Here is a 72,089-nt window from a genome sequence, read left to right as displayed (position 1 = left end):
TATATAAATTCCAAAAAAAAATATAATATCTTGGAAACAAATTAAGTTATAAAATTTATGTGGGGGGGGAGTATGACTCCATTTAACTCGAATAAATAAATAAATAATAATAATAAATTTTAAGTTTATAAAAAAGAATTATTGAAATTTTATAATAATTTCATATAATTTAGTTAAAATTAAAATTTAACGTAAACGATTTAGAAAATATAATTGAAAGACATGTAGAGTTAGGTTCCTAGGTGGAATTTGGCATATATTAACCAAATCCTTTGTGTGGTCAGGAAAGTCTTTGTATTATAGATTTGGTGCTTATCCTAGCGAAAATTTTAATATTTAAAAATCCTATTAATAAATAGGTTTAAATACCCTTTGAGTCCATTTAAAAGTATAAAACATTTGAATACATTGAGGGCAAGTTTGGCATTGTCTTGAAAAATGACTTTTGAAAGGGTCATAGAAAATAACTTTTAAAAGTATAAGTTTGGGATTGATTTTAAAAAGTGATTTTGAAAAGGTTGTAAATTAAAAATATAATATTCAAATTATATTTACACTTATTAATATTAAGATATATAAAATATATCAACTTAAACTATAATAAAAATATAAAAGTTATTTTAAGATAATTCATTAATGGTATTTTTATACATAAAATAATTTATTAAGAAAAAATATTACCAACATTTTTTAATATTTGAATTTTAAATTAGTATTTTAATTATTTCTAGTTAAACATAATCACTTATTTAAAATTTAAAATAAAATAATTTAAATGATACATTATCCTTTTAGTCATTCAAAAATAAAAATACAGAAAGATATATATTATAATTAAATTTAAAAGAAATTATTATTATATATGAAATATTTCAATTTAAATTATAATAAAAATATAAAAAATACAAATAGAAAAATATAATTATAATAAAAAATATATCAATAACAACTTAATATTAATATTTAATATATGAATAATAAATTTTGTTTAAGTAATTAAAATAAATTATTAAATAATAAATTATTTTTTAAAAATGCTAGTATTAAATTAATGAAATAAAATATTAATATATAATTAATAAAAAAATTAAATTTCAAAATTCTTTTACAAAGTAAATGAGTGGAGCTCATGCATTGGTAAAGGTAAAAATATAAATTTGCTTCCAAACATAAAGTTAGAAATGAAAAAAAAGACTATATAACTTAACTTGTGCAGTTATTTTCACCGTATTTCTTTTTCAAATTTTACCCATTTGACATTAATTTTATAGTTAAAACGAAATTTTTAACTAAAAGTGTTTTTAGGAAATATTACCAAACCGGCCTTGAGTAACCTTAGACATTAATATCCAGATTTGAGTTTAAACAATTGTATTTATAAGACGTGCTTATATTAATAATACACTAAGAAATTTTTTAAATATATATTATCTTTCAGTCACCCAAAACTATTTAAAAAATATAAAAATTATCAAACATCTTAATCGAACACTCATTTCTAATATAATAAATTAAAAAATATATATGTGAACTAATTCATTTTGAACCCGTATTATCATATGCATGTACTCAATTATAAAATTTATTATATAATACTTTTTAATAGTTTACGGTCACTATTCAAAAAATATTATAAAATAAATCTTATAATTGAGTATATTATCATATATTAAATACAATAAAAATGAAATGTTACTTTTAACATTTTAGATTTTATTGAAGGGATAATATCAACTTTAGTACTTATATTTTTAAAAAAAATATTTAATATGAAATTATTTAATAAAATGTCTAATATGATATTTATACTTTGATAAAACATTTAATAACCTAATTAAAATACCCAATACGATATCTGAATTATTGTGATATTTTAATTAACATTGTTTGTAAATGTTATACGTGAATTACCATTTTGTGTTATTATGATACATGTGTTAGCACTATTAAGTATCAATTGATATATATAATACATAGAAAAACACTTGAAACCATATTGATTTTTTTTATCAAATTAAAAATACTCACCTAGATAAAAATAGATATATTATATTAAATATTTTATCGAAATATAAATAACATATTATATATATGAAAATATATATTACATTATACATTTGAGTAAACTATTCAAATGATCACTTGGCTATGGGTTTAGTGTCGATATGACCATCATATTTTTAATTTTGGTAATATGATCACATAATTATTGAAGTGATATCAATCCAACTACATTCCATTTTAATTAAATAGAGCAATCAATGAAATTGGTATACTTATATATTTAGTCTTTAATATTTACATATATTTTTATTGATTTGGTTATAATTTTAATTTTATTTAATAAATTTAATCTCCAATTAAATGGTGACTTGTGACATAATATGATTGGAGGATATTTTCTCCTTCAATTAAATTTTCACCCAATTCGACGCTAACACAAGTCGCCATTTGATTGGGTAGAAAATATAGTAAATTAAATAAATTAGAATTAAGAAAATATTCTCCACTTTATTAGAGATTAAATTTATTAGATTAAATTAAAATTATTATTAAATAGATAAAAATACTTTAATATTAAGGACTAAATATATAATTATATTAATTTTATTAATTATCACATCAGTTGCTTTGTAATGACATGTTGTTTGATTGATGTCACTTCAATAATTATGTGATCATATTACCAAGAGTTAAGGGTCATTTTCATTTAAGTATTTTACTTAATACATTTTTATCAAAATATAAGCATGAGAAATATCAAATTGTTGAGAGTTATATTTAAATAAATAATATATTATACTTACCCAAACTAATAAAAAAAATAATACAAACACGAGTTTTGTTAACCTAAATGTCACTAAATCAAACATTAATATCGAAAATAACATTCATCTCATATTATTTTTTGGATTGACATTTTTTTTATCACATAACGTATTACGTAGAAAACACCTTTAAAAGTGCTCTTTGTAGGATACGTCTTCTGCCTATATGACGACAGATTAAGCCCATGTTATGTTTAAATGAAAGAAAGAGAAAAATAAAAAATATATATATAATAATTATATAAATTTTTGTTCAAAGATGCACAAGATATATCGAAAACACAATTAAAAAGCATGAGTAGAACAACAAGAACAACTCATATATTAATCTTATCTTTAAATGAATGTTTAAAAAATTATATATAAATACTCAAAAGTTCACGTATCTAAATAATATGAGATTTAAGAAATTGATGGCCAGAGCTAATCTTATATTATTTAGATATAATGTTTAAAGTGCTTATATATAACTTTTTTTGAACAATTTCTTCCTGGAGAAAGGGAAGAGGATTTTACTCATAATTGATATTGAATCCACAATTGAGAAGGGTTGTGTCATGTGCCAATTTAGAGCTTTTAATAATTTGTTTTAGAAATTGTTGATATTTATATATAATCTTTTAAAAATATTTATTGATTAATTAAAAATAAAATTAATATACGCGTGTCGCTGTTGTCTATCTTATACTCATGCAAATATATATTTTTGGCATACATATCTATTTAATTTTGAACAAAATTCATACACAATTTTCATATTGTTGGCTTTTTTATTTTAATATAATTTTTAAAAGTTTGATCGAATTTGAATATTTGTGAATGTAGAAAATTCTCGCTGAAAAATTTACCTCGTTAAATTAGATATACGATCTAGATCAATTTAAATTAATCAAGACGAAATCTTAAAAAATTGAATGACAGCAAAAAGAAAATATCAATTTACGAAATAATATGAAATTTTCAAAATTGTTTTTTATAATTGGTGATATTCAGGAAAAAAAAAAGCATATTATCTCTTTGTTAAAATTAATAAAGGCGTCCCCATTGTGGGCGTAGAGACAGCTAAGATCCACAAAAAGTTAGATTCAGCAAACCCAAGGTGGAAAAAAGAAAAGGGCAAAGCCAAAGGCTATTGTTGTCATTTCCTTCTCACCAAAACTTTCATGGTGCCATTCTGTAAGAAACCCAGAAATCTTTGCGTTTCTTACCAAGTCTTTGCGTTTCTCTCTCTCCATTCTGCAGATTATAGGGAGAGAAAGATTCTCTCTCTGTCTAAAGTCTAAAGGTTCAAGCTTTTTAGTCTTCAATTTATATAAATAGAGAGAGGGACAGAGACGTGGTCACAAATATATATATATATATTTGAGAGTGAGATTCTGAATCATGGGTGTTGCTAAGAAATTTGGTGTTCTTTTGTGCGCAGAGGATTCAGATTATGTGAAGAAGAGGTACGGAGGGTATTACGGCTTGTTTGTTGGATTGCTGGCGGAGGAAGGGGAGAGATGGGATGTTTTTAGGCGGCGAACGGTGAGTTTCCCGACGATGATGAGATCGGCCATTTCGATGGCTTTGTTATAACCGGGAGTTGCAGTGATGCTCACGGGAATGACGTTTGGATCTGTAGGTTGGTTTCTCTTTTGAAGAAATTGGATTCCTTGAAGAAGAGAGTCCTCGGGATTTGCTTCGGTCACCAGGTAAATTTCTTTTTATTCCCTTGTGATACATTAATTTTTGCCACTGATATGACGGTTTTAAGTACAAACTTCAACGCAGAACCTTAAATGATATTTGGTTAGCGGTGAAATAAAAAATAAAAATGAGGATATGGGACGGAGAAAAACAACGCATGTATTGTATACCACGTGTTCGATAAAACGTGACTCAGATCTTAGGTAATGGTCACCGTCCTTTGTTCTGGCGTGTTGGCTTGTTGTGCCTCGTCCATAGTGCACGAGTCACAATACCAGGTTCCACGGCTGGTGAGCGACAAGAAAATGCGGTCCTTCGCCCGTACATTAACTTAGAACCGAGTGGTCAATGATCAACCGTTGCTCACCTGTCGATTTTGGGGAAAACAATTTGCACCCACGTTGCCTTTTAATTTCCTTTGGATTTAGAGCTAAAAATGTTAGTTGATAATGCTGTCAATTCACATGCTTGTTGGAAATTCTCCGCTCCTAGTGACTATCTTTTTATATGTATTAAGACTTTATGATAATATATATTAATAATTATTTAAAGTTGATAATTTTTAACAATATCCATTTTTCGAGACGATAACTATCGGCTAGACAACTTCCTGCATATCTTAAAACACGTCGTTCCCAATTCAGATTGTCTCTTTTCGTTTTCAATTGTTTTTTTCCCTGGGGACCCTTTTGTTCATTCATTGCAATATTTTTTTAAAGAAATAAAGAATTGTTTACAAATACCGATATTGGAATACTATTGAATGCCATGTTAAGTTAATGTCACGTGATTGGAAACAATTGGCTATGCCTTGAAGTAATTTGGTGGTTGGTTTTTTTGGATCAGATTCTTAGCCGTGCACTTGGAGGGAAAACCGGGCGAGCCATCACAGGTTGGGACATTGGTGTGAGAACCATTCATTTATCATCCTCCTCATCGAAGCTTTTCTCGTCTCTGCAAATTCCGACCACTCTTTCCATCATCGAGTGCCACCGCGACGAGGTTTGATCCTTTTTCCTCTAGTGAAGAACCTGATAAGGTTTATGGTTTATGTTTATAGACATGATTATATGCTAGGTTCAAGAACTTCCACCCGAGGCAGAGATCATAGCATGGTCAGAGAAAACTGGGGTCGAGATGTTCAGGTATGGGGATCATATGATGGGCATCCAAGGCCACCCTGAGTACACCAAAGACATTTTGTTTCACCTGATCGATCGACTCACGCAACACTGTTATATCGAGGTGTGTTACATTGATCATTCAATGGGAACTGAGCTAGCTCCATGTATAGATGTTATTGATGATGGTTGAGTGATTTGAATGCAGGACTCGTATGGTGATGGGTTGAAGGCGAAGTCGGAGATAGTGGAGCCTCACAAGGATGCGTGGAAGAAACTCTGCACCAGCTTCCTCAAGGGTAGATTATGATGGATGATGTTTTGGTTTTATCTAGTGTTGTCAAAGAATAAAAGAAAAGTAAATAGTAGGGAGGTTTTGTGATGGAATAGGCACAGATGCATTGATCATTAAAAACATGGTGTAAAACCTGTGCTTAGCTTGTCTTCTCTTCTACGGGCTTAATAAAAATTTGCTGCTTTTTGACGTTTCCATATCCCCCCTTCATAAATCCTTGCCTTTGTAATAGGGATGGACATCAGTTGATTTGATTCCAACATTTTATTTATCTACCTGAATTGACATCAATATATATATATATATATATTACATAAAATAAGAATCTAATTAAAAATATGGTAATATGAGGTAAGTATAAAATAGTATTCATTCAAAGATAACTCTCAATCATTTGAGAGTATCGATCATAGGATATTGTTTTATTGAGTTCATCGACTATGGTTATAGGGTATTGCTTTATTGAATTTCTTGACTATTAAAAGTTATAAAACGACCCATCGACTATAGGGAGTTGCTTTATTGAGTGTATCGACTATTAAAAATTACAAAATGATCACTCAATTATTCCTTATGTTATAAACTTGTCATTTTTTGTTAAAAAACTTAATGGTCATTTGAGTTGGACGTTAGCATACTTACCGATATATGATAATCATTTGAGATTATGAGATCATGTTTTATCATATCTCAGTCAACAAGTTAATGTACAACTCATATTGCCGTCAATTTTTAAACAAAAAAGGACGAGTTTGGAACATAATGAATAGTCAGATGATCATTTGCAACTTTTAATAATCAAGAGACTCAAAAAAACATCTCCCTATAGTCTAGGACTATTTTATAAATTTTAATAGTTGAGGGACTTAATAAACAATATTCTATATTTAAAGTACCATTTTTATACTTTACCCTTAAAAATATAAAATAATATTATTACAATTATTCTTAAATATATAAAAAATAATTATATTATTTTTCTTGATCGGAATAAAAGATTTTCATCATAACTCAAATTTTACTTAATTTTATCCTTAAAAAAATTTAACTTCACAAAAATTTTCAAAAAAAAAAAAATCTTATAAAATCAAATCGAATCAAAATATATTAAATCCGAGTTTTATACCAATTCAACTTACAACGGACATGTAATTAGAAAGGCTTAATATATCGTTTTCCCTCTACTGTCTTCAGAATTTCAGTTCTGAATCCTATATTATTTTTTCTTTTGTCATTTTGTTTTTCGTTAAAGAAACTGCGCTTAATCAGAATTTTTTTATTTGATCATTCGTATCTCATCTAGAGCGATTATTTTAAATCGAATATTATAAAGATAAGAGCGATTCTTTCAACTCAATTTACTTCAAGAATCTAGTACATCATCCCAATAAATCACTAGTTCGTTAAAAGGCTGTGGCTTAATCAGATATTTTAAGTTAATTTTTTTCTTCAAATATATTGAAAATTAGAAAAACATAAGCAAAAACTCATAGCAAATATCAAACAGTTCTTTTAAAAATTAATAATTAAGATTTACATTTTCCAAAAATACTAAATTTTTTTTCTTAAAAGGTAAAATTAAACTCAGAAAAGATATGGGCTGTAAACTGAATTACATCTGTCTTTTTGGTCTAATACCTCAGGCAGGTAAACTATTTGGTCCAATGGGCTAACAAAGAATTTAATTTGCAATATACAGTGTTTACTACAGTAAATGATAAATTTATCATGTTAATATAACGAGTTTTTTTGAAAATATTTTTTTTGATCCCAAATATGTAGGCCCCACGTGGATTAATATTTTAATATATTTATCGAGACTCATCATCTCAATGTGAAGAGTTTATTTAGAATTTATTTTTTCTTAAATTCATTAAATATTCTAAAGAAAAAATTTCTTTTAAAAAAAAGCCTGCAAATCTCGTCACGTCGAGAATTAACCATTGGGCAACGGATAACTTTTGAAATTTAAAAAATTAATTGTTGAAACTCGCTACATCGAGGTGACGAGTTTACCTTGAATTTTTAAAAAAATATAGACAACTTTTGAAATTTTAAAAAATTAACCGTTTAAACTCGTCACATTGACGTGACGAGTTTTGTAAGATATAATTTAAAAAATAATATTAAAAAACTTCAATAAATACAAAATAAATTTATTACAAATTAATACAATGCATAATAAAATTTATTTATACTTTCGTAGTTCTTGAAGAAGGACTCGTCGGGGTCGTCTACTTTGATCGTCTTCGTCTTCATCTTCGTTTATTTCTTGAAGTGAAGGTGTACTAAATATTACTCCACTTTGAGATGCTCTTTCAAAATGTTGGAAAAATAATAGTTTAATTGAATAAAATTGATGCTATTTACAATAAGTTATGTCATTTGGTGAATAGATTTATTATAATAAGTCATGTCACTTGATGAATGAATTTATTTTTTAGTTTAAAATTGTATCCATTCAATTATACCTATTAGCTTTTCAACAAATTCTTTTCATGAAATGTTTTAACTATTCTTCAAAAGATCATAACATTTTGATTCATATCCCCTCACTTATAAATAGGTTAGACGAGGTACAATCTTAGGTACAATATTAGGCACAACTTTGAGACACAATTCACAAAGTTGAATTAGGAAATCACTTAGAAAATTCCTTTCAAATTCGTTCTTTCCGGTGATAGAGAAATGCAAGATTGTGTTCGACTAATCACTACGGTTGTGCTTACTGTTGTGATCATTTGTTGTTGTATCCTAGGAGACCGACGTCCAACGTTACTCAAAGCACATAGGAGATGACGAATCTGTCTTAAGGAAACTGTTTATACAGGCCTCAACAAAAATCATTCTTCGGTTTATCTTACTCTACTCATCTGATTCTGTGTCTATACATGAGTAACAAGTTTCATTCTTCTATTTTAATTATTTATAATTGTTTTTCTTCGTTCGATTATATAATATTTATTATTATTATTATTATCTCATATTAACATTTTTTTCTAACAATCTTAAGATAGATTTTGATATTTTTTATTCTAATACGTGACGAACGAGTAAATTATTTTTGAGTTTAAGATCAAACAGATTACCAGTACATACGAAGAATCAAACGATTTGCGTTTGAGTAGACCGTGTATGAACGATGTCAAACATCGGAAAAAAATATTGGAGATTATTTGTAGGTACGAATACAACTTGCATATTCAAAAAAGAAAATTGCATGTCATTAGGAGGAATCGCACCAAAGTGAAATTTCCATGCTATTTGTCGCTTTGATTTGGAGATCGAATATACAATAGTGTGAGTGTACTGCTTCTTTATTGATGCAGGAGATCCGAGACAGATGATGTTAAACTGTCAGATTGTATCTTGATGGCGCTGAGATACCATAAATTGGTAGATTAGCGCAATGGCGGGAATTGATTGTAATATGTTCCTCGTTGGGGCCGTTTTGAGTGTGTTTTAGTCTTTTGGTCATAATTTTAGCTACGGGTGTCAGAATCGCGCATAAGACCCCAATCCAAAAAGCTCTTTTCGACGCGCATGCTGTCCACATGAGCTATGCTCCATGTTGCCTTTTTTTTCGACCTCAAATTCTACCGTTTTCTCATTTGAATCATTAGATTTAGATATTTTTTACTATTTATGATAATATTTCGATTATCAATTAGGAAGTCATTTTAAATTCGATTTCGACCGGATTTTTTTGTAGATTGCTTATTTTATTTTGAATTTCAATTTAGAGTGATTTTCGAGATTTTGTTATTTTTGATAAAATTCCGATAAACAAGATTTTTGACTATAACAGTCCGGCTTGTGGACTGATTTTGGATGATTTTTGATTTTATAATATTTTATTAAATCCTAGAGACTTTTTTCTCTAATTTTTGGATAAATTTTCTCTTGTAAACCATATGTTAAAACTAACCTGTATGATAATTATTATTCTGTCTGGCGTCACTTTCCTTATTGATTAATACTTTATTTAGGCATTTGTTACCTTCCATTAACGAACTTATTTCTTGAAAAGATAATTAGAAATTTATTAGAGATTGAATGAACATTCCAAATGAATTCACGTCAAGAAAAAGTTGCCCACTAATTTTTGTGCAGTAAAGAACTTTTATTTTTATTTGCCTATAAGCCATGCACTGCACGTTTATTTTGATTTGTCTATATCCAATGGATAAATTGAGAATGAATAGGAGGCAGTAGAACAAAGGACAAAAAGTCCAATCTACAGTTCCAGAAATTGGATAAGGATTACGTTGTTTCAAGCGTGAAAAAGGTTGATTGTTAAATTCTAGTCGGTAATATTAAAATTTCGATTAAGAAATTAAAAAGGTATGTGTAAGAATTTAATATTTCTTTTATAATATTTATACATTGAGATTATATTATTGTTTTAGATTTTATTAAATTTTCATCGATTAATAGAAGTTAGTTCGGTTTCGAGAATTAATTTATTAAATTCTCGTCGTTTAATAGAAATTGTTATGTTTTGGGTTTTAATCCAGTTGTCCAGAAGTTGGTTTTGTTTCGGATTTTAGTTTTACATTCTGACATTTAACGAATTCAACAAAATAGTTGCAACACCCATTTCTCGTATAACTATATGTATACGAAGTATATATGTCACATCACTAATATTATTGTTCATAATTTGAAATTCCATAAAATATAGTTTTCATTTTTATAAAACATTTAATTCACTTAAAAGAAAACATACATTAACTTAAGTAAACGAACAAAAAGAGATGTTCAAACACTTCATCAGTTTAATCTAAATACGGTTCAGGCGTTTTTACTAAACCCTATTACATGCCAACTAAAATATAACAAAAGTAGATAGATATGTCATACGGTTACTGATGAATCGACTCTATCTGGATGTCCAAAGATCTCCCTACTCAGCTATATTCGACCTACGTGTGAAATAACACACGATAAATATTACTTAGTGAGGCATAATTAATCATAAATAAAGTTATGAACACATGCTATTTTATTACACTTTACATTTCAATAAATATTCTATAATTTGCATCACTAGTGCTAATGTCTTCATTCATCAACCATTTCTCAAATATGTGTGGTTTGTATAACCATTACCAATATGAAAATCCACTTCTTTATTAAGAATTTCTTAAGTTTATACACATACATTTCCCATACGGGAATTCATACACTTAATATAAATTCCTTATCATTTTAGCACACAAGGTGCCCAATATGGAGATTCATACACTTAGTATGAATTCCTTATCATGTTAGCACACGGAGTGCCCTATATGGAAATTCATACACTTAGTATGAATTCTTTATCATTTTATTACACGGAGTGCCCTATATGGAAATTCATACACTTAGTATGAATTCCTTCTCATGTTAGCACACGAAGCGCCCTATATGAAAATTCATACACTTAGTATGAATTCCTTCTCATGTTAGCACATGAAGCGCCCTATATGGAAATTCATACACTTAGTATGAATTCCTTCTCATGTTAGCACACGAAGTTCCCTATATGGGAATTCATACACTTAGTATGAATTCCTTGACATTTTAGCACACGAAGTGCCCTTCTGGTAATCACCATACATACATCAATATTTTATACCATTGAATATTATAGCATATACGTACATAATTAAAGGCATTCACCTGGTTTACCTTGCTTAGATATCCAAACTGGGGAGATGATTACTCCGAAACTTGACCCTTGCCTTTTTCCTTACTCGACTTAGGAGCTTGATTTCGATCTATCTCAGATTCATTAAATACATGTATAATATCAATTGTTAGTGTATTTCCTAACAATCATAACTTAACATTAATCAAAAGTACTTATTATTAACCTTTCTACAACAATATCAACATAACTTAAAATTTCTAGTTCCTTAGTATCGATACTCCCACAATAGTATTTGATACTACACCTTCCAGTATCAATACTAAAATTAGATTTGATGTGGTCTAGTATCGATACCCTTACCATGGTATCAATACTACTATACTATGGTACCGATACCCCTATATGGTATCGATACCAAAACTAGGTTCGATGTTACCTGGTATTGATACTCTTACCATGGTATCGATACTACCTCATTCGATACCGATACTGATTGAATCAGTATCGATACCTCTCATTTGATTCAACCCAATTTTTGCCTATAGTATCGGTATCGTTCTATCAGTACCGATACCATGCCCAAATTTTCTAATTTTCAACCCGATACATACCCAATTTTGGCCAATTTTCCTCTCATTTACCTCTAACAATACTATGTAACTCTTCTCTACTTAACCATACTAACTTTCCTTCATTTATACACTTAAAACATATAGTATTCTTCAATAGCATTGGATTCTAATAATAACACCAAAATTTCTAGCTTGTTTTTACATTCATCCAATGCTTCTAATCTTTCATTTACCTCTTTGAAAAGTCAAAACTACTAATAATCATCCATGAATACCAATATACTAACATATAATAATAAAAACCATTTTCTTAAATATCTTTTTTTAATCCCATCTAAACCTTCATTAAGCTTCCATTATATACAAGGATTCAATAACCAACAAAAATTGAAAGAATAAACCTTTAAATTGAAAACTTACCTTTAAGCTATGGGAGAACTCTTCTACGAGAAAGAGGAAGAAGAAAGAAAACTTTTGCAACCTAATTCCCTTTTCCCCTATCTCTAATATCAATTTAAAAATACACTTTAATTTCTCTTTCATTTAAAAGACTAAAATGCCCTCTTAATAATCCATTGTCACATTTTAGTCTAAACCAATAATCCTAATCATTCTCATCTTATATAATTTATTCAAATAAATCCTCTTATTTTTGAATCATTTCAATATAGTCCCTAAATCGATATTTGGGGCAATACAATTCTCCCCCTTAATAAAATTCGTCCTCGAATTTTAAAGAAGTACCTGAAGTAAAGAGATATGTGAACTATTTTTTCATATCCTCCTCTCTCTCCCAGGTAGCCTCTTCCACCTTATGATTCTGCCAAAGCACTTTGACTAACGAAATACTTTTGCTATGCAATTCCTTGGTTTCCTTAGCCAAGATCCGTACAGGTTATTCCTCATAAGTCAAATCTGGTCGAATTTCTATCTCTTCAGGAATGATTATATGTGAGGGATCTGATCTGTACCTCCTAAGCATCGATATATGGAAAACATTATGGATCTTGTCCATATCCGAAGGCAAAGCTAATTGATAAGCCACGGGTCCAACCCTTTTCAATATCTCATACGACCCAATAAATCTCGGACTCAGCTTTCCTTTACGCCCAAAATGTAATACTTTTTTCCAAGGCGATACTTTCAAAAAATACTTTATCCCCCACTTGATATTCTATTTCTTTCCTTTTTAAATCTGCATATGACTTCTGGCGATATGAGGTTTTCTTTAAATTGCTCTGGATAATTTTCACTTTATCTTCTTTATCTTTCATCAAATCCGGCCCGACCAGATCTCAATCTTTCAGTTCAAACCAATTTAATGGTGTTCAACATTTTCCCCCCATACAGAGCTTCATATGGGGCCATCTTAATAATCGATTAATAACTATTATTATATGTGAATTCTGTTAAATTCCATGATCCCTTAAATTCCATCACACAAGCCCTCAACATATCTTCCAATATTTGAATAGATCGTTCTGATTGCCATCTATTTGTAGATGAAAAGATGTACTGAAGTTCAATCGAGTACCCAATGACTCATGTAAGGATCTCCAAAATCATAAAGTGAACCTTGGGTCTCGATCGGACACTATCGATATCGGTACTCCATATAATCTCACTATTTCTTTTATATACAACTCCGCAAACTTATTCATCGAGTAGTCTACTCGCACCATAATAAAATGAGTTGTCTTGGTCAGTCTGTCCACTATTACACATATCGAGTCATTTTTACCTGGTGACAACAGTAGCCCTGAAACAAAATCCATCGTTACTTTTTCCCACTTCTACTCAGGAATAGATATAGGATGCAGTAACCCGAATGACACCTGATGTTTAACTTTCACTTGCTAACATGTTAAACATTTAGCAACAAATTCTGTTACTGTTCTCTTCATGCCAGGCCACCAATAACGATTCTTCAAGTCTTGATACATCTTTATTCACGTCTGGTGCATAGTCAAAGGGCTATAATGGGCTTCGAAAAGAATATCCCTCCTCAAATCATCATCATCGGGAATGCAAAGCCTTCCCCGGTAATATAAACATCCATCATCTCTTATCTCAAAATCTTTGTTATATTCTTTTTCAACATGCGCCAATTTCATCAAACACTTCTTATCTCTCCCTTGCAGCTCTTTTACTCGATCCAACAGTATCAATTTTAACTTTAATTCAGCAATCAAAGAACCATCTTCATTCACAGACATACGTGTGTCTAAAGCCCTTAAAGCTACAAAAGTTTTTCGACTGAGTGCATCCGCTACCACATTATCTTTGTTGACACTCATTTTTCGTCCTATCTTTTAATATTTCATTATAATTAATTAATATTATTATTTTATTAACATATCCAAGTTACAAGCAAGCCCAATCGGGCCACCAAACTGACCCGAGCCCACAGAGTAAGCCCAACCTAGAAGCAAGCTGGCCCAGTATTGAAGCCTAATAATTCAAGGCCCAATGTCAACCCTAATTTATTGGGGCCCAAACCTATTAGGGTTTCTAGAAGCTCTCTGCCATAGTCTATTAGCGTCGTCACTCGTACCAATCCCCTGAAGCGGTTCTTGGGGTCCACTACTGACCATCCCACGTGAAGTAATATCATCAACCCGTGTCCATGCCTCCCCTACAACAGCTCGTGCATGCCCGAAAATATCCAGCAGACCCATGCACTACAAATAGGAATACATTAACAAAATAAAAACAAAGGGGGAGATCGGGGTCTGGACAATAAAAAAGGGCAATAATCAGAACACCAAGGGAAAAGAAGAGAGAAGTGAGCCATCACCAAAGACGGGGGGGGGGGGTTAGAAAACCACGACCAAAAATCAATTCGAAAGCAAACAAGGAAATCATCAACAATAAGGAGCAACGAGAAAAAGAAAATTGTAAGAGATTATTTCCCATTACGGAAATAACGAAATACCAAGCAAGAAAAGAGGCCTTGTGTATGCATATAAAAATAGTGTATCCTCTGTTATTCGAAGATTAATATAAACACAAGCTTTTCCCGGATGGTAATCGATAATCAAATCATAATCTTTCAAGAGCTTTATCCATCTTCTCTACCTTAAATTCAGCTCTTTTTGAGTTAACAAATACTTTAACTTCTTACATTAGCACACAACCTAACTCATTATGGAATGTATCACTATAAACGACATATTCTTTAGCCGACTCAAGTTACATAAGCATTGAAGCCTCTTTTACAATTCTCTTTAGCTTCTCAAAAGTTTCTTGGCACTCTTCTGTCCAAACAAAAGGCACATCTTTTCGCAACAGCTTAGTTAGCGGTAGAGCTAGCATTGAAAAGTTCTTCACAAATCGTCAATAATAACCAGTAAACCCCAAGAAAGTTTGAACTTCTGTGATATTCTTTGGGGATTACCAATCTACTATGGCTTGAATCTTTTTGGGATCCTCTCTAATTCCATCTACTGACACTATGTGACCAAGAAAAGCAATATCAGATAACCAAAATTTGCATTTAGACAATTTAGTGTATAACTTTTTATCACGAAGTATATGAAGGACTACACGAAGATGAGCATCGTGATCCCCCTTTGATTGGAATAAACTAGGATATCATCTATAAACACTACCACAAATTGATCCAAATATGGTTGAAACAATCTATTCATTAAATCCATAAATGCTGCAGGACCATTCGTCAATCCAAACGGTATTACTACAAATTCATAATGTCCGTATCAAGTCCGAAAAGTTGTCTTAGAGATATCATCTCTTTCGATCTTTAACTGATGGTACCCCGACCTCATATCTATATTAGATAATACTGTTGTGCCTTTCAATTGATCAAACAAATCATCAATCCTCGGAAGAGGATACTTGTTCTTTATTGTTACCTTATTCAGTTGACGATAGTCAATACATAACCACATAAACCCGTCTTTCTTTTTCACAAATAGCATATGCGCTCCCCACGGAGAGACACTGAGCAAAGTGACCAGGTTCACCACAATTGAAACAAACATTGGAAAGCAATCTACATACTCCCCCGTGTGACTTACCACACGTCTGACATAGAGGTTTCTCTCCCTGGATCTACCCGAGCTAGCAGCATAGGAATGAGATTGCTTAGTTTTTCGCGAAGCTACAGAATGATCAGTTCTATTTGTGAATCGAGAACCTGAGACCTTGCCCCTCTTTGCATAATGTGCAGATGAAGAAGTTCCAATTATTTTTCTCGTCTAAAAACTCTATTCTGCTACTAATGTCTCATCTTGAGCTCTTTCAATAGCCTTCGTTCTATTTATAACCTCTTGTAGACTAGATAAATTTAAGGACAACATCATTTCTTTTAGTTTAGGCCTCAAACCTTCAATAAACCAATCTTGACAAGCTTTTTCATTAGGGACTACCTCTGTAGCATATCGACTAAGTTTGTTATATTCAGCCTCATCCTTGTGCACTGCTCGATCACATTGTTTCAAGTTCAAAAACTTCAATAACATCGATCTCATGAACTGCTCCCCGATATACTTATTCTTAAACTCCTTTTGGAAAAACTGTCAGTTCACTTGCTCGGGTGACGCATACATCGTCATGTTTGTCTACCATACCCGATCCAATCCTCTAAGAAACGATACAACTCCACCCAGTTTTTCATGATCAGAACATTGTAAACTTTCTAGCATTGCCTTTACATCATTCAACTATAAGTCCGCTTCCATCGAACCTTCACTTTCTTCTCCCCTAAACTCAGGAGCTCCCAAACTTCTTAACTCCTTTGAGATTAGTATTCACAGTACTGGAGGAGTAGGGGGGAGGTGGAGGAGGTTGAAATCGTGTCAGAATAGTGTCTAGAGCTTGCATAAAAGTTTCGAACTCCGGAACAAGCATGGCCTAAGGTGTCAATGCACTGGCATTGTCAGATGGAATCGGATGTTCGCTATTCTCTTCATAGCTCTCACTACCCGATTCATCTATACTCTCTTGACCAGCCGCTCTTCTTGAATTAGTAGAATCCGATATCTATCACCACATTCATAAGAATCATACATTAAGTTAGTAATGAGAGACATCTTTCATATTCATTCTATACCATATCTGTAACCTTGACATCTTAGTGGCATGTAAACTATTTTTATATCAAACTACACTCGTTTTCTACAGAGAATCTGCTAAACCTGTAGCTATGATACCAATAAATGTAGCACATATCTCCCGTATATCCATACGTATATGAGGTACAGATGTCACATCACTAATATAATTGTTCATAATTTGAAATCCCATAAAATTTATTTTTCATTTTTATAAAACATTTAATTCACTTAAAAGAAAACATACATTAACTTAAGTAAACGAACGAAAAGAGATATTCAAACACCTCATTATTTTACATCAGTTTAATCTAAATACGGTTCAGGCGTTTTTACTAAACGCTATTATATGCCAACTAAAATATAACAAAAGTAGACAGATATGTCATACGGTTACTGATGAGGCAACTTTGTCTGGATGTCCAAAGATCTCCCTACTCAGTTGTATTCGACCTACGTGTGAAATAACACATGATAAGTATTACTTAGTGAGGCATAATTAATCATAAATAATGTTATGAACACAAGCTATTTTATTACACTTTACATTTCAATAAATATTCTATAATTTGCATCACTAGTGTTAATATCTTCATTCATGAACCATCACTCAAATCTGTGTGGTTTGTATAACCATTATTAATATGAAAATCCACTTCTTTATTAAGAATTTCTTAAGTTTATACACATACATTTCCCATACGGGAATTCATACACTTAGTATGAATTCCTTATCATTTTAGCACACAAGGTTCCCAATATGGAGATTCATAGCCTACTATTATATCGATACCCCCTTCTAGTATCGATACCAAAATTAGATTCGATGTGGTCCATTATTTGTAACATCCTCAATACCGGGTTAGTGATTAAATTAAAAAACTTTATAATTTGTTGGCCAAAGTAGATAAATTGAATAGTTCAGGGACTTATATTATAAATTTTGTATAGGATTAAATATCAAAGAAGGAAGAATAGATAGGTAAAATGGTCATTTATAGCAAGATAATTAATTTGAGAAGAGTTATATTATCACCACGTGGGAAATGAACGAGGGAAATAAAGCTTTCCAGAGAACTCTTCTCCACTAAGGGTTCTTTATGATCCTTAGGTGATACTTAAGCTTAAGGAAAACTTAAGTTATAGTAAAACCATAAGATGAATGAGTTAGGAGATATTAAAGATAAAGAGTTTTAAATAAAATTGTAGGAAAGAGTTGACAAGTGGATTTTTGAAACTAAATTTGACTTGTCAATGGTTGAACTAAGATATATGAAGTGATAGAATTGAAATTAGAACATGTTGAGAATTTGGTTTGATTATTGATTTCCATATGGAAGATAGGATTTTGAGGTTAAGAGTGTATTGAATGAATAGAAATTGGTTTAAGTATGTTTATTTCAGTTAAGAATATGAAATGGATTAAGATATGAAGTGTTGGAGTTGATAAGAGTAAATTTTCGAGTTTAAAAGTAAAATATGGACTTTGGGTATTGGTACTGCTTCATCCAGTACTGATACTTCAAGAGTAAAATAGGGATTTTTGGTATAGGGGTATCGATATTGGTTGAGCAGTATCAATACCATAAGTCTGAAATTGACAAGGACATTTATGGGGTATCGATACATGGAAGATAGTATCGATACCAAGGGTATCGATACCATAAGGACAATATCGGTACCATGTTTGAAATAAAAACATCGAATGCAAAATGAGTATCGATACCCAGATTGGTATCGATACCACAACTAAGGAAGTATCGATACCCTATAGGGGGTACCGATACTACTTCAATTGGAAAAGAAAATTAAATCTTTCTTTTAGCTTAAGAAATTAAGGATCAAATTATAATAATTGGAATGTATGATTGTGTAGATATCGAGCACAAGCAAGTTCCAGAATGACCATCGAGTTAGGATTTGATCCAAAGAAAGGAAGTCATAGAAGTAATTGATATCAAGTGAGGCTAAAGTGAGTGCATTCTATAGGTCTATTTCGATGAAAATAAGACTTGTGATAAGTCTATTTCCTATATTAGTTTTCATGATCTAATAGTTATGAACATGCATATGTTATGATCATTATAGACACATGAGATTGATGGTTACACATATATGTGATATGTGACAGAAGAGAAGAAATATGTTACCATAAGAGAAATGATATGAATAAATGAATATATGTAGCATAATGATAGTGCCCATGTTATATGATATGAGAGCTATATGTATAGTTGGCATGCCAAGAGTCGAGGGTTACTTATGTCCTTCGGGACATATGGACAGGTACCTATGTTTTTCGAGACATATGGATTTGTCTTTTGGGACATATATGACGTCATTCGGAACAAAGATTTCATATGCCACTCCATGGAGTTTTATACGAGCTGTGGTGACAGTATATATGTGCACAACCTTGAGTTCTCAGTAATGTACATGGGCTTATAAAATATATAAAGAGCATGTACATGATTGTATATTAATCATATTATTATTGTTTACACTGATTCATATATGACATTATTGATTCATGACACGATAACCATAATTGTATTGGATAGTTAGATTGCATGTTCATATCTATAGAAAATTCATTATTATATGTTTATGCCTCACTAAGTCTATGACTTTGCGTGTAAGTGTTTTACACGTAGGTACAGGAAAACAAGAGGATCATCATAGCAACATATCTCCACTTGAAGATCAGATTAGAAGTACTTTGCACAGTATGTTTTGTTTATGTAATAGATGCGTTGGCATGTGAATAGAGTTGTAAAGTACCTATGATCTGATCAAATTTGTAATGTTTGGAACTTAATTATGTAAAATACAAATTTTATGTTAATGAAAGTTTAAATTTCCTATAGTTTTTATAAATGTATATGTTTTGAAAAGTCAATGTGACACCTCAGATTCGTATCCGGGTCAGTTACGTGTTGGGGGTGTTACAGTATCGATACCCTTTCCATGGTATCCATACTACTATACTATGGTACCGACACCCCTATATGGTATCGATACCATCGATACCAAAATTAGGTTTGATGTTACCTAGTATCGATACCCTTACCATGGTATCGATACTACCTCATTCGGTACCGATACTGATTGAATCGGTATTGATACCTCTCATCTGATTCAGCTCAAATTTTCCTATAATATCAGTACTGTTCTATCAGTACCAATACCCATGCCCAGATTTTCCAATTTTCAACCCGATACATACCCAATTTTAGCCAATTTTCCTATCATTTACCTCTAATAATACTATGTAACTCTTCTCTACTTAACCATACTAACTTTCCTTCATTTAGACACTTAAAACATCTAGTATTCTTCAATAGCATTGGATTCTAAGAATCACACCAAAATTTATAATTTGTTTTTACACTCATCCAATGCTTATAATATTTTATTTACCTCTTTGACAAGTCAAAACTACTAATAATCATCCATAAATACCAATATACTAACATATCATAATAAAACCCATTTTCTAGAATCTCTTTTATTTCCCTTATCTCTTTGTTTTAATCCCATCTAAACCTTCATTAAGCTTCCATTATATACAAGGATTCAATAACCAACAAAAATTGAAGGAATAAACCATTAAATAGAAAACTTACCTTTAAGCTATGAGAGAACTCTTCTACGAGAAAGAGGAAGAAGAAGAAGAAAGAAAACTTTTGTAACCTAATTCCCTTTTCCCCTATCTTTAATAGCAATTTAAAAATACACTTTAATTTCTCTTTTATTTAAAAGACTAAAATGCCCTTTTAATAATCCATTGTCGTAATTTAGTCTAAACCAATAATCCTAATCATTCTCATCTTATATCATTTAATCAAATAAATCCTCCTATTTTTAAATCATTTCAATATAGTCCCTAATCGGTATTTGGGGCATTACAATAGTGTTGATTGTGAATTTATGTTTTGGGTTTTAGTTTTACTAAATTCTCGTCGTTTAACAAAAATTAATCAATTGTTGGATTTTAGTTTTGACTAAAATTTGTTGCGATAAATAAGGTGCCGAAATAAAATTATGATATGTTTGTGAACAAAAACCGAGCCTATAATTCTGTTTCAGGATTTTAATCCCGTTTTTCAATAAAATTTATTTGATTTACTGTTGGTAACAAAAATCGTTTGAAAGTAACAACATTGTTACAATTTTTGTTTTGGAATTTCAATTTCTAATTAAATTTTGTTGTTTAATAGAACCCAATGGTAAAATAAATTGAATTAATTTTCAATTTATTGTTGAAATATTTACAAATTTTAGTTTCGTGTTTTAAACGAAACAATGGTAACCCCACTGATTCACCTAACTCGTGATTTGGAATATTGATTCCTATTCAGACTTTGAATAAAATTCAATGATGTCAGTGGCTATGAGCCACACTGATAAGCATGTGAAATTCTACGGATAGAATATCAACATAAGATGTTATATTTAATCATGCTGAATATGGTCAAATATAGGACGATCCTCATATTCATAGAGAGAATGAGATAGATATTATTATCATTAAATCTAAAAAGCATTCTACATTTCTATGTCGGAATTACATCTTGAATGGATTGTCATATACACCATATGAAGTGTATAGTATCCATAAGATTGATAAAGAATTATAAATGACATTGGCAATATTTTAAGTTGTCACATAACATGTGGATGAAGCTATTTTATTAGCAATCTGCCTTTAAATAAGGTAAATTACAAGAAAATAGGTGAGACGCCATACGAGTTATGGAAATGTAGAAAATTTTCCTACAACTACATCAAAGTGCGGGGGTGCCTTGTATAAGTATAATGGTAAATCGAGACACATACACCATTGACATAATATCATTAAACAATTGATCTCAACTAGAGTTATCTATATTGATTTTGTAAGATCAAAAGATAACATTGTGGATCCGCTAAACAATGAGTTGAAATCGAGATCAAGTTGATAAACATCGAAAGGAATGTGACTAAAGCCCATTAATATTTAAGGAGCTATGTGAAGGAAAACCCAACCTAGTTGATTGGAAATCCTAAGATCTAGGCTCAATGGGACAACCTACTTGCATAGACCTTGTGAGGTCACTATAGGGGTCACTATCCCAAGTCCATTCCTATGATGAAAACAATGACTAAAATGTGGAAAAGGTTAAGCAATGCTTTTAATGACCACTATGTGTTTTGGTGAGCCAAACAACATAAGTCACATATGTGAGAGTGAAGTGGAGCCTCTTCAAAGAGACTATTGGGGCATAGTTCTCTAAACTGTTGCAGAACAAGGAGATGTCCACGGCTATATAGACATAACCATCAGAACCAAATTCTTGTCGGTGAGATATTTGTGTGAGGTATGTCATCACTTACACCAACAACAGGACATTTCAAGGACATCACGTCTATTGGACAACCTATAACCCCCCAGACCGATGCGGGTAACCTGATCCGATCTGGAGTGTCACATTAGAGCCACCGGGGCGACCCACTATAAAAATAGCAAAAATTTAAAACTTTTTATCAAACATGTAAACTCATAAAATCATTTATCAGTATTCAAAAAATAAAATAGATTTTCAGACTCGTATTTAAAACAAAATACAATTACATGCCCCCTAATCACATGTACCATACTCTGCAATAACGCCGGAAGAACTTCCTTTTTGATGTCATTAGCTGCACTGGTACAATTCTTTTAACCTGCAATGGTGAATAATATAGTGAGCTTCGGAAAGCTCAGAAATACAGAACTACCAGATGATGCTGAAGAACGTTCATATACATATAAACATATATTTCCTTATTGGTTCTGACATCTACAGATTCCTTTATTCCTGAGCAGAGATCCTACTGATAACGGACAATGAGCTTTCAGTTCAGAGAAATATTTTGGATGACTAAACCAGTGAAAAGATACATATCTTTTTTTTTTAAACATATATTTTAAAATTCAAAAAACCATAGTAATTTCCCCATCCGTCACGAACAAAATGTGTAGGTTCTCCATAACCATACAACCCCGTCACAAACAGTAAGGACCTAAGCACAAAGCCAAGGAACCTGCAAGTATTCAACCCCGTCACGAACAGTAAGGCTCTCAGCACAAAGTCGAGGAACCTGCAAGTATTCTTCCTCCAACTATACCCCAATAAAACATGTTTCGTCCGTAAACAGATATATAAAAAATCAAAACATAGTTCAGGTTAAGTATCAGATCAGAATCCATGCCAGGTATCATAACAGAATTCAAATTAGAAATCAGATAAAATATTCATGTGATTAGGGAACACACCAGAGTTTACGGATATTATTTAGAGGTACTGGATAATCTTATTAGTCAGAGAAACACATATCTTTAGTATGTCGATAGAATCTTAGAATTTAGAATCACTATTGGAAGATATCAATAACTGATGGAATCATCAGTTATTCATAATGAGACTTGAGCTGATAAGGAAGAAATGAAGGTTCAAGACATTTACAGTCTATGTCGATTGATTTCATTATTAAACAACTTCAGACGAATAACTCCTAGAACTAATGCTTGTTGACTGATCAATTCATTGTCCTTCCAGGATATTTAATTTTTAATACCAAAATTTCTTATCCATAGTTCATCTTCAAAATCATCGCTGAATAGATCTTCCAATATTTTTTATTTCATTTCCACGCTTCCAAGATATCATGAAATACTGACGTGCTTGATTTGTAGTTCATGACCCATAAGAACATTACATCATGTATGCTCATTAATGTTTCCAGACTCATCCAAATCACTTACGTAATCCTTAGTCCTTGAGGTTACTTAATTCAATTAGCAGTCAAGTTCATTCCAGTGATTTCGGGTTTTTTTAGGGTAATCCAGACGTTTCTGAATTTCGGATACATATTGTACTTTCGTTCAATTTAATTTGGTCTTCGTGGTTGATTTGTCTAATGAATATCCATTTCTTAGTACCGAAGGCGATCTAGAGTTGGGCTGAGCTAAGTACTTCCAAAATTATCATCGAACCAAACTTGAGAAGGCGAACAAACATTCAAGTAGTACTTATATCATTCGGGAAATGATATAGCGCTAGCGTTGGTTGACCAACTTAAGCTGCGTTCTATAACTTTTAAGAGCAGTACAACATCCATGTTTATTTGGATTTCTTAATTAATCCAAGACATTTACTTATTCTAGATCATAAGGGTATTTTGGTCATTTTGATGCTCAATTTTATTCCATTCATTTCAGAGCTCGAGGATATCCAATCATTCTTGAGCTTGGTGATATTCTTGATCATTTACATTATAGGGTATTCTTGTCATTTTAAAGATCCAATGTATTACAATCATTTTCTTCCGTCCGATCTTATTATTGAATTCAAACTTATCATTATTTCAGTCATTTCGAACAATTCTGTCAAAAGAGCATCATCGATAAATTTTCCTTCATGTATTTATTAATAACCCGGAGATTTACGGATTATCAAAAACTTTCTGTATAAACGTATAACTTAACGATGAAACTATTAATTCATCGATTTATGTATGACTTCTTGAGTACTTTTCCATTCAGGGTCAATTCGGTTACTTTTCCCTCTCAAGGGTAATTTCATAATTTCTTAACCAGATTATTTCGATAGTAATTCTTAACAAAAATAATTATAATCTACAGATCCTATGATTAATTGCTTTCCCGAACATTCTCTGATCCTGAAATGATTCCTTAACAAACTTCTTGTATATTGCATAAACCCTCTTAGGGTTAAAAACCGGTTATCCATATTTTCCAAGTAAAACTATCATTTCCTAAGCACATATGAAATTTTATCAGATCAATATATCTTTTCAGAGTTATTAATCAACTTCTAGGGATAATTATTATCATTTTACAACATAAGGGTATTTTCATGATTTTACCAAATCGAAATATTCTCATCCAAGTACCCTTAACGTTTAACCTTTGATGATATAAATATAAGCTACATCCAGGGCTGATTCCTTATCACTAATCACAGAACTTGTAATTTAATTCTAACAATCCTTCAATTTCTTATATTAGTCAACTGATCCATATTCAGTTACCGAATTTTTTACTGTATTCGAATCGAGTGTAGAACTTCATTATTTAACTCCACATAAGTGACCAACATTGTCTTATTCATGTATTTATCAATATCAACATGTTCCATAAAGCATAAAGAGGTAGTAAAGTATTACCTCGATTTTTGTGCCATACTGATCGACTATATAAATTCCATTCGAACGCCTTTGATCTTTTATTAAACTTCCAATATTTCCTCGGATCCATATCAACAGAAATTACATAAAAAACGGAGTTTAATTCTGAAAAACGAATCGAAACGGATGATTAATCAGTGAAAACCAACTTACCGAGTTTGAATTCGGTGAAACGGAACCCAAAAACGAATTCAGAATGTTGAAACATAAAAATGACATTTCAAAAATTTTGACTTTTCGGTCAAAGTCAGAGTAAACGGGTTTGACTGGCAATTTCGAGGCCTTCGGGTCTGAATTTCGGAAAACGGACTGCGGAATCGGACTCAGAACGTCGAAAAAATGTCAGGATAGGTATACCCGATCAAAGTCAAAGGTCGTTTAACGCCTGGTCAACGCCGATCAAAGTTCTGGTCAACGCCGGTCAACAGTCAACGCAGGTCAAAGGTCAACAGTAGGCCATTTTAAACAAATAACACCCTAACAGAAATTAATTACAAAATTAGCCACCTTTTTCAATTATTTACAAAACTAACACCCGAATTTTACACAAATAACACCCAAAAATAAATTAATTACAAAATTAATACCCAGACGATGCCCACTCTCGTGGGTGGCGCGTGAACAGTGATATGGTGTCGGAAATTTCCTGGAAAAATTCCTAAAAATTATTTTAAGTGATTTTAAGGCATTTACAAAGCTCGGTTCACAATTTTGAACGATAGAGAGCTTAATTTCAACAAATTTGAAACTTTGACCATTTTACCCCCTCACGCGCCACCGCCGACGGAGACAAGGAGGACATCGGCAGACTCGGAATGGTACAAGGAACACGATGGTGCGGGAGGTGTCGAAAACGGATGGTCGGATCATCGTGAATCGATGAAAAACCAACTGAAATCGAGTTAACACTGACGATACTTCCGACTGAAATTAACGACGAACGACGACGATTCACGGCGAAAGGTTTGAGGAGTTTTGTTCATCGATCGAAAACGAACACGATGGTGGTTTCGGTTTGTTGATCGGAGGTCGGACGACGAGTAGATCGGAGTTAAAAGGAGGGTTGAGGGGAAGAGAAAAATATGAAAATCTACAGAAAAAACATACGGGAGGGGGTTATAATTCATACCAAAAGAAAAATGGGTAAACCATGAGTTTAGCTACTGAATTTCCCACACTTCTTAAAGCGGTCTACCAACTTTGAAATTTTACAATTTAATCCACTGTTTCATTCAAAATACCAATTAAATCCACCACTTTATAATTTCTTAAATTTTAGCCCCTAAATTGAGGTGTTACAATTCTCCCCTCCTTAAAGGAATATCGTCCTCAAAATTCATTCATATCACATAATTACAGAAATGAAACTTCCATCAGTTCTTTCATATTTTTCAAGTAGCTTTATAGAAATACGGATCCTCCACTAATCCTTAACCAGTTGAGCATACATTCTTATCAGAACTCTCCCTCATTCCAATAAAAAAAATCATAACAAATTTATCCATGTGGAATCAATTCAGCCTTGATTACGAGAATAGACTCATAGTGTGGTAACATATCCCAATTTCATTTCTAGAGTCGAGTCATAATTTCTCAGATGAATAACTCTCACATGGCTTGAGAGGTATTTTACAGCGTTTAGACAGATGTTACTGGTATTCCTTTATAAAACGATAGAGTCCTAACAGATGAAGGCTTAAGTTTGCTCTTTACAGATAGGGATTCAACCTTAGAGTTACAGCTCAGAGAGGTACAATTACAGTCTAGGGGCATGTACTGATCAAACATATTTTGACATTCGACCGGCCAGTCTATCATGAAAATTTTGACTAAAACCAAATCTCTGATACCACTAAATGTAACCCCCAGACCGATGCGGGTAACCCGATCTGATCTGGAGTGTCACATTAGGGCCACCGGAGCGACCCACTGTAAAAATAGCGGAAATTTAAAACCTTTTATCAAACATGTAAACTCATAAAATCATTTATCAATATTCAAAAAATAAAATAGATTTTCATACTCGTATTTAAAACAAAATATAATTACATGCCCCTAATCACATGTATCATACTCTGCAATAACGATGGAAGAACTTTCTTTTTGATGTCATTAGCTGCACTGGTACAATTCTTTTAACCTGTAATTGTGAGTAATAGAGTGAGCTTCGGAAAGCTCAGTAATATAGAACTACCAGATGATGCTGAAGAACGAGCAGATACAGATAAACATATATTTCCTTATTGGTTCCGACATCTACAGATTCCTTTATTCCTGAGCAGAGATCCTACTGATATTTCAGGTGGTAACGGACAATGAGCTTTTAGTTCAGCGAAATATTTCGGATGACTAAGTTTAGGAGATCATAATAGGTTATCTAGTGTGTTCCCTCAAAACCAGTGAAAATATACAGATCTTTTTTTTAAACATATATTTTAAAATTCAAAAAATCATAGTAATTTCCCCATCCGTCACGAACAAAATGTATAGGTTCTCCATAACCATACAACCCCATCACAAACAGTAAGGCCCTGAGCACAAAGCCAAGGAACTTGCAAGTATTCAACCCCGTCACAAACAGTAAGGCTCTCAGCACAAAGCCAAGGAGTCTGCAAGTATTCAACCTCATCACGAACAGTAAGGCTCTTAGTACAAAGTCGAGGAACCTGCAAGTATTCTTCCTCCAACTATACCCCAATAAAACATGTTCCGTCCGTAAACGAATATATCAAAAATCAAAACATAGTTCAGGTCAAGTATCAGATCAGAATCCATGCCAGGTATCATAACAGAATTCAAATCAGAAATCAGATAAAATATTCATATGATTAGGGAACACACCAGAGTTTACGGATATTATTTAGAGGTACTGGATAATCTTATTAGACAGAGAAACACATATCTTCAGTATGTCGATAAAATGTTGGAATTTAGAATCACTATTGGAAGATATCAATAACTGATGGAAGAGATCAATAACTGATGGAATCATCAGTTATTCAGAATGAGACTTTAGCTGATAAGGAAGAAATGAAGGTTCAGGACATTTACAGTCTATGTCGATTGATTTCATTATCAAACAACTTTAGATGAATAACTCCTAGAACTAATGTTGTTGACTGATCAATTCATTGTCCTTCCAGGATATTTACTTTTTAATACCAAAATTTCTTATCCATAGATCATCTTCAAAATCATCGCTGAATAGATCTTCCAATGGTTTTTATTTCATTTCCACGCTTCCACGATACCATGAAATACTGACGTGCTTGATTTGTAGTTCATGACCCATAAGAACATTACATCATGTATGTTCATTAACGTTTCCAGACTCATCCAAATCACTTACGTAATCCTTAGTCCTTGAGGTTACTTAATTCAATTAGCAATCAAGTCCATTCCAGTGATTTCAGGTTTTTCTAGGGTAATCCAGACGTTTCTGAATTTCGGATACATACTGTACTTTCGTTCAATTCAATTTGGTCTTCGTGGTTGATTTGTCTAATGAATATCCATTTCTTAGTACCGAAGGCGATCTAGAGTTGGGCTGAGCTGAGTACTTCCAAAATTATCATCGAACCAAACTTGAGAAGGCGAACAAACACTCAAGTAGTACTTATATCATTCAGGAAATGATATAACGCTAGCGTTGGTTGACCAACTTAAGCTGCGTTCCAAAACTTTTAAGAGCAGTACAACATCCATGTTTATTTGGATTTCTTAATTAATCCAAGACATTTACTTATTCAAGGCCATAAGGGTATTTTGGTCATTTTGATGCTCAGATTTATTCCATTCATTTCAGAGCTCGAGGATATCCAATCATTCCTGAGCTTGGTGATATTCTTGATCATTTCCATTCCAGGGTATTATGGTGATATTATGGTGAGTAGACCGAAGATTAAAAGAGGGTTGAGGGGAAGAGGAAAATATGAAAATCTGCTGAAAAAAACATACAGGAGGAGGTTATAATTCATACCAAAAGAAAAATGGGTAAACCATGAGTTTAACCACTGAATTTCATGCACTTCTTAAAACGGTCTGCAAACTTTGAAATTTTACAATTTAATCCATTGTTTCATTCAAAATACCAATTAAATCCACCACTTTATAATTTCTTAAATTTTAGCCCCTAAATTGGGGTGTTACACAACCAGTAAGCTAAACATATTTTCACAAGGGAAGTTTAATAGGGGGACACCTACCTATCCTATGCAAATATTAAACTTAAAATCTATCACCATATCAAGTCAATGTTTGAAATCATCAATTTCATTCATGTGGGGAATTGTTGGAAAAATAATAGTTTTATTGAATAAAATTGATGCTATTTATAATAAGTCATGTCACTTGGTGAATAGACTTATTATAATAAGTCATGTCACATGGTGAACGAACATATTTTTAGTTTAAAGTTGCATCCATTCAATTATACCTATTAGCTTATCAACAAATTCTTTTCATGAAATGTTTTAACTATTTATCAAAAGATTCTAACCTTTTGATTCATATCCCTCACATATAAATAGGTTAGTTGAGGCACAATCTTAAACACAACTTTGAGACACAACTTTGGGAGACAACTTTGAGACACAATTCACAAAGTTGAATTAAGAAATCACTTTGAAATTTCCTTTCAAATTTGTCATTTCTGGTTGATGTAAAGTGATTCTACCTTGTTGATTGATTGTGGATCTAGGAAGGAAGCAAAACAACTTGCATAAGTGAATGGCTCAAATAGATGGTTTAGGTGGGAGATATAAAGGTGAAATGGTATGTTATTTAATAAATAAGAGATGATAGCGGAAGATGATTGTTATGGCTATGGTATAGTTGATGAAACAATGGAATGTTGAAGAGGATAGTATATTAGAAGTGACCAAGGAAAAACCAGTGCTATAGAGAGAAAAGACCCAACCTTACAAATCCTTTCTAAGGGGTAGTAACAAGGACTTGAACCCACTATCTATATAGAGATAGGAACCACAAGTATCAAAGGGAAAGAGGTTGATGACACAAGTAATTTGAATTACTTGATAAGTCAATAAAAGTCACAAAGACTTACGCAAAGAGAATAATCTCACTTAAATTGATTAAAAAAAGTTATGTTACAAATGAAATAGGAAAGCCTATTTATAGAGTTTTGAAGGGGTATGGCCGAATAGGTACATGGTGGTTTCGCCAACCCTTGTGCCTTCCTCAAAGACATTATTTAATACATAATTAACATGAATAAAAAGGTGTTGATTCGGTTGCAATGTAGGAACATGTCTTCATAGCTCAATAGCACTTGTATTCTTTCAAGTTGGCGCCAAGTGGAGTCACACGCCTTGCACATGGTTTGCTGGTCATATGGCATGTACATGGGTGATCTAGAGAACCTTGTAGTGTAGTCTTGTGCACATGATAAATACTGGCCATGTGCAACAACATGGTCGTGCATGGGTCTTCCTTCGAGCTTGCTTGAGTGGGTAGCTAGTTATCAAGCAACGACTGGTTCAGTTGTGAGTTGTATATGTCTTCCAAATGCTCCACTAAGCTATTTGTGAGCTGTATATGTCTTCCAAATACTCCACTAGGTTGTTTGTGAGTTGTATATGTCTTCCAAATGCTCCACTAAGCTGTTTGTAAGATGTATATGTCTTCCAAATGCTCCACTAAGCTGTCCCAACGTGTGTCATGCTCTAATGTACCTTTTTCCTTCTTTTTATTGATTGTACACGCCATAAATGGATTCATGATGGTGGAAATGCATCAGGTGTGAACATGGCTCTTCATTTGGTTGTAAATCCCGTATAAATCTTCAGCCTGCATTGTCTTCAGTAATCTGGGCATATCTCGAGGTCCCAATATCGGATTGATACGATTCAAAGTTCGTTGGAAAGCTAAGAGACAGGGAATTAAATTTTAAGAAGACTTCATCTCCTATATATACTTGTAACATGTTCAAAAGTGGCGATCAATATGGCTAACGTGCACTGTCCATTGGATTGCCTTGAATGTACCTTGCACTAAATACAAAATGTATATAAGTTACAATGCCCAAAGGTAATGAATAAGTAATAAGTAAAATTCTAATGTAACACATGATTCCATGGCTAATATAATAATGCAATTGATATGATAACTTAAGTAAGGAATGTGTAACATATGCATGAAACAAACTAATTAAAGATGTGAAATTAATGATAAGTATGCTGACATGATATGTAAATGATATGAAAACATAATAAATGAATCTAAAACATATGTAAACATAATATAAATCTAAGTAAAGATGTGGAAACATATGTTATGCTTGAAAATCATATAATATGCAAGTGAATGATAACATATGATTATTCAAGATAACATATGATTATTCAAGCATAGTTTAAGATGCAAATGTATGCTCATAATAATATATAGTGCATAAATGAGTAAATATAAAATAAAGTAAGGAAGAACTCCCTTATATTGAGAATTATGGATCTTCAATGATCTGAGTATGTCATGCAGAAAGTTGGTGCTAGTCAGGATCACATCATCCTCCCCTTCTTTTGGGCGATTTATCCTCAAATCGAATGGTAACTTCTCCTTAGTGTCTTCCCATTCAAACGTTGCTGATTTTTCTTGAACCTCTGTGTCATGGATCACGTCTCTTGGTTCCTCCATTGGACAAATTGTGCCTTTTAGATTGTTCTGCAAATCAAAGAAAAATTCAGCAGTTTCATGGTTGGAATCATCCTTGATCTTTCGTCTCTTCCATAGGCATTCTCGAGTGACCATGCCATCACAAATTGATAAGATAATACCATATACATGAATTGAATTGTTGAAAAATAACTCAAAATTAGTAAATGAAAAACTATTGACAAGATGAATAGAAATATCAAACAAGGGTGGATGTTTAATGGGAGTTGGTTTCTTAATGATGGAAAACTCCATTGGTTGTTGAATTCCCTTCAATATGTGCAATGTACTTGGAGTATCAATGATCCCAACTCTTGGAACTTCAAGTGACACATATTTTTGAATTTCAAGTATAATAACTGTTGGAATGTCAAAGGACATGTCTTTACCAAATGTCACACCTATTGGTTCTTCAAAAGACATGTTTCTTGAATCTTCAACTTGAAGTAACATGTTTATTGGATTGTCCTACACAACAAAAGAAAGAATAGAAGTATGATTAGATAAAATATGTTCTTTACCCCTATTTTCCTTTTCCTTTTTTCTCCCAGATTCAAGCTTTTCAATTTTCTCATTTTCAACTTTTTCCAAGCTTATTTGTTTCTCACGCAAAATTTTTCTTTCAACTTCCTTCATGGTTTTAGTTTTCTCTTATTCTTCTATACGTGATTTGATGATAAATTGGTATTCATGGACTTGATTTGGGCACATTGGAACCAACGTGATCTTTCTCCCTTAGTGTTTGAATGAATACTTATTGGAGAACCCATCATGCAATGCTCATTTATCAAACTGCCAAGGACGTCCGAGAAAAAGATGGCTATAATTCATAGAAACAACATCACACAAGACCTCATCTTCATATCTCCTAATTGAAAATGACACAAGTACTTGCTCTATGACTTCTAACTCTTCAACTTCATTAAATCCTTGCAAAACATATGGACTGGATGTTTGGATATTATAAGCCCCATCTTCTTGACCATGTATGCGCTTGCAAGATTTGCACAACTTCCACCATCAGTGGTTACAAGGCATACTTTATCTCCCACGTGATATTTTGTATGAAATATATTCTCTCTCTATCCATCTTTTTGACTTTGAATGTTCAAAGTCCTTTTAACTACAAAGTTGTTGGATGGAAGAGACATGTTAGCAAATAAGGAAATGTGTATAAGACCTTACCAATAATACTCTCACAAAGCCTCACGAGTTCACTTCAAGAAAATTTGAACGTCACTCAATCTGCTCGTGTTTGCACTCTAGGACTTCAAGGCTTTTATTAGTCCTCTTCTGATCGCACACGCTCAAGCCTTTTTCCTCTCAATTATTTTTTATCCCAAGTTCTAAATAACTTTACTCAAAACCGTATCAAGTAAATTTTACTTGTTGTGCGTCGGCTGCAAAAGGGTTAGTAGGAATAGAAAAAAATATAATGAAAAGGGTGGTTTAGAGATAGAAAGAAGAGAATAAAGGGGTTACTTACACAAACTCACTTCACAACCTTCTATCACCACAATCAATTAAAAAGGCTTACTAGAATGGCTTGGTGATGAGACTCGTTGTTGTGTGTTTTTCAACTTCTTTGTTGACTTTTGATTTTCTTTCACTTGCACTTCTTTTTGTATTTTTTTTGTTGTTGTTGTTGCACGTTGCTTCTTCCACCAAAGTTCTGATACTACTTGATGTAAGGTGATTCTACCTTGTTGATTGACTGTGTATCTAGCAAGGAAGCAAAACAACCTGCATAAGTGAATGGATCAACTAGATGGTTTAGGTGGTAGATGTAAAGGTGAAATGGTATGTTATTTAATAAATAAGAGATGGTAGCTGAAGATGTTTGTTATGGCTATGGTATAGTTGATGAAACAATGGAATGTTGAAGAGGATAGTATCTTAGAAGTGACTAAGGAAAAACTAGTGCTATAGAGAGCAAAGACCCAGCCTTACAAATCCTTTCTAAGAGGTGGTAACAAGGACTTGGACCTACTATCTATATAGAGATAGAAACCACAAGTATCAAAGGGAAAGGGGTTGACTCCACAAGTAATTTAAATTACTTGATAAGTTGATAAAAGTGACAAAGACTTAAGGAAATAGAATAATCTCACTTAAATTGATTAAAAAAGGTTATGTTACAAATGAAATAGGAAAGCCTATTTATAGAGTTTTGAAGGGGTATGACCAAATGAGTACATGGTGGTTTGGCCAACCCTTGTGCCTTCCTCAAAGACATTATTTAATACATAATTAACATGAATAAATAGGTGTTGGTTCGGTTGCAATGTAGGAATATGTCTTCATGGCTGAATAACACTTGTATTCTTTCAAGTTGGTTCCAAGTGGAGTCACACGCCTTGTACATGGTTTTCTGGTTATATGGCACGTACATGGGTGATCTAGAGAACCTTGTAGTACAGTCTTGTACACAGGATAAATGCTGGCCACGTGGAACATCATGGACATGCATGGGTCTCCCTCCAAGCTTACTTGAGTGGGTAGCTAGTTAGCAAACAAGGGCTGGTTCGATTGTGAGCTGTATATGTCTTCCAAATGCTCCACTAAGCTGTTTATGAGTTGTATATGTCTTCCAAATGCTCCACTAAATTGTTTGTGAGTTGTATATGTCTTCCAAATGCTCCACTAAGTTGTTTGTAAGTTGTATATGTCTTCCAAATGCTCCACTAAGCTGTCCAAACGTGTTTCATGCTCTAATGTACCTTTTTCCTTCCTTTACTTGATTGTACATGCCATAAATGGATTCATGAGGGTGGAAATGCATCAGGTGTGAACATGGCTCTTCATTTGGTTGTAAATCCCATATAAATCTTTAGCCTGCACTGTCTTCAGTAATTTGGGCATATCTCGAGCTCCCAATATCGGATTGATACGATTTAAAGTGTGTTGAAAAGCTAAGAGACAGGGAATTAAATTTTAAGAAGACTTCATCTCCCATATATGCTTGTAACATGTTCAAAAGTGGCGATAAATATGGTTGACGTGCACTGTCCATTGGATTGCCTTGAATGTACCTTGCACTAAATAAAAAATGTATATAAGTTACAATGCCCAAAGGTAATGAATAAGTAATAAGTAACATTCTAATGTAACACATGATTCCATGGCTAATATAATAATGCAATTGATATGATATCATAAGTAAGAAATGTGTAACATATGCATGAAACAAGCTAATTAAAGATGTGACATGAATGATAAGTATGTTGAGATGATATGTAAATGATATGCAAACATAATAAATGAATACAAAACATATGTAAACATAATATAAAGCTAATTAAAGATGTGGAAACGTATGTTATGCATGAAAATCATATACTATGAAAGTGAATGATAACATATGATTATTCAAGCATAGTTTAAGATGCAAATGTATGCTCATAATAATATATAGTGCATAAATGAGTAAATATAAAATAAAGTAAGGAAGAACTCCCTTATATTGAGAATTATGGATCTTTAATGATGTGAGTATGTCATGCAAAAAGTTGGTGCTAGTCAGGATCACATCATCATCCCCTTCTTTTGGGCGATTTGTCCTCAAATTGAATGGTAACTTCTCATTTGTGTCTTCCCATTCAAACTTTGATGATTTTTATTGAACCTCCGTGTCATGAATCACGTCTCTTGGTTCCTCTATTGGACAAATTGTGCCTTTTAGATTGTTTTGCAAATCAAAGAAAAATTTAGCAGTTTCATGGTTGGAATCATCCTTGATCAATCGTCTCTTCTATAGGCATTCTCGAGTGACCATGCCATCACAAATTGATAAGATAATACCATATACATGAATTGAATTGCTGCAAAATAACTCAAAATAACTCAAAATATCAAACCAGGGTGGATGTTTAATGGGAGTTGGTTTCTTAATGATGGAAACTCCATTGGTTGTTGAATTCCCTTCAATATGTGCAATGTACTTGGAGTATCAATGATCCCAACTCTTGGAACTTCAAGTGACACATATTTTTGAATTTCAAATGGCCTAATTGTTGGAATGTCAAAGGACATGTCTTTACCAAAGGTCACATCTATTGGTTCTTCAAAAGACATATTTCTTGAATCTTCAACTTGAAGTAACATGTTTATTGGATTATCCTGCACAACAAAAGAAAGAATAGGAGTAGGATTAGATAAAATATGTTATTTACCCCCCATTTTCCTTTTCCTTTTTGCTCTCAGATTCAAACTTTTCAATTTTCTCATTTTCAACTATCTCCAAGCTTATTTGTTTCTCACGCAAAATTTCTCTTTCCACTTCCTTCATGGTTTTAGTTTTCTCTCATTCCTCTATACGTGATTTGATGATAACTTGGCATTAATGGACTTGATTTGGGCACATTGGAACCAACGTGATCTTTCTCCCTTAGTGTTTGAATGAATACTTATTGGAGAACCCATCATGCAATGCTCGTTTATCAAACTGCCATGGATGTCCGAGGAGAATATGGCTAGAATTCATGGAAACAACATCACACAAGACCTCATCTTCATATTTCCCAATTGAAAATGACACAAGTACTTTCTCTATGACTTCTAACTCTTCAACTTCATTAAATCCTTGCAAAACACATGGACTGGATGTTTGGATATTATAAGCCCCAACTTCTCGACCATGTATGTTCTTGCAAGATTTGCACAACTTCCACCATCAATGGTTATAAGGCATACTTTATCTCCCACGTGACATTTTGTATGGAAGATATTCTCTCTCTGTTCATCTTCTTGACTTTGAATGTTCAAAGTCCTTTTGACTACAAATATGTTGGATGGAAGAGACATGTTAGCAAATAAGGAAAAAAGGAAATGTGTATAAGACCTTACCAATAATACTCTCACAAAGCCTCACGAGTTAACTCTAAGAAAACTTGAATGTCACTCAATCTGCTCGTGTTTGCGCTCTAGGACTTTAAGGCTTTTACTAGTCTTCTTCTGATCTCACACGCTCAAGCCTTTTTCCTCTCAATTATTCTTTATCCCAAGTTCTAAATGACTTTACTCAAAACTGTATAAAGTAAATTGTACTTATTGTGCGTCAGCTGCAAAAGGGTTAGTAGGAATGGAAAAACAAAATATAATAAAAATGGTGGTTTAGAGATAGAAAGAAGAGAATAAAGGGGTTACTTACACAAAGTCATTTCACAACCTTCTATCACCACAATCAATTAAAAAGGCTTACTAGAATGTCTTGGTGATGAGACTTGTTGTTGTGTGTTTTTCAACTTCTTTGCTGACTTTTGATTTTCTTTCACTTGCACTTCACTTGCACTTCTTTTTGTATTTTTTGTTGTTGTTGTTGTTGTTGCACATTGCTTCTTCCACCAAAGCTCTGATACCACTTGATGTAAGGTGATTCTACCTTGTTGATTGATTGTGGATCTAGAAAGAAAGCAAAACAACATACATATGTGAATGGCTCAAATAGATGGTTTAGGTGGTAGATGTAAAGGTGAAATGGTATGTTATTTAATAAATAAGAGATGGTAGCTGAAGATGATTGTTATTTAATAAATAAGAGATGGTAGCTGAAGATGATTGTTAGGGCTATGGTATAGTTGATGAAACAATGGAATGTTGAAGAGGATAATATCTTAGAAGTGACCAAGGAAAAACCAGTGCTACAGAGAGCAAACCCAGCCACCACTTGATGTAAGGTGATTCTACCTTGTTGATTGATTGTGGATCTAGAAAGAAAGCAAAACAACATACATAAGTGAATGGCTCAAATAGATGGTTTAGGTGGTAGATGTAAAGGTGAAATGGTATGTTATTTAATAAATAAGAGATGGTAGCTGAAGATGATTGTTAGGGCTATGGTATAGTTGATGAAACAATGGAATGTTGAAGAGGATAATATCTGCAAGGAAAAACCAGTGCTACAGAGAGCAAACCCAGCCTTACAAATCCCTTATAAGGGGTGGTAATAAGGACTTCGACCCACTATCTATATAGAGATAAGAACCACAAGTATCAAAGGGAAAGGGGTTGACGCCACAAGTAATTTGAATTACTTGATAAGTCGATAAAAGTCACAAATACTTAAGCAAAGAGAATAATCTCACTTAAATTGATTAAAAAATGTTCTGTTACAAATGAAATAGGAAAGCCTATTTATAGAGTTTTAAAGGGGTATGACTGAATGGGTACATAATGGTTTGGCCAACCCTTGTGCCTTCCTCAAAGAAATTATTTAATACATAATTAACATGAATAAATAGGTGATGGTTCGGTTGCAATGTAGGAACATGTCTTTATGGTTGAATATCACTTGTATTCTTTCAAGTTGGCGCCAAGTGGAGTCACACGCCTTGCACATGGTTTTATGGTCATATGGCATGCACATGGGTGATCTAGAGAACCTTGTAGAGCAGTCTTGTGCACATGATAAATGTTGGCCACGTGCAACATCATGGACGTGCATGGGTCTCCCTCCAAGCTTGCTTGAGTGGGTAGCTAGTTAGCAAGCAAGGGTTGGTTCGATTGTGAGCTGTATATGTCTTCTAAATTATCCACTAAGCTATTTACGAGTTGTATATGTCTTCCAAATGCTCCACTAAGTTGTTTGTGAGCTGTATATGTCTTCCAAATGCTCCACTAAGCTGTTTGTAAGCTGTATATGTCTTTTAAATGCTCCACTAAGCTGTCCCAACGTGTGTCATACTATAATGTACCTTTTTCCTTCTTTTTCTTGATTGTAAACGCCATAAATGGATTCATGAGGGTGGAAATGCATCAGGTGTGAACATGGCTCTTCATTTGGTTGTAAATCCCGTATAAATCTTCAGCCTGCACTGTCTTCAGTAATCTAGGCATATCTCGAGGTCCCAATATCGGATTGATACGATTCAAAGTGCGTTGGAAAGATAAGAGACAGGGAATTAAATTTTAAGAAGACTTCATCTCTCATATATGCTTTTAACATGTTCAAAAGTGGCGATCAATATGACTAACGTGCACTGTCCATTGGATTGCCTTGAATGTACCTTGCACTAAATACAAAATGTATATAAGTTACAATGCCCAAAGGTAATGAATAAGTAATAAGTAACATTCTAATGTAACACATGATTCCATGGCTAATATAATAATGCAATTGATATGATAACATAAGTAAGGAATGTGTAACATATGTATGAAATAAGCTAATTAAAGATGTGACATGAATGATAAGTATGATGACATGATATGTAAATGATATGCAAACATAATAAATGAATCTAAAACATATGTAAACATAATATAAAGCTAAGTAAAGATGTGGAAACGTATGTTATGCATGAAAATCATAGAATATGCAAGTGAATGATAACACATGATTATTCAAGCATAGTTTAAGATGCAAATGTATGCTCATAATAATATATAGTGCATAAATGAGTAAATATAAAATAAAGTAAGGAAGAACTCCCTTATATTGAGAATTAGGGATCTATAATGATGTGAGTATGTCATGCAGAAAGTTGGTGCTAGTCAGGATCACATCACTGGTGATAGAGAAATGCAAGATTGTGTTCGATTGATCACTACGGTTGTGCTTACTTTTGTGATCATTTGTTGTTGTATTCTGGGAGACTGACGTCCAACGTTACTCAAAGCACCTAGGAGAGGACGAATCTGTCTAAGGAAACTGTTTTACATGTCTCAACAAAAATCCTTCTTCGGTTTATCTTAGTCTGCTCATCTGATTTCGTGTCTACGCATGAGTAACAAGTTTCATTTTTCTATTTTAATTATTTATAATTGTTTTGCTCCGTTCGATTATATAATATTATTTATTTATTATTTTTATTTTTATCTCAAATTAACATTTTTTCTAACACAAAATATGATGATAGGCTTATAGTATTCGGCGCCATCATTGTCTTCATTGGCATGCCTTGGCTATGTTGTTGACCATATATAATATGATCTCATTCACCCTCACTCGCATATTCTGTCAAAGATGTTTGAGTGCTTTGCATTGCTTCTTATGAACCTCCAACTCAATTCGACCGAGTCTCCGTTAAAGCATGAAATGGAGGATACAAACCAAAACTGGTTTTAGATGTAAAATAATCGGCAGAAGCAGAAGACAAAGATGTTGATGATGATTTCTTGGTCATTGTGAATCTGGAATTTCCTTATTCCTATTCTTTCCTATCATATAATGTCGTTAAATATTGTTTTCCATTTGCTTTATAATTCTAGAGGTAGGGAGAAATGTCAAAATCAAGGTTAGCAGGTGTAATCTCGTAATACATAGAGATCGATAAATGACGCTGATTCCATTGCTCAATGTAGACAACACATTTCCTTAATTTATTGTCTTTATGCTTCCCACGCGTATCAATTCTATGGAGCGCGTTCATATCAAATATTTGCGTAAGAATCGGTTGATGAGACTCAAATTGTAGCAACACTTTATCTGTGGCATGCATCTAAACAATCACAAAGTGTAACATAGGCGTAACAGTACACCACAACTCCGATCCTTCAAAAAATTCCGGTGGAGTAACTGGTAAATCTCGTCGTCATAATATAGGATCCAAGAAAACTGTAATAATTAATAATAAAAGTTAGTATAAATAAAGTGAAAAAATTAATTAAATTTTAGTAATTAAAAAATTAATATTTACCTTGTGTCGATCAACGATATCGATTCTCATTCGTATATCTTTTTTAGTTGCACCTGAAAACTTGGTCTCAGTAATTTTATGTCGTCATCTACATAATATAAAAATTAAAAATTAAAAAAATCTCAAAAAAATAAATTTAAAATTTTACTAAAAAATAATGTTAAAAAATTACCTTGCAGCGAGAAGAAACTCAACCGGGGCTGTTTTAATTGGCATAAAAATGAAAATTGGTCTCACGCCCACGATTGTAGTAGGACTAGAAAACTTGCTACATGCTTTTTTTGACCCCGTTCGACGATTGTAGCATTGCAAAGTTCTAGTATAAAAAATACAAAATGCTTAGCCTTAACTAGTGTTGCGTCACTCATTAAAATTCTCCAAGAAGATACTAAATGTGCTCTAAATTACCAAATTTATCCGGTAACAATATCCCTCCAATCAATTGAAGCAGATACGCTCCGGCTGTAAAAATGACCTCATCCTCGGTAGAGTAGTTTGTCATATTAAATTCAGACTTCAACCAAGTGATGCGTATCCGAAACCCCTCTAAAACCTCTTATGGTGGCATCTTTTCATTTTGTGAACAAATTTGAATCGATCGGAACTGTTGTGCCTCACTTTCAACGCACCATTAACAGGAATCCCGAGTTGGTTAGCGACATTTTCCAATATAATTGTCATTTCAGCACTTAAAAAAATGAAAAGTATACGTCTCAAGTTCAACGTTTAGTCAAAGCCATAATTAATGTTGGTTCACCTTAAACAACGCGAAAATTTCGTTGAATACAACTTGGATTGTTATAAATATATAATAATTCGCTTATGCGAATCTATAAGAGTAATTCCTCATTGATGAATGCCTCGTTCTTCTTCCGGATCGAGCTCGAGCAAAAAATATAGACATCACCGAAGCGTAACATTTTATCGTAGGTAGACATTTTTCAAAAATTTTCAATATTTTTCGAATCTTTCTCAATTTTTTCTTAACAAAACACAATAAAAAAAAACATAAACCGCAAACCCAACGGCCATAAACGACTAATTTTTTCAAAATTTCCACTAAACCAATGAGTTCCATGATAACTGTTATAATCTCACTGTTGCAGTTACCCATAGTGTACCGACTACAAATGGCTATTTTTTTAAAATTCAAGATAAGCTCATTACCTCAACATGAAGATTTAGTTTTAAAAAAATACTTAATGAACTTAAAAATGAAGATTTAGTTTTAAAAAAAATAAAATACTTAATGAATTTAAAAAAAAATAATTAAATTCTGAATAGACTCATCATTTTAACGTGAAGAGTCTTAATAAACATATTAAAATATTAACCTAAATAGAATCTACATACCTGATACTAATAAAAATATTTAAAAAAATCGCTACCTCAACATGACAAATTTACTGTTTACTGTAAGATATTAGATCGCAAATTGAATTCTCTACTAACCCATTGGACTAAATAATTTACCCGCATGGTATTTGAAAAAAAAAACCCATTACAACTAGTAAGGCACCATCAATTTTCAATTTGCATTTGATTTGACCCACACCAGTTCTTCCGGCACTCGGCCAACATGTCCATGTAGAACTGACACTTGCTGATTTCGTTTCCATAGCTGTTCAGGCACTACAAGTAACAGAATAATACAAGAACATCAGTATACCATTATCGCTAGACTCAAATAAAATTTTATAACTTGACGAATCAGCAGTCGTGGCATTAGTGTAAAACTCTAAAACCATGGCTTAACCACTTAATTTTAAAACTTGAACCAGATCATTGCAAATCAAGAAACCGCACTAGGAAAATCGTCATTCCAGGAAAATCTATTAATCTACCAGAATATGGGAATCGTGCTTTTGAGTTTTTTATGCAAGTTCCCCGTCCAACACAGAATGCAAAATTTACCAACCAATATCATGCATACTAGCACGATGAATCAGTAATGGTGGCATCTACCACTAGTGTAGAACTCGGAACCAAAACGATGATTTAACCTACTTTCTCGAAAACAGAGACAAGAGTACTTTTCATTCGAAATCAACTAAATGATATTAGGCCAGCCAACACAGTAAACCTGGCAGATTATGGGATTTGTGCTTTTAATTTGAGGTTTTAGTCAGCCATAGCATGTGAAACTTATAAACATTTTTAGCAAACTACTGAACTATCAAGTAATCACATACGTCTTGGAATGCCTTGGTGTGGATGCTGCATGCATCAGAGGCAGAAAAACTATTGGTGGCGGCTGCTGATGCAGGGGCAGCTGTAGCCTCAGAAGCAACGGTTTCATGTTGAATAGTACGAGGACCCATCACGGCATCCACAGCCCTGTGAGCCACAGCACTTCCAGTTCCAAAAGCCATACCTGTAACATGGAGATAAAGATGAAAACAATTAATGAATATCGGGCAAGGAACCATAACAAACCAACCCGAGGCATAAATAATAAGTAAACCATCTCAGAAGGATTATTCACATACCCTGAGCTATGGTTGAGCCTATTCCTCCGAGCATGGATCCACCTCCACTCTTAGCAGGAGCAGGGGGAGGAGCATGATGAGCTGCAGCAATAAGAATTAAATGGAATTAAACATGGCAGCCAATTGAAGAGATAACTACTACTAAACTAACTACTTATCCAAAGGGAGAAAAAACAATGTTAATAAATCGATATAACCATAATCTAAATATAAAAACCCAAATCACCCGGTTGAGGTGGTGGGCTGCGAGCAGGAACTGGGCGAGGGGCAGGGCGAGAAGCAGACCTTCCTGTAAAACAATAAGAACAAATAAAACACCCCAAAAACTGAAATGACAAAGCTGCTCTAAATTTCAAACATCGAAATGTTTCAAGAACAAGAGAAAATATAACAAATAAGAGACAAGCACAAAGAAAGAAATTCTTTGAATAACCAAAATTAAAGCAAAACCTAGAATATAACTAATCACGCAAAATAAGCTTTAATCAAAGAACAAAGACTAACTAACCCTAGAAATCAGGTTAAATTAGATGTGGGTTATACATAACTAAACACAGAAAACGAAGTAAAAAACCAAAAAATAAATTTGGGAATTAATAGATCTTAAATGAAAGGAATGAGATGAGAAAAACTAACCAGAGCTACGGCGAGGCATGCTGGATGTAGGCGAATCGATGAAGCTGTGACTAATCTCAAGGAAATTTCTGGAATTAGGGTTTTAAGTCTAAGAATCCCAATAAAAATCAAACTCCTAAAGCATCGGAAATGCCTATTTATAAATCTGAGACATAAAGATTGAAGACTGGTGTTTGGTTTTTACCAACACGTGGCAGAACATGATTGGGCATACTAACTACTAATTAAAAGTAAATAGTAATTACAACTAATTAATACGTAAAAGCAATAATATCTAATTAATTAATTAATTAATTAAATTCTCCAGATCTGTTTCCTTCCCAAGTAAACACAATACATTTAACAAAAAATTGAAGGGAAAAAAAGCATATTGTTCTCCTCCAAAACCCTAGGGTTCATAACAAATTCTTCAGATCTTTGATCTTTTTCATCCATCGATTGATCGTTGAAAGTCAATGGCTGAAGAATCAGCATCGACGCAGCCTCAATCATCGGTGGCTCCATTGGGATCTTCCGTTATACCGATAGTGAACAAGCTACAGGACATCTTCGCTCAGCTTGGTAGCCAGTCCACCATAGAGTTGCCGCAGGTGGCGGTGGTTGGAAGCCAGAGTAGTGGTAAGTCCAGCGTGCTTGAGTCTCTCGTTGGCCGCGACTTCCTGCCTCGAGGTTCTGATATCTGCACGCGCCGTCCGCTAGTCCTTCAGCTCCTCCAGACCAAGCTTAAGCCTGATGGTTCCGAGGAGGAGTATGGCGAGTTTCTTCACTTGCCTGGAAAACGCTTCTATGACTTCTCGGAGATTCGAAGGGAGATTCAGGTTCTGTGCTGCTTGCTTTTTATGATTGAGAATTATGTAGTTACGCATTTTATTATTCGATTCAAAAAAACTGTTAGGCGTTTGTGAATTTTCCCTTGCTGACTTGTTGCTTAAGCACGATGAACATTATTAGATAAATTTTAAAGCGCGACAGATATTTGTTATATAAACGTGACACAATTAAGAGACAGGAGCAGCTGGGCAATAAGTTGTGATTGGGGAAATTGGGGGCTTGCAAAAAGGAGTAATTAGAGCTTCTAGGCCTTACAGTGAGCAGAATAGAGTCATTTAATTTGTGCGCTCTTCCCTAATGATCTTAGCTAGATTTCTTGTCTATTCCGTTCGCTCTTGGAAAAACTCTACCCTGTTTTTGCTTGCACGCTATGATCTGTTTCATGAGAGCTAGAAAGAATGTTTACAATTTGTGGTGATGAGGTTCTTCTTTTTAAGTATTAAAAAAATGAAAAAAAAATGTCCTGCTAAATAAAATCTCATCTGATTGCAGGCTGAGACAGATAGGGAGGCTGGAGGAAACAAAGGTGTCTCAGACAAGCAGATTCGACTTAAGATTTTCTCACCAAATGTTCTCGATATCACTCTTGTGGATTTGCCTGGAATCACAAAAGTTCCTGTAGGCGACCAACCCTCTGACATTGAAGCTCGAATTAGAACCATGATCATGTCGTATATTAAACAGCCAAGCTGTCTGATTCTGGCTGTTACTCCGGCAAATTCAGATTTAGCAAACTCTGATGCTCTTCAACTTGCTGGAAATGCCGACCCTGATGGTACTTCTACTAGTAAAACCCACTTCTGCTTGAGCTCCTATTGTTGTTCGTTTAATTAAATAACTTTGATAATTTTCTTCTGGCAGGTTGTAGAACCATTGGGGTTATTACAAAGGTGCACCTTTTAACATGAAAATCTCATTTCAAATTATAGCATTGCCTATACACAAGTTATTTTAAATTTCTGACTAGTTTTGGCTTATTTGCAATTTTGCATATGAATCAGTTGGATATAATGGACAGAGGTACTGATGCTCGTAACTTGCTGCTTGGAAAAGTGATTCCCCTTCGACTTGGTTACATAGGTGTTGTGAATCGTAGTCAGGAGGTAAGAGTGTAACCTAACAGAATTGAAGATATTAATGGTTTTAAAAATGCCATTTTAAGCAAATAATTACGGAGTACCTTGTTAATGGGATGATGTATCATTTTTAGGTTTCTTAAGTATTTTGCAGTAGTCACTATTTTGAGATGCTCTAGTGGCATTTTGGCCTTTCTTCATGATGGTCCTATCAGACATAAAGTAATCTTTTCATGCTATTTTATGTGGAGAGATTGTCCTGCCCATTTGCACTTCCTGCCGTCTGTTTTGCATGGTTAGAAATGATCATAGCTTTCTCTAGCAATCCTGCTGAACTCATATGTTCGTGGATGGATTTAATGCCTCATTCGGAAATCTGGACCTTTGTTCCCAGGGTTATATTGTGGTCGGTTTGGAAATTAAGGAATGCAGTAATTTTTGAAAAGGGGAAGGTAGATCCTTGTCACTTATTTTTATCGCAATATAGATTGGCTGCGTGGTTTCTTGCGAAGTTTCCAAAGGTGAATATTCCTTTTGATTGTCTTGTGGGAGATCCATCCTTGGCTGATACTTGGCAGAGCAGCAAGGTTTGTCCAGCACCTATTGTTTGGTCTCCCCCACTGAGGGATTTTTTTAAAGTTAACGATGATGGTGCGATGAACATGGACTGGTCTAGAGGTGGTATGGGAGGTCTACTCCGTAATTCAGAGGGCTTGGTTCTGGGTACCTTCTCAGAGCAAGTTGGGCTTGGTCCTCCTATTTTGGCAGAGCTACTGGCAGTTAAGGCGGGGTTGAGCTTATTCTTTGAATTGGGTTGGTGCTCTAAGGGTAGATTGATTGTGGAATGTGACTGTTAATTCTTTGGATTGTTTAAAAAACCCTGGTGCTTGTCCTGGCCTATTTGCTGCTTTAGTCAAGGAAATTGTTGCAATCGTTTTAGAGCGAAGCGTAATAGTGAAACACATTCAGAGATGTGCAAACTGAGAGGCGGATGAATTAGCAAAGTTAGGAATTGGATAGATTTTTCTGTTGTTTCCTAGGTTCTGGTTGTGCTTATAATTTTATAGGCTTGATTGTTGATTTGGCCTTGATGGGATCTTTGTATCTCTTGTATTTTCTGTTGGAGTTTTAATAAATTTGAGGCACTCTTTTCCTCCTTCCAATGTTCATTGGGATACTTTCTGGTAATTCAATGGATATGAAGAGGGGTTTTAATGAGTCCTCCCCTTATAAAAAAACCATAGCTTTCTTCTTGTTGACTTCTTTTTTAATGGTCAGCCATATTTTAGCAATTAGATGTACGATGTATGCAAAAGCACTGATATATGATAGGTACTACTGCCTGAAAAACCCTTTTTTTACCTCCAAAATAGCAATAAAAATGAATTAAGGCTTAGCAAATTATCATTTTTTTTATTCTAGACGACTTCATTTTTTTCTATTGTAAATCATATACTGCTTATCAGGTAGCTTACTTTCCTATTGTGCTAATAGTTTCATTGCATATCTAAACAGGATATTTTAATGAACCGGAGTATCAAGGATGCCCTTGTTGCAGAGGAAAAGTTCTTCCGGAGTCGTCCAGTATGGATGCGCCAACCTTTAGCAATTGTTCATGGTTTGATACAGTTTCCATCTCAATTTGCTTATTTCTTTTTGCTATAGGTTTATAATGGTCTTGCCGATCGATGTGGTGTGACTCAGGTGGCAAAGAAGTTGAACCAGGTAAAGTATTTGGAACATGAAGTTTCCGAATTATGGAGTATAAATCTCAGTTTTGAATGTCCATGTTTTGTTAGTGCTTGTGTGTTCTATTACTATTACTTATCCTATTAATCCTCTTTCTTCATGCTAGGCATTTGGTGGGAACCAATGTAAACTTGCATGTCTACTCTATCTAGACTGTAGACTTTAGAGTTATTCTTGAGGCTGAGTCATATCTGGAGCATTCCTACTTTCCTATGGTCTTTGATCTGATTCAAGCACCTTGATGCTTATAGGAACTATTGAAGGTTTTATGCTAGTTTGGGACTTTATTTTATTTATTTTTATTTTTTTTGCAATTCTAGTTCAGTCTTGTGACCCAGTTGTGTATGACTAGAGACGTATAACTTTGATAGGGGGAATGTCTCTATTTTTTTTATCTCATTGCCATTGGTGAATCTTTCTATGCTGCTCCAATGTAGATTTTAGTGCAACATATCAAGACAATACTTCCTGGACTGAAATCACGCATTAGTTCTGCATTGGTGTCTCTGGCAAAGGAGCATGCAAGCTATGGAGAAATCACAGAATCAAAGGCATGCATCTTTATTTTTCTACCACAAACTTGGTTGAGAAAAGTATCTGAAACTATTTTCTCATGACGATTATGATTTTAAAATCTGTAGGCTGGTCAAGGAGCTCTTCTTCTGAATATTCTTTCAAAGTACTGTGAAGGTAAATGGTTTGCTTGGCTGTCAAATTTTCTTATTAATATTGTTAAACACTTATGGTGTACATTCTAGTATATTGGCACTGATGCCATAAATCAACGCTTTGTTTGAAACAGCTTTCTCATCAATGGTAGAGGGGAAAAATGAAGAAATGTCTACATCTGAGCTGTCTGGTGGAGCAAGGATTCACTATATTTTCCAATCAATCTTTGTCAAGAGCTTAGAGGTGTGTAGATTGAGATTTGTGCCTTGATATTTTCATGCTTTTCACTCTTAAGAATTTGTAGTTAGCTGGATTTGTTTTCCGTTCAATGTTAGAGGTTCCTTCTGTTTTTACGCATCTCTTTATCTTTAGGGTGTTTCTTCACGTCATTGTACAATAGTTGGTCCTTGATTATTTTATTTATATCATTGTACAATATTATTGGTCATTAATTACTATATTATGTAATTAACATTTCTGTGGGATCTGTGATGTGTGCATTTCACTTTGGTAATTACATGCTCTTTTCAGAGACAGGATTAAAAATTTTGACAACCTTACAAAAATAAATGGTTATCTGATTTCTTGATATTGATGAGATTAATTTCTCACCTTCCCTCTATTCTGGTAGTAAAATAAAACCTTCATATCTTTTACGTATCGATGCTGCTTCATTTAGAGCACAAACAAACATCGGCAAGAGTCATACATTACAACCTAGAAATTGTTGATAGATAGACATGCTCTATACAGTTGCTTTTTATGTACATAGTTATTCTTGGTGCTGATTTTGAGTTTTTGTTAACTGATTTGTTTTACAGGATGTTGATCCTTGTGAAGACTTGAGTGATGATGACATTCGAACTGCCATTCAGAATGCAACTGGTCCTCGATGTGCACTATTTGTGCCAGAAGTAGGTTCAAGTGGCTTCTAATTTAATTGGTTAAGCTATGATTTTTTTTAAAATGCAAACCTTGATAGTTTTTTTCAAGGTTTTACTTTGAATTACTTTATATTTAGCCTAGTGTTATAATTCAACCTTTATGTGTAGGTCCCATTTGAAGTACTTGTTCGAAGACAGATAGCACGTCTACTAGATCCAAGCCTTCAATGTGCCAGGTTCATATATGATGAGTTAATAAAGGTGATTTAATCTTCCATCCTGTCATTGTAGTTTCAAATCTCTATCATTGGCAATCTAAGTTTTCTAATAGAATTGTTCTCTTTCCAGATAAGCCATCGCTGTATGGTGAATGAACTGCAGCGATTTCCTGTTCTGAGAAAGCATATGGACCAAGTGATTGGGAATTTTCTTCGAGAAGGCCTTGAGCCGTCTGAGACAATGATAGGTCATATTATTGAAATGGAGGTAGGCCTGTGCTATTGGGACTTTTATATTATTTTATGTTTTGATTCCTAATTCTATTACAAAATATAAACTTGGTACCGTGAATGTGCAAAACTTTTATGTGCCATTTTTGAAATATGCCATTTTTTGCAGATGGATTACATAAATACTTCACACCCGAATTTTATTGGTGGAAGCAAGGCCGTAGAGCTTGCCAATCAGCAGATCAGGAATTCCAGGGTTGCTTTGCCTATATCTAGATCAAAGGTAGATCTATACCGCAAGTCATTTCTCTGGTGCTTTTGCTACTATTAATCTTAATTTCTCTTGATTTTTCATTCTTCGGTTTCTTTGATTTAATCAGGATGGATTAGAGACAGATAAAGCACCTAATTCTGAAAGAAGTGTTAAATCTCGGGCTATTATTGCTAGACAAGTTAATGGAATTGTGGCTGATCAGGCATGAAAATTGTGTTTCTGCTGCACTATATATGCTTTCCTTCCTTGCCGTTCCCTTTTCCTTTTCCATTTTTTTCTCCTTCATCCTTCAATTATTGACGATAAATAACCTGCAACATTTTACTCCGTTTGAGTGCAGGGAGTCCGTCCTGTTCCAGATGTTGAAAAAGTTCCTTCCACTGGTACCGCATTTTAGGCTGTCATTTTGATTTCTTATATGATATTCTGATGTTCCATTTGTGATTGTTGTCTAACAAGAAGGCCAATATTGATGGTTTTTCCCCTGCCCCCTTTTCTTTTGTCTAGGGGATTTCTGATCAGAATTTTTGGGTTTTTGATAGCACTCAGCGTGTTTTGATGTAATTATCAAGCAGCATAAAAGTAAAATGTTTATTATATGTGGGGGATTATCAGGTACAAGTGGTTCAACTTGGGGTATTTCATCAATATTTGGTGGCAGTGATAACCGTTCATCAGTGAAAGAGAGCTCAACAAACAAGCAACATAGTGAACCTGTCCATGACATGGAGCAGGCCTTGTCCATGATCCATTTGAGAGAGGTGCATGCACATCAGATAACCCCGCAAGGTTCCAGTACCAAATTAAAAAAATATGAGTATTCGTTTTTGACAAGCGCTTTTTCCTTTCAGCCCCCATCTGTCTTGAGGCCTTCAGAAGACCGTTCAGAAACCGAAGCTATTGAAATTGCTATCACCAAATTGCTCTTAAGATCATACTACGACATTGTTAGGAAGAATATAGAGGATTCTGTGCCTAAAGCAATTATGCACTTCTTGGTAAGTTTTAAACCAAATAGGTTTTCTAATTAAGTTTACTTTTGCCTTATTCTGTTTGATCTATGTTCACATCATAGGTCTTGAAATTTTGGAAAACATTGTAGTGCTCTAGTTAGGAAATTGTAGATCCTTCTAGGCAAATTAATTTCCTTTTTTGCCTCACCTAAGTCTATCAACTATGTGGATTGAGCTAAACAATATTTGGTGACGCTTCAATTTCCATTCTCCACTATTTTTATGGATAGAATCTTACATCATGAACGCTCAACAAGATTCTCTTTTTGTGGACTGTTGATGTGTTTTAGTTGTGGTAGGACAGGCGTACATTTCATGATTGTTGTATCTCGTTTTACTTGTACATTTAGAACATGGATCTTCCGGTCAGAAAGTTTAATCGAGATTTAAGAGGTTGTGGTCCAATATTGTTTTGTTAAGCGGTAACAGTATATTTGTGGTCCAAGATTTAACAGCCGTATATATTTAATTTATTGAAATCTGAAACTGTTGCAAGTCTTGTAAGTACAAGCCTTGTATTCCTAGTTCTTACCAATAGTTTGTGGTCCAATATTGCTTTGTTAAGCGGCAACAACATATATGAATATTGATCTGTTTGTTGATAATGTCTATATCCAGGTAAACCACACAAAACGAGAACTTCACAATATCTTTATCAAAAAGCTTTACAGGTGATGCAGAGCTCTGCGTATTGGCTTGATTAAAATTATTTGTACTTTTTGATTATGGCATTGTTTGACTGTGGAGCATTCTGTACGTCTTTATGATCCAAAAACAGAGAGAACCTGTTTGAAGAAATGTTACAGGAACCTGATGAGATAGCTTCTAAGAGAAAACGTACTCGAGAAACACTCCGAGTTCTTCAACAGGCATTCAGGGTACGTTCTCTTTACTGCATATCATCGTATCATAATCTCTACAGCGATCACAAGTTTTCATTTGTTTGTCGAAAGAACAAATGACAAATGTCTTTTTCCATGCCTACATGCATGAAAATATGTCATCAATTACCTTACGCATGGAGCAATGTTTATCGGTTTTGTTTTTGATACTTTTTTAAAATCCTTTTGGATAGACATTGGACGAATTGCCATTGGAAGCTGAAACAGTTGAGAGGGGTGGATACAGTTTGGCTTCTGATCCGACTGGCCTGCCAAAGATTCATGGACTACCATCATCAATTTATTCCACTAGTGGTTCAAACGACTCCTATATGGCTTCTCCTAAAAACCCAACGTCTCGCAAGTCATCTCACTCCGGTGAACTATCGACGCACTCATACGGTAATACCGATTCAAATGGAAATGGGGGTAGTTACATGCCGGGCCTCTATCCGACCTTTGATTTCTAAGATGAATGAATATGTAAGCGTGCATTTTGGTTCAAGTTTCATCAAATCCAGAGGCATTATATTCATTTGATTGCTCAGTATAGTTTCTCCCTCGAAGTCCCCTCCGACCGAAGTCGGTGAATCATTATGTTGATTTTACCATCATCATTATATGTCTGCAAGTCGGCTATCATAAATAGCGTTATAATTGCGTTGTTTATAGTTACAGGAAGAACAATGGGTGTGAAAACCCTGTTTTTTAGGGGGGGTCAAAAACAATGGTTTTTACCTCTCTAACTATTCTTTCTGCAATCCCTTATTTTTATTTTTTTTTCTATCATAGTTGTTGACGTGAGCAAGGAGTACCCGAACTTTTTTCTTTTCAAAATCATAGTTAATATTTAGTTTAAGTTTCAATTTGATACGTGTCGTTAAAAGAATATTACTGATGTGGTATTTTTTATTTTTTCCGATGATGATGTGGCATTATTTTTCAGTGACGTCAATATCACGTTAAGTTTTTAACAATGAGATATCAAAATGAAATCTATATTAAATGTTAAATATGGTTTTAAAAAAAATAAAATTTAAGTATCAAAATAGAATAAAAATAATAATTTAGATAATAAACTTATAATTTGTCCAAAGGAAATTAACTCTATTTTTTTAAAAAATAAAAATTTAAAATTTAATGAAAGCTATGACGGCGTAGTATAATATTTCTAGATCTGCGTCCTCTTATATCAACACATTTAGGGATTGGTTTTGTGACTAGGGATAGCAACGGGCCGGGTATTGGTTTTCGTCTTCGTTTAAAAAATTTGTATCCATCTCTGTTTAAAAAATCGTGGGGATTTAAACGGGGATTCCCATCGGGTAATCGGGAAAAACCGCGGGGAAACGGGTATTTCCGTTTAGCATAAACGGTTATTTAAATGGGTATCGGTCCGGGTATATATATTTAAATTAAATATAATATATATATATATATTAATTTAAATTAAATTTATTAATATTATATATAATATATATAAAATAATTATTTTTAATATTTATCGGGACGGGTAATCGGTGCGGAGATTACCAAACCCGTCCTTGTCCCCGTCCCCGTTTATCATCCCTGAACCCGACCCGTTTAATTCGATTTTCAATTTTTCCCGTCGGATTCGAGTTTTTATGCCATCCCTATTTGTGACCTACGCGCATCTGGTGATATTTGGAATTGTTGCCTTATCGGAAAGTTTGCCGTTTGAGTTTTTAATCGTAAAAAATAAATCCTTATTTTAATGACTAAGATAAGAGATTATTATCTATAAATGATTATAGTTTTTATATCTTTTTACAATATTCATCATAAATGAATGTACAATATATGCTAGTATTCTCTATCAAGTCAATTAATTATTCATATAAATGATTATAAAGCAATATATTATAAAAATATAAGTGATGATTTATACTCATTATTAAAATCTTTTAGCAATATTTTGTCGATAGTCATTATTTTTTTTATATATCATATATTTATTTTGATTTTTAATAATTTTGTCTTTATGACGTTTTTTCTATCTTTTGAAAAGGTTTCGGTCATTATTTTTGTTTATATTTTTTCTCATAGTTAGATTTGACATGTGTTCGCAGTCGGTTAACCGTACCGTTTAGTCTAAATAGTTTGGTTAATTGTTATAATGATTACTGAATTTTACTAACCATTAAGAAACGGTTAACCGATAACAGTTAACCGTTGCTAAGGGTTCGGTTACACAAGTTAACCTGTAACCTATTACAATTTTTTTCACATTTTTACTTCTTAATTTTTTAAAGAAATACATATTGACACTACATAGTACTTGATACATATACATACTACATTTGCATATTTTTATATTAGTTTAAAGTTCCAACACACACAAAATATGTAATTAATCATACTGTAAATTTAAGCACATATCAATTAACAATAGTCCAAAACACAATCAAAGTTTAAAATATAAATCTTTACTAAACATAAAATAAACATGATAACTTCTATGATGTAGTACCACAAGCCACAAAAAATTAAATTTAATATAAAATCACCGATACCCAAGGTCTTCATTGACTTCCTCCGAAATGAAATTATTCTTATCAATCTTGAAGCAAGATTTTTTCTTTTTAATGTGTTTTATTGTTTTTCTTGTCAACTAAAATATAAAATATATATTTTTAAATTTAATAAATAATTAAAAATAAAATATCGATAATAATAAAGTAGTTTGAAATTTTGAACTTACCTTTTCGTAACAGTTGTAACTCAATTTGCAGCACCCCTAATTCAATTTGTAGCTCTCAATTTGCAAGTTGAATTTGTCAGCATAAATAATTAGGATGATAGTTTGTTATATATATATATATAATAAATAAACCAAGAAAGAAAAATAAAAGAACGAGTCTCTTAAATTAATTTGACATAGAATTGCTTTAAAGAAAATATAGTTAATTATAAAATCAACCATCAATTTTTACTAGGATTTGTAAAGCGATCTTTAAAATTTATATTTATAATTTAATAACGGTTAACCATTTTATCAAAATTTGTAACCATAACCGTGACCATTAATCTTTATTTTAACGGTTTGGTTAATCGAAACCGTTTAATCTTAACAGTTCAGTTAATTAACATGTAAAATGTGACGGTTACACCGGCTAACTGTTACAGTTAACAGTTACAGGTAAATTTTCTCACCCTATTTGTCACGACTAATCAAGACGACGTTCATTTGTTATCATGTTGATCTTTTCTACTTTAGACCTCGAATTCAGTTTGGATACATGATTTGCGTTCTTAGATAGTTTTTCTATAGTTTGATCTCCTTTTGCGATTTGTTTACCAATATGATTAAATCTATTCGTATATATGTTTTATTCAAATTTATTTGATTAAATTTTTTTACATTTTTCTTTATATGATCCTTGTGTGATATTAAATGACTAGTTAATTATATTAATGATTATATGAAAATATCATATATTTAGTTTATGATTATAATAATACCATGATTATATGAAAAATATCCTTATTGTATAGTTAATTTACGATTATAATAATAAACCCTCGTTATCTTTTGAATATTTTTTAATTTTAATAAAATTAACAGATTATATACTTACTCTTACAGTATACTAAATATTTTATAATAATATCTTTTATCTTTTTATATTTTTCATAAATCTTTAAATTATATGAATATAACTAATTATACGAGATCCGAATGCATATCAAAACTAAACTTTTAAACACTCCACCAATAATTATTTGTTAATTTATTTATTAATTCAAACATATTCTTTTACATAAAATATTTCTTTATTTTAATATATAATTGAACTTAACTGAAAATTATGAAAAACTATATGTAAAGAAATGTTAAAATTTTCTTACAAAGCACAGTAATTTCTTTACCTTATTTCATTAAGTTTGTGGGAAAAAAATAAAATTTTAAAAAATTATGCATTCTTTTTATTTTACGGAAAAATATATTTAAAATGTTTTGAATTATATTTTAAGCCATCATACATTTAGTTTTCCATATATATATTTTTCTTACAAAATTAGACGCCTGCGTGCGTGTATATCTTAAAAACTATTATTAGAAAATAAAAGATAAATTTGTTCTCAATGAAAGGTATAATGCGAAAATTAACCCCTGAAATTTATCAAAAATGATCATTTCAACCCTAACATTTCATTATAAGGCAAATAGACTCTACCAAATAGTTACTTTGACTCATTATAAGGCAAAGACTCTACTGAATAATTACTTTGATCCTTATTCTTTTTACCTGGAACATTTTGACTCTCAATGTTTAATTTTAGGTTAAAAATGCCTTTATTTTGGAATATTAACCGTTTATTAACAATAGGTTTTCACCTATGGAGAGACTTTTTTACCTCAAAATAAAACATTAAGGGTCAAAATGCTCTAAAAAGAAAAATATGAGTAAGAATGACTATTGTGATAAACATTTAGGGCTATTTTTAACAGTGCGCCAAAATGGAAGTACTGAAATCAAGGTGAGACGAAGAGAAAAAAGGTCATTGGTGGGACGGTCATATAATGATTGGGCATATACCGTAGAGAATAATTTCCTTTTTCTGACACATGCTGGGCCCCAACCAATGGGATGAGCCCTCTTTACAAAATTCTTATCCCAAAAAAAAAAAAATACACAATTATCTCTCCCGTTGGTTATTTTAACGTAAACATGATTACCCTACATCTTTACCTCCTCTGAGGAAATTTCCTATAAAATGCCAAATAGAAGAAGCTCATACATTTACATGTAGTATTTTTGTCATTCAAGAAAGAAGGAAAAACACAATGAATGTAGAAGAAGAGGTGGAGCGACTCAAGGAAGAAATCCAGAGACTTGGCCAGATCCAACCTGATGGTTCTTACAAGGTTCCATTTTTCGATCTTTTCTTTATTATATCTCATCTGGGTTTTTCTTTTTATGCATAACTTTCACCATTTCTTTTATCTGGATCTGGTTCAAGCTCTCCTTTTTGTTTGTCCCATTTTTCCTCTAAAAGCTGATCTAGCTAATACGACTGACAAATCTGTTTATAATTTTTTATATTGATTCAAGTAGTGTAGTTTGGGAAGGAAAACTGCTGAAACATTTATTAATAATATATGTATGATCAACATTCAAACTAACATGTTCATCAAGCTTGTTACAAATTTCACTGTCCGGTTGGATTCGCCTAGGACTAGTCCGAAATCGAAACAGTTCCCCGTTTCCTATTGTAGAATCAGTGGCAATCTTTGTTCTACTCGATCCATTCTGCAAAACCAATGAAATATACAATTTTTTTTTTGTAGTTCACGAGCTAATATAATTCCGTTATTCCATCTGTTGATTTCTTCTAAATTCAAGTAAATAAGCTTCGAAAATCTTATGGAAAGTATTTATATCCAATATTCTTATCTTAATCTCCTTGTGAATATCATAGATGGCTACTGTAAAACACCTATATCAATTCACCATGGCATATACATTGCATTGAGATTTGAAGTTTGATGATGATTGGTACCCTTCTTGTTTTAAGAATCTTATAGGCTTTTTTAAAGGGTTAAAATTGACATACTTGACGTTGTTTTAGGCATGTTCACATCATCTGACACTGCAATGCCAAAGTTCCATGATTTGGGGTTTCCCCATTTCAGTTTTTTGACATTTATGTTGCTACAAACTATTTCTGTTTTCCAGCAAAACTATATAATATCCGTTTGTGATGTGTTCAAGGTCACATTTGGGGTGTTATTTAATGATGATCGATGCGCAAACATCTTTGAAGCACTAGTTGGGACACTAAGAGCAGCAAAGAAACGAAAAGTTGTTACATATGATGGTGAATTATTGCTCCAAGGAGTTCATGACAAAGTGGAAATTACACTCAAAGCTACTCCAGCCTAGAGCAGCAACTAATGCAGTTCTAAAAAAATAAATTGCAATTATGGTTTTGCAGCAAAAGTTTGATGGATATTCTATGTATTCTTTTTTAATGTTAATCGTGTTTTAAATCTTGTTTCAGCATAAGTACATGTACTTTTGAATACTCTTCTATAAGATTTCCGGTGTGTGTATACCTAGATTTGTATGTGTTTTCTTTTGGTTATGTTCAAAGTTTGATGTCTTCATCCATTATTTGCTTTTAATGGCATAAACTGCACATGAGTGGACAACTATAAGCCAAAGGAGAAAGAAATGAAATGAAAAATTTTCAATTGGGCAAACATTTTAGGTTTGAACGGAAAAATATCCTCGTGAAGGGCAAGTGGGGATGAATGCATGAGGGTGTTTCATAAATGTCAAAGCTCCAGTTTTTTATTTAAAGTTTCCGAATTCAAATCTCAACAAAGGAGAGCGGATTTATGGGGAGTGAGTTACCACTATTTGTGTAATGAAATGTTTGATGGACCTCCAAATTCCAATTATGTTATCTAGACTTCAGCATTAGTGTGGATACAGGCAGATGCTCTGTTATCTATAATGAAGTTCTTATACCTTCCCTGTGTACAAATATGTCAAGAACACGGGTATTTTTAATAAAAATGAATAGTTCGAATAACGACACATTATAAGTATAAAAAAAATTAAAAGGTATTTTAATAGAGTCAGGAGCTGACATCTTTCTATTTAGGATAAAATTGAAATACTTGAGAGAGAATATCAATTACCTGAGATGCCAATTATTGTCTATGCACAAGGTAAGGGTAATCTAAATCTTCACTAGAAGAGATCAATCATTCAAAGAAATATCAGTATTGATGTTTACTAATACGTACTACAAGTTCTGGCGGAAAACACATCTTCGATACTAAAAACATATCAATGCAGGATAAATTTTTAGCACAACATAAAAGTCCGAACTTCATAGCATAAAATTTTCTTGAAAAAATCCATCATATGAACAACTTGATCAAAAACATCTACTTATTTTATATGTACTCCAACCTAAGGGTTTATTTTCAACTAAAGAGTTCCATCACAATATTTCCAAGAGAACGATATAAGAACGTGTGAATCATATCCTTTTGGGTGCTTATATGTCAGACACCTACTACTAAAATTGTAATAGAATATTCAATTGAATTGCACTTTTGAATTGTGAGAATGTAATAGGGTAGCAAGAACATAGCTTAAAATGAGGCCTTTGTGGGTGAAAATAACAACATAAGAGGTCATGGACCCTCATCACCAAGCCAACCAACCATGGTAAATATAAATTCTTATCAGTTATTATAAAAGAAACTCAAAACTAGACAGTAGAAGTATATGATAGAAAATAGTGATCTCCATAAGACATTCGCTACAGAATGTTTTGTAAACGATTAGAACCAAATTATTGTCCCGATGAACAGGGTTTGCATAGATGGATAGACTAGGGTACACTGCTTGAAAAATAAAAAGGAGAAAAAGCAGTTAAGTAGGTAACAACTTCAAGTTTTTCTTCTCCTTTTGTGAAAAACATTAGGTTTAAATTAAAAATTTCAGCGACCAGTGAGGATGAATGCTTGTAGGAGGCTCTGAGCCGCCTGGGTTTGATCGGGTGTCCCAGATATAACAACAATCCTGTCACTTGTTCCTATTTGAGGTTCATGCACTATGACCTTGGCACCAGAGATCTGATCGATGTACACCAAAGGAAAAGTTGATGTTGATTTAAGATTAGATATCTGATATCTCATAGATATTGTATATTGATATCAATAATGGTATCAAGGTTAGGGAAGATACTTCAATTTTTTTGTTCTTTTAATTTGCTAATTCTTCTTTTTTTGCATGCATGATAAACTGATAACCCAAAAGATGCACCAAATTCATTGTGAGCTTTCAAACATATTGAGAGTTCTGATTTTGTTTTTGTTATTGTAGAATTCAAGGTACAAGGCTTGTTTTTAACTGTTGTACATTTCAGAATTTGAACATGCTATTTTTAGTTAAGACTTTGGATTATGTTCTTAAATTGTTTCCGTAATGGCTACATTTTAGCTTTGATTGCCCTTTTAGTCTCACAGTCATGTGGTTTGATTTCTGCTTTTCAGGTTGTGCTGTCTTATGTTCTTCATTAAGTTCTATCAAGAGTTGATTTGCTTAGATGGTTTTTGCATAATTCTTTGTAGAATTAGGAGCAGAACAACTCTAACCAACTAAATACTATTTTTTTTCAACAATGCCAATAAAATAGTGCATGAATAGTTGGGAAAAAAATAATTACCTCTCTTAAACGAGCTAGATTGCGACCATTCTCCCCATAAACAGAGTCGATAACATTCTCAGGAACTCTAATCTCTACGGTTGTATTTGTTACAATAGCAGATCTGTTTCCACTGCAAACAAAAGAAGAAAGGACCATTACTTATATTAGGCCTCATATAACACCACTAAGTATGGCAATAGAAGATCAACGTCAATTACTGAGCCTAACTTATTATTTTTCCAGCATACAAATTTTTCAGTAAGCTACCAACCTGCCAAGTTCTAGTCCACCTCTAAATGAAGTCAATCCTCTTCCACCATCTGTGATGCCCCTTGGATTCAATCCAGTAGACGTCTGCAATTAAAATCCAGCTACAGTTAAGTAGAACTATTCAACAATTCAATTAAAGCACATATGTTCATCTTCATATGTGAGACTAAGGTTCAAATATGTACACACTCATCTAGGAGAATGGAAAGAAGCCTACCTCTGACGTCCACAATCCTTCAGAACGAGGGAGAGATCTGAGCTATAGGAATGTCCATAGGGATTTGTGCTATCCGTCGCCAATGAAGTATGCCGACTAAGACTATGAGAAAAGCCGCTTGATGCTTGCAACTCAAGAGGGGAATTATCCAACAGTCTTTCGTAAGGACTGGTCTCGATTAAAACCGAGGAACTGCTTTTTGCTTCGGCAGTTTTCAGTGAGATGGAAAATAGGTTATCTCTTAGTTTACCAGTCACATGATACATAGCATCTTTTACATTCATATACCCTCCTTGAATCTGTTTAAAAAAAAATACCAACAATTAAGCAACTCATGCCTTATGAAAGGCCAGAATCATATAATTTTTCAAAATCTCTCACAATAAGAGTAATAGAATAAGTGTAAATGCATTTGCATTAAGGAAATATAGGTCTTTCCTGGGCCAAAATCAGAATAAGTTGGAACAGAGAGGAAACTGGTTATAATAACTGTTGTCATAATTCATAACATGAAATGTTTTTCGGACAATTTATATTATAAACAAATCATGTTGTCATGGATTCCTTTTAACTCCAACAGCTACAGTATTAGAATCGTTTGTTCAAATTTCTAGGAGATAACTCTTCAATTGAAAGTTTGGAAAGCAAAAAATTTTATCGCTTTTTTGTAAAAATTTCTTAAAAAAGAAGCTTGTTTTATATCAGTAAGCCTATATATAATAATTAACCAAAGCTCCAGCGCACCTGTACCACTTGATCACTTCCACTGACACACTTGGGGACCTGGTCAGTTCCCAAAATCCAAATGCTGGTACCAGTCACTTTACGCATTTCAGAAATTGTTGCCCCTCCTTTTCCCAACAAACAACCAACTTGGCTTGAAGGAACTACGAGCCGGGCAGTGACATTTGAACCCTTACCTGAGCCTGAATCTAGATCTTTTTCAATGGAAGCCTCATAAGCTCTTACAAAAACAAGGACAACAGCCTTTTGTGCCGGAGAATATTGTGATTCCGGGTCCTAAAAGATATCAAGTCAATGAGGGCATATCAGTGACAGCGAAAAAAAAAACTTTAAGCAAATGTATAATGTCATAGAAGATCAGAACATGACTGACCTCTGATGCAGTAACAGTAACCAACCGTTCATCACAATCAGTGAATGTAGCTCCAATGGCAACAGCAGCTCCTGTATCACTTTGAAGGGCTTTAATAGTTGCACCTCCCTTTCCAATAACACCCCCAACCCTATCATTGAGGCAAAGAATTTTGAAAACCACTTCCTGCTGCAATGTTTTAGTATGCAAAGGAGAGGCGTTCTCGGACTCCCGAGACAAAGGATGAAATCTGCTGGCATAACTGGTAGAGCCACTGGGTACACTAGGTACCAGGAAACTACGCCGTGAAAGATGATCTACTCCAAAATCAGGTAAATCCTCATGTGAAACCTCAATATGTCTATGAAATGATTCTTGAGGAAGAACACCAATCGATCTGTGCAATGGGTCATGGGTGACCACCTCCATAGGTCCATGAAAAGTCTCTCGAGGAAGTGCCTCCATAGCTCTGAGGAAATGATCCTCAGTGTGCAAGTCAATAGGTCTGCGCAAAGACTTCTGAGGAACTACCTCAATAGGTCTGCGTAAAGTCTCTGGTTGAACTGGTCCAGTGCTCTTGTTTTCGCTTACCCTTGTTTTATTGACAGAAGGACAATCTTGGAGGCGGTATGAGACAGCAACAAGCGCTTTCTTTACAGCTAAAACAGACCCTTCAATCTACAAAATATACAGAGGAACAACAATGAATATTTCTTTTCGTGAATAACAAAAAGAAAATAATAACAATAATGGGCAAACGCTTTGGAAGTTTCCCACTTTCAGAATATTTTCATATTAAGTACAGTGATTCAGTGCTACTGGTTTAATTCATTGACTGACAATAAAAATCCATAAATAATTACCATGATAAGGCGGCCACATATTACTTGTTATCAACAGCCTAATAAACCAAATCTGTCTAAAAAGTACCATACAACTAATGTATCCTAGGTTTTCAAATATAGAAAATTTCCTGAGCTGCTTAAATGCTCACCTGAACTAGGAAAATTAAAAATATAACAGATAGTGTGAAAGAAAATCAACATTTTTAGAAGTAATTATGAAGTCAACAAACCCCAAGACCAAGGAATAGAAACCCTAATTAAAGTACTCAATACCTCCACAATCTCCTCCGTAGCGCTGGCACAAGCCGGTAGCTTATCAGTCAAAATCCTAATTTTGCTCCCAGTATCCTCTCTTATCTTCTCAACTACTTTGCCTCCTTTTCCTATAACACCCCCAGCTTGCTTAACCTCCGCCAACAACCGACAAGAAACCATCCCCAAAGCCGCTCCATTACTCTCAGCGGCCACCTCCAATATCCTCTCGAACACCTTCAATAGAGCTTCTTGCGCCTTGGACACTTCAATTTCCTCAACTCTACCACCGTCACTGTCGTCGTCGCCTCCAAGATGTAGCATAATCTTGGTGTCAATAGAATCGGGCCCTATAATGGTAATAACTCGGTCGGGGCTTTCGGTCGGGGCATCCTTTATCCGGATCTTAGTACCGGTAGACTGTTGCAGCTGCTTGATGACACTACCTGACTTTCCGATGATGCCTCCGACACGGGACACGTGGCAAAGGAGACGGAAGGCAACGTGGCCGGGAGGGGTGTGGAGAGTAGTAGACGGAGGTTTGGAACGCTTGGAAGGTCCAATAGAAGAATTGGGTGGGACGGGCATGGCTCGCTTTACTGGTGCAGAGAAGAAGGTACTGCCCATAGCAAAACTAACTGGCGCAAATTGAAACAAGACGGAAAAAAGGTCAAGAAAGCTTTATGGGTTAATTAATCAATTGATTAATTAAAATTGGCGTTTCCCCCCCCCCCCTTGTTGTTTTAGTCTGCCTGGAAAGAAGATAGAAAATTCAGAAAAGAGAGAGAGACAGAGAGTGAGGTTTTGGTCTGGAATTTGAGGCCAAAGCGAGGGGTCTACGGCTACGGCCTCAGATTATACGCCGTCGTTTTCAAGCGGAATTGTTGGCGGGTGGATTGTCTTAAGAGCCTTTGGATCCAGCGGTATGTATAACGCGTTGTTTGTATGCGTTAATTTTGCCAGACAGTACTAAAATTAGTCTTAAATTTTAAATCATTCTAATTAAGTCTATAAAATATTTGTATGATATTTGTTAAGACTTTTATTAACCTAATCATCAAATGGTCCGTTCAAAACTAACTCAGATTTAATGTGAAATATATTAAGGAAACCGTGGATCAAATTAAGCATGTAGGTATAGATATATCTATTGTGTTCATAATTTTAGCATAGTACGAACTAGTGGTTAAAGGAATAGTTATTATTTCTAAAGGTTTTAAGTTTAAGCATTAATGACTGTTTGAATGTTCATTATCAAATAATTGAGAGTCTTCAGAATAGATGTTACTCTTATAAAAACCCTAAAATAATAAAAAAAATAACTTTAACATGGTGTGTTAAAACATAATCTTCTTAAAATTACGGTTAAAACAATGTTTCAAACCAACTGCAAAAGTTAGGATTTGTAGATTGTTGAGTTAATCGATTGACGGAATTGACCAAGAGGGGGGTGAATTGGCAATAAAAATTTTGGTGGAAGCTTTTGCAAAAAATTAAAACTATTTGCACAGCGATTTAGAGTGGTTCGACTTTCTCAACCAAAGTCTACGTCCACTACCTTAACTATCCACACTAAGGATTTTCCAACAAATTCACTAATTTGTTCTTTCTTTTAAGGACAAAGAGTAACCGTACAACTCCCTCAAGAATTATACCCCAAATTCTTGAGCACACTCTTTCCCAAAGAGAAATACACAAATTTGCAAACTTACAAGAAAAAACCTCACAAGGTAGATTGTTTGCACAATTCTAGAACAAAGAAAGAACACTCAAGAATGAATACAATTGAGTACAAAATGGTGTTCTTGAAAGCAAAATGAATATTGAATGAAAAATAGGCTTGAATAACTCAAACTTGATGTTTAAAGCTTTCTCTTTGATTATCTCTTAATTGTTGTTTCTTGATGTTGATCAATGGCTCCTAAGCTTGTTTAAATACACCTTGGATCAATTCTGAACGTTGGGGATCATTGGTGAAGTCAATATAGTCGTTATAGTGTAATTATCAATTAATAAAACAGTTGGGAGCATGTGTGCATCGATGCATACACAAGGTGCATCGATACACTATGTATAAAATTTAAATATTTCGACTGTTATAAGACTTAGTCCATCGATACACTAGGGGTGCATCGATGCATTAATTATATTTGATGTTTCAAACAAGCCAAGAGTGCATCGATGCATGGTTTGTGCATCGATGCATAAAATGCATTCGAAATGGGGTGTGCATCGATGCATTAATGAGTGCATCGGTGCATAAAATGCATTCGAAATGGGGTGTGCATCGATGCATTAATGAGTGCATCGGTACATCCCTTTATAAAATTGATTTTTGGCTCGTTTTTTGTTCGAAATACTTTGTGAAATTTGTTTCAAAAATACTTTAAGTTTAAAGCACAATTTTACACTTTAGTAAGGATTGAAATTGATCTTTGAGAGACTTGGAGTAATATTTTGATATTCGAATAATTGTATCGAATATACTTAGAAAATCATTTGTAAAAAATCATTTATCTTAATTTGTTATATCGAAACATCAAAAATGTTTTCAACAAGCTCCTCCTTTTTGATATAACAAAAACACTTGAGTAATTTTAAGATTTTCTTTTAAAATAATTTTTGAAATCAATTACTCTCCCTTACTCTATTCTGCCCTTTTTGTTAAATCAAAAAGACTCTAAAAACGTTTTAAACAAGTCTTGAATAAATTAGTCAAATGATTTTAAATAAATATAGTTTAAGTTGCTAAGATCACAATCAAGAGAAAGGTTAGCCATTAGTTTCATAATTCAATATTCATAAACAATGGTAAATTGGTCATATTACAACTAATATGTAAATGGTGCAAAAACGAAATAAAAATTAAGCTTAAAAATTCAAACAAACCAAATATATATATTAAGTTCAAACATCCAACATCCATAATATTCAAACATTCAAACATCCAATCCAAAAACATCAAAAGTTTTAACAATCCAAAATATTAATCTGAAGTTCAATTCAAGCAAACTAAAGCAGAGCAAGGCAAGGTATAATCCATAGGAGGATCAGGAGGAGGAGGGTATCGTGCTCGCATCTCGAGTGTGAGCAAATCTAAACGATTGTTCATCTCTCTAGCCTCTATAGTAGTGAGATAGGACTCTATGGATACAAACCTCAAATCAAACATCTCTAAGAATAATAAAAAATATGGAGGCGTTTGATCCTCTTGCTGTGCCGATGCATCTTCGGATGTTTCATCATTAATATCGTCGATATCTTGCATTAGTTGCTGAAGCTCCGGATCATCGTCCGCTGCCGGTGGAGGAGGAGCTCGTGAAGAGCTAGCTCTCGGAGTTTGCTCAGTGGGTCGATAAACCTATTGACCCGTTTCCTTATCCTTTTTCCATCCCGATTTCTTTAAAGAAGTGAGATTAATTTGGTTCTGAAGAGGGATGGGAATATCAACCGATACCTTAAGCCCTAGTTTGATAAATATATTAGAAAGAAGACAACCGTAAACTAAAGTTTTAACATTTTTAGAAGGAATGGCGTTTACGGTATCGACAAGCTCACCAAAAATAATTTGTGGCAAATTAATTTTCTTATTATGTTGAATACAATGTATCCATCATAAATCTATGACCCTAAGGGAGGAGTACCTACCTCCGGATGGTCTAAACCACCAAGAGATCATTAAATGAAGGAATCGTTCGTGGTGAGTTCGTAAGGTACTAACACTACCCTTAGATTGATAGGGAGTTGCCACAATATCTCTTTCATTATCTATCCTATCATTATCTAAACCAAAGACGTTAGCGATTGTGTCTGAGTTGATATAAATTATTTGACCTAAAAGGTAGGATCGATATAGTTTCGGATTGACGCGCATTTTAGACACATATCGCATTGAAATAGAAAATGTGGACTAATTGTTGATAAACAATTGGTCTAATTTGGCACAATTTATCAAACTTCCAAGATCGAAGGATAGGAAGATATTCGAAGTTAATATCCTCCATTGCTTGAATAGAAGGGATACGTTCTTCTCGGATTTTGTATGATTGGAAATAACTAACGAACCTATCATATAATTCATCTCGACGACGACCTGGTTGGTTGAAGCAAGAATTAAGGATAGTTAATTTTGGTTCGTGTGGGTTTGGATTTTGTGATGGAGGAGGAATGGGAGGTCGGTTTTGACTCGAGCTAATCGAAGATGACCTAGGACGTTTAGGATTTGACATGGTTTAAGAAATCAGAATATGTAAGGTAACCTGCAAATTTGAACACATATATGCAATATAATCAATCCCAAAACTCAAAAGAGTCCGCAATAGTCAAGGTTCTCTAAACCGAATCCTAATGGGCATAGTTTTGAATAATATTTAGAAAAAAATGTTTGAAAAATTATTTTGAAAAAAATGTTCCAACAATAATATGTAATTTTCAAATAATGTAATTAAATCAAAAACATCAATGAAAATAACCATTTTCAATTTTTTATTTCGAAATTCAAAGAAAATTTTGAGAAAATGTGTATTTCTGACGAAATTGATTGTAGAATCTAGTTTAGAATCATCATTTAATCAATGCCCGATATAATGTTCATCCTAGAACTCAAAACTAGTTCTAAGTTCAAAAATTTATAAAATAGTAGTTTTAGAAAAATACCTTGAAGATTTTTGTATTTAAGTGAGATTGTTGTTGATTGCACGAATTTAATGATTGTAGCAGGATTTGGAGTTGAAATGCAAGATAATTCTGACTTAAAATTTTTGATTATGAGTGATTTAGAGAGTAGGGGTTGAGAGAGGCTTGAATGGCAGCAAAGAGAGTTTTTAAGGGTTTTGGAAAAATATAAAATTTCAGGAAATTTAAACCTAAAACCCGATGGGTGTATCGATGCACAGTAGAGTGCATCAATGCACATTCAAGGAATGCATCGGTGCATCTTCATGATGTATCGATGCACATTCAAGGGATGCATCGATGCACTGTCTAGTGTATCGATGTATTAAGCACAAAAATGTCAAAAATTTGTTTTAAGTATTCAAAATGCTAAATTAATTAGCTCTGGTGGTATTGGCAATATATATTGAAAATTAACTATGTTCAATTAATCAAATCAAATCCTTAAACTTCATTTGAACATATAATTAATTCTCACTAAGAATCATAAACTCCCCCTAACTAATAGTAAAGAATGCAATTAAAAGAGTTATTTTTATAAGCATTTTTCAATCCTAATTAAAAGTGCTAAAATTATTTTAAACACTAAGTGAAGTTAGGTCAGTTAAACCTAATTCTCTCCTAAGTGTCCAAAATCTTTCTTTATCTAAAGGTTTTGTAAAAATATCTGCTAATTGATGCAAAGTATCAACATATTCTAGAACTATATCTTCTTTAGCGACATGATCTCTGATGAAATGATGTCTAATTTTAATATGCTTAGTTCTAGAGTGTTGGATGGGATTTTTAGTGAGACAAATAGCACTAGTATTGTCACACTTGATATATATGGTACCTACTTCAATTCCATAATCTAAAAGTTGTTGTTTCATCCATAAAACTTGTGCACAATAACTACCATCTGAAATGTATTCCGCTTCAGTGGTAGATAATGCAACACAATTTTGTTTCTTTGAAAACCATGAAATTAGCATATTTCCTAGGAATTGGCAAGCACCAGAGGTGCTTTTCCTATCTATTTTGCATCCTCTATAATCCGCATCAGAGAAGGCATGCAGGCTAAAGCTAGAGTCTCTAGGATACCAAAGTCTTAAACTAGGAGTGTCCTTAAGGTATCTAAAGATTCTCTTAACAGCTAGTAAATGTGATTCCTTAGGGAATGATTGAAATCTAGCACATAAGCAAACACTAAACATAATGTCTGGTATACTTGCGGTTAGATAGAGCAAAGAGCCAATCATTGATCTATACAATTTAACATCCACACATTTACTTCCTTCATCTTTGTCAAGCTTTGTAGAAGAACTCATTGAAGTGGCATGAGGTTTCCCATTTTCCATTCCAAACTTCTTGAGCATATCCTTGACGTACTTAGCTTGATTGATGAAGATGCCATCTTTTCTTTGCTTGATTTGGAGTCCCAAGAAATATGAGAGCTCCCTCATCATGCTCATCTCGAATTCACTCTGCATTAGCTTAGAAAATTCTTGGCAAAGAATATCATTAGTGGAACCAAATATTATATCATGAACATAAATTTGAACTACTAATAAATCTTTACCTTTTCTCTTTAAAAATAATGTAGTGTCAACCTTCCCTTTTGAAAAACCTTTTTCAATTAGAAAATTTGACAATCTTTCATACCAAGCTCTAGGAGCTTGTTTTAAACCATAAAGTACTTTTGTCAATTTGAAAACATGATCTGGAAATTTTGAATCTTCAAAGTCGGGAGGTTATTCCACAAACACTTCTTCTTTTATAAAACCATTTAAAAATGGACTTTTAACATCCATTTGATATAATTTAAATTCATTGAAACATGCAAATGCTAATAATATTCTAATTGCTTGCTTCCATCCTAGCTACGGGAGCGTGTTCTCTCTTTGTGAGTACTATAAATGGTGCGGATATGTGTGCAAGTATACACAATCGAACAAGTAATAAAGTGATGAGTGAGTATCGTTCTCCACAAGGATTGGGGGAAATCAAATAAGTTTGTCATAGCACTTTACTCTGTCACCTAAGTAAAGTTAGAGATAGTATATATACAAATGATAATGTTGTGGTAAAATGAATGGATGGTATGGAAATGGAACGATGGCAATGTGGTAGCAAATTGATATGTTGTGGCAAAATGAATTGTGTGTAGTGCAATCAAATAAAAATGTAAAGGCAAAATAAACTGTAAATACCGGATTTGCTTATAAGAACTTTAGACTCCTCATACAACAAGCTACTATGAGAATGAGTAATGGGAGTCACTAAGGAAAATCTAAGTCTACTTTTCAGAATGGTCTTACTTCTATGCCTTAACTGCCCGACAGAGTTTACTAAGGGTGCCCTATGCTATCTCTAGTTAAGGGACTCGACAGATTGAAGATGCCTTAGCAAAACCGATTGGCGTTAGCTACTGCAGGGATCCTATTGGTCCAGATAACAGGATATATCTCGGAAATACCTTTTTGTGGCAACATTAACATCTAACCTATCGCTCATGCACAACTCCTTTTAGTCGAATAAAATCCTAGCCTTATCTCTAAGGTAGATTAGGCCTAGTTACTATCTAGAACCCCTTTCTTATATGGTTCCTCCCTAGTTTCTCTCGAATACTAAGGATATGCTACTTAGGCATTCTCTCGAACACTAAATAATCACCTAAGGAATGGCTACTCTTATGGCTCCTACAACCTTAAGGCATTAAAATTCATAAGCAAAACAAATTATAACATAGAAAAATAATCATTCATTAAAGCAAAACTTAAATATCCAAAACAAAACTCCTACCAAATAGGATTAGTTCATGGTGGGGTTCGAAATATGCAAGCACAAAGCAAGTTAATCCGTTCTTTACAACCCAAAAAATAAATAACGAAAGCAAAGAGCAAAGGGAAGGAGGAAAAGCCTTCGACGTGCACTGTCGAAGCTTCCCTCGGCCACCACGAACAGTCCCAGCGATCTAGCTCCTCTCGGATGCCTAGTTCGCCACTCCTTATAACCTGTCAACGAAAGAATGCCACGGCAAAAACGATTGACGGAAAAAGACAGAAATTTTTCTCTGAATTTTTAAGCTCTTGGCGGCTGTCTAAAAATCTCCCAGTCTCCTCAAAAAGTCAGGCTTCATCTTCTATTTATTTCTCTGAATTTTTAAGCTCTTGGCGGCTGTCTAAAAATCTCCCAGTCTCCTCAAAAAGTCAGGCTTCATCTTCTATTTATAGGGGAGAATAAACCTAAGGTTTTGTGTTAAAAATATACTTGCACCCTAAAGTTCATTCCTTTTATGTGAGAGTTGGTGCAAAGATGGTAACTGACCCCTCTTTTAATACTGATTGCAGAAAGCACTTTTTATGCCATGACAGCTGGCTCTTACTAAAAATATATTCTTTGACTTTTTCTGCCCAGAAATGTCGTCCGAGATGTCACGGCAATCGCATTTTTCTTAGTAGTCTTATCATGTCATGGAAATTACCTTTTGCTTATCTTTTCTCACAAATCATGTACATCATTAAACAAAACATCTTCCCCATAACGCAACACTGATTACAAAATAAATTGCCGCGGCAAACAAAATTTCACCACATACAACTATATGCTCCTAAATGCATCTATATGATCATATATGAGCTCTTAGACAGTCAATAACTTAAGTGAAAAGGTCCCAAATATGACATTTTTACAAAGTTATCACACCCCCAAACTTAAGCTATTGCTTGTCCTCAAGCAATGGATTGTATTAAGCAAAATAAAAATACCAAGGCAAGTTTAGAAGCATAATAGTTATATGGGATAGAATTTCAGCCCTCAGAACATTTGGCTTCAACATGCTAGACTGGTTTGAGAAATCAAGTACTATCCCCTAGAGCAAGATTCTTTGTGCTGGTGTGTGCGTGTTTGTATCCAGTCCATGCTTAACAAACCTAAAAATTCTCTATGCAAGTTTTCTTGTTTTTCCACAACATTTACAATTTTTACTCCCACATTGTTTTCTTTTTCTTTTTGATTTTTTTAACACTGCTACGAGGGGAGTCAGCCCATCACACCTACCATCCCACACTCTAGGTGAAAGGGAGCATACCTTCCACCCCCAAGCTAGTCAAGTAGAGTCATCCTGTGACTACTTTCATTCACTCATATACCATAGATTCCATTTATTTATTTGTAGTTTCCAGGAAATGCCATGACATAGCGGAGTGTCCCTCTACAGATATGCCGAATCATTTATTCACAACTTTATTTTTTCTTTTTTTTTACAAAGTGGGATTTTCATCATTTATGCCAAGACATGCAAGAGTTCTCTTATAAAAAAAATCAAGTTCCTTAAGCATGAAAAACATACAATTATGTATTCAAAGGTTTCAAAGAAGCAACTCCTAGAGTTGGTTCTATCATCCTCAACAGTCATGTACATTCAATCCTAGCCATCAAGAGTTCATCATCATCGGGCATCATTAATTTATTCCAGAAAACCCATTCAACCACTTACTAATGCCATGGCATATTTATTCTACTAATACTATCATGCAATGATTTAAGAACCCTACCTCCCTCAAACTTGAGAGAAGCATTGTCCTCAATGCTAAATAAAAACTAATTAAAACTAGACTACATGCTATGAAATGCAATGCAATGCAAGGTACCTTGACTTCATGCTTGTGGTGGTGCGACGGTCGTGCAACATGTGCGCTTTCATAATTGTGTGGGGCTCGAATGCTCAGAATTCAATGCTGGTACGATTGAAATCTGGATGGACTCTAACCTTGTAAATAAAAATAAAATAGTAAATTAAAAGGAAACTGAATAAAAACAGTAACAAAATAACCATTTATTTATGCACAT

General features: G+C 33.5%; 4 protein-coding genes and 1 pseudogene across 6 annotated transcripts; 3 read left to right on the top strand and 2 right to left on the bottom strand.

Moving 5' to 3' along the window:
• Positions 1–4,196: 4,196 nt before the first annotated feature.
• On the top strand, positions 4,197–18,354 carry LOC120144553 (annotated as a pseudogene).
• A 23,922-nt stretch (positions 18,355–42,276) lies between these two features.
• Positions 42,277–43,986, bottom strand: LOC120144774 (uncharacterized protein C6C3.02c-like). Its single transcript, XM_039158750.1, has 5 exons — positions 43,881–43,986; positions 43,471–43,533; positions 43,245–43,325; positions 42,948–43,129; positions 42,277–42,387 (listed from the first exon to the last, which is right to left on the bottom strand). Exons 1-5 carry the CDS (start codon positions 43,897–43,899, stop codon positions 42,277–42,279), a joined length of 456 nt encoding a protein of 151 aa, XP_039014681.1. The 5' UTR covers positions 43,900–43,986.
• A 213-nt stretch (positions 43,987–44,199) lies between these two features.
• Positions 44,200–52,258, top strand: LOC120144876 (dynamin-related protein 3A-like). Of its 2 annotated transcripts, XM_039158838.1 has the most exons (20): positions 44,200–44,698; positions 45,204–45,486; positions 45,573–45,601; positions 45,713–45,814; positions 47,303–47,371; positions 47,453–47,512; positions 47,974–48,087; positions 48,178–48,226; positions 48,339–48,448; positions 49,027–49,119; positions 49,258–49,350; positions 49,438–49,575; positions 49,708–49,821; positions 49,919–50,014; positions 50,153–50,195; positions 50,428–50,573; positions 50,664–50,810; positions 51,444–51,496; positions 51,604–51,703; positions 51,901–52,258. In XM_039158838.1, exons 1-20 carry the CDS (start codon positions 44,336–44,338, stop codon positions 52,174–52,176), a joined length of 2,478 nt encoding a protein of 825 aa, XP_039014769.1. In that variant the 5' UTR covers positions 44,200–44,335; the 3' UTR covers positions 52,177–52,258. The 2 variants fall into 2 exon arrangements, 1 of the variants encoding a protein (XP_039014769.1); XR_005518078.1 differs by lacking the exon at positions 51,444–51,496 and having other exon boundaries at positions 50,153–50,196; positions 50,426–50,573; positions 51,901–52,005.
• Positions 52,259–56,464: 4,206 nt separating this feature from the next.
• Positions 56,465–57,825, top strand: LOC120144874 (costars family protein). Of its 2 annotated transcripts, none has more exons than XM_039158836.1 (2): positions 56,465–56,597; positions 57,409–57,825. In XM_039158836.1, exons 1-2 carry the CDS (start codon positions 56,517–56,519, stop codon positions 57,613–57,615), a joined length of 288 nt encoding a protein of 95 aa, XP_039014767.1. In that variant the 5' UTR covers positions 56,465–56,516; the 3' UTR covers positions 57,616–57,825. The 2 variants fall into 2 exon arrangements, with proteins under 2 accessions (XP_039014767.1, XP_039014768.1); XM_039158837.1 differs by having other exon boundaries at positions 56,469–56,597; positions 57,445–57,825.
• A 1,208-nt stretch (positions 57,826–59,033) lies between these two features.
• Positions 59,034–63,368, bottom strand: LOC120144873 (KH domain-containing protein HEN4-like). The gene is given in 8 exon segments (XM_039158835.1): positions 59,034–59,327; positions 59,921–60,032; positions 60,174–60,256; positions 60,390–60,422; positions 60,425–60,688; positions 61,134–61,409; positions 61,507–62,163; positions 62,604–63,368. Coding segments are annotated over 8 exon segments (2,166 nt in total). The 5' UTR covers positions 63,210–63,368; the 3' UTR covers positions 59,034–59,192.
• Between the last annotated feature and the right edge of the window lie 8,721 nt (positions 63,369–72,089).

Source organism: Hibiscus syriacus, unplaced genomic scaffold (assembly GCF_006381635.1).
Source record: "Hibiscus syriacus cultivar Baekdansim isolate YM2019G1 unplaced genomic scaffold, ASM638163v2 tig00110890_pilon, whole genome shotgun sequence".
NCBI lineage: Eukaryota > Viridiplantae > Streptophyta > Magnoliopsida > Malvales > Malvaceae > Hibiscus > Hibiscus syriacus.
Note: the sequence above shows the minus strand (reverse complement) of the source record. Positions and strands in the feature narration are given on the sequence as shown.

Excerpts from the sequence above, each read along its gene's own strand:
- LOC120144774 (XM_039158750.1), bottom strand. Across the intron at positions 43,326-43,470 it reads CAGCCCACCACCTCAACCGG|CTCATCATGCTCCTCCCCCT; the intron begins GTGATTTGGGTT and ends TTATTGCTGCAG. Across the intron at positions 43,130-43,244 it reads AGGCTCAACCATAGCTCAGG|GTATGGCTTTTGGAACTGGA; the intron begins GTATGTGAATAA and ends TCCATGTTACAG.
- LOC120144876 (XM_039158838.1), top strand. The coding sequence starts at position 44,336 with ATGGCTGAAGAATCAGCATCGACGCAGCCTCAATCATCGGTGGCTCCA. Across the intron at positions 50,015-50,152 it reads ATGGAATTGTGGCTGATCAG|GGAGTCCGTCCTGTTCCAGA; the intron begins GCATGAAAATTG and ends GTTTGAGTGCAG. Across the intron at positions 50,574-50,663 it reads CCATGATCCATTTGAGAGAG|CCCCCATCTGTCTTGAGGCC; the intron begins GTGCATGCACAT and ends TTTTCCTTTCAG.
- LOC120144874 (XM_039158836.1), top strand. The coding sequence starts at position 56,517 with ATGAATGTAGAAGAAGAGGTGGAGCGACTCAAGGAAGAAATCCAGAGA. Across the intron at positions 56,598-57,408 it reads AACCTGATGGTTCTTACAAG|CAAAACTATATAATATCCGT; the intron begins GTTCCATTTTTC and ends TCTGTTTTCCAG.